Here is a 63,398-nt window from a genome sequence, read left to right as displayed (position 1 = left end):
TACACCTATGTGGATGGTATAGTGCAACAGATTATGTACACCTATGTGGATGGTATAGTGCAACAGATTATGTACACCTATGTGGATGGTATAGTGCAACAGATTATGTACACCTATGTGGATGGTATAGTGCAACAGATTATGTACACCTATGTGGATGGTATAGTGCAACAGATTATGTACACCTATGTGGATGGTATAGTGCAACAGATTATGTACACCTATGTGGATGGTATAGTGCAACAGATTATGTACACCTATGTGGATGGTATAGTGCAACAGATTATGTACACCTATGTGGATGGTATAGTGCAACAGATTATGTACACCTATGTGGATGGTATAGTGCAACAGATTATGTACACCTATGTGGATGGTATAGTGCAACAGATTATGTACACCTATGTGGATGGTATAGTGCAACAGATTATGTACACCTATGTGGATGGTATAGTGCAACAGATTATGTACACCTATGTGGATGGTATAGTGCAACAGATTATGTACACCTATGTGGATGGTATAGTGCAACAGATTATGTACACCTATGTGGATGGTATAGTGCAACAGATTATGTACACCTATGTGGATGGTATAGTGCAACAGATTATGTACACCTATGTGGATGGTATAGTGCAACAGATTATGTACACCTATGTGGATGGTATAGTGCAACAGATTATGTACACCTATGTGGATGGTATAGTGCAACAGATTATGTACACCTATGTGGATGGTATAGTGCAACAGATTATGTACACCTATGTGGATGGTATAGTGCAACAGATTATGTACACCTATGTGGATGGTATAGTGCAACAGATTATGTACACCTATGTGGATGGTATAGTGCAACAGATTATGTACACCTATGTGGATGGTATAGTGCAACAGATTATGTACACCTATGTGGATGGTATAGTGCAACAGATTATGTACACCTATGTGGATGGTATAGTGCAACAGATTATGTACACCTATGTGGATGGTATAGTGCAACAGATTATGTACACCTATGTGGATGGTATAGTGCAACAGATTATGTACACCTATGTGGATGGTATAGTGCAACAGATTATGTACACCTATGTGGATGGTATAGTGCAACAGATTATGTACACCTATGTGGATGGTATAGTGCAACAGATTATGTACACCTATGTGGATGGTATAGTGCAACAGATTATGTACACCTATGTGGATGGTATAGTGCAACAGATTATGTACACCTATGTGGATGGTATAGTGCAACAGATTATGTACACCTATGTGGATGGTTATAGTGCAACAGATTATGTACACCTATGTGGATGGTATAGTGCAACAGATTATGTACACCTATGTGGATGGTATAGTGCAACAGATTATGTACACCTATGTGGACGGTATAGTGCAACAGATTATGTACACCTATGTGGACGGTATAGTGCAACAGATTATGTACACCTATGTGGACGGTATAGTGCAACAGATTATGTACACCTATGTGGATGGTATAGTGCAACAGATTATGTACACCTATGTGGATGGTATAGTGCAACAGATTATGTACACCTATGTGGATGGTATAGTGCAACAGATTATGTACACCTATGTGGATGGTATAGTGCAACAGATTATGTACACCTATGTGGATGGTATAGTGCAACAGATTATGTACACCTATGTGGATGGTATAGTGCAACAGATTATGTACACCTATGTGGATGGTATAGTGCAACAGATTATGTACACCTATGTGGATGGTATAGTGCAACAGATTATGTACACCTATGTGGATGGTATAGTGCAACAGATTATGTACACCTATGTGGATGGTATAGTGCAACAGATTATGTACACCTATGTGGATGGTATAGTGCAACAGATTATGTACACCTATGTGGATGGTATAGTGCACATTTAGTCTAAAGCTCTAGAATGTTTTGGTTACATCCTTAAGAAAATGGTAAAATAATGCTACAAATTTGTGTTCTATGAATAATGCTTATTTATACATTCCATAAATCATAAAATACTAATTTGTTAATTGTACGTAGCCTACTCTGCAGGAGCAATGGGGGTTCCCGAGTGGCGCAGCAGTCTAAGGCACTGCATCTCAGTGCAAGAGGCATCACTACAGACACCCTGGTTCAAATCCAGGCTGTATCACAACTGGCCGTGATTGTGAGTACCATAGGGAGGCGTCATCGGCCTCATCCGGGTTTGGCCGGTGTTGGCCATCATTGTAAATAAGATTTTTTTCTTAACTGGCTTGCCTAGTTAAATAAAGGTTAAATATTTTAAAAAAGACCACTATTTATTAATAATTTACTCATGCGTATTCTTGAAAGTCTTCATAAAGGGTTACCAAATGTTCTAGAAGCACACTTTCCCTGTCAACGGATGGCAAATCGGCCAGGAATTAAGGTTCTGGATGGGTCGTCTCTCCTAGCCAGAGGTGATGTTTTTTTCCTGGAATAAAACCATTACGAGCCATCATTTCATTAATTTCGGAAAACCTGATTTACTCACAGCAGGATAGTCATTGCTTGTGTCTTAAAGTAAGTGCACTGCAAGCACATACACACATGCACATATGTACACACACATGCACATACGTACACACATGCACATATGTACACACACATGCACATACGTACACACATACACACACACAAACATACACACATGCACACACAAACTAGCTGCCTCGCTAACACAATCTGGGCACGCTCAGTTGTGCCCCTCTTGATGTAAACACTGCAGGGTTTTAATTCACAATGCTTTTGTTTTAGATTAATTATTTCATTTAGCAGTGTTGTGGTTGTGTTTTTTATTATTATTTGTACTCCATTGTGATGTGTGAGAATGCCAGAAGAACAAATGGATCTTCTGGTTTCATGTGATAAATATTTGTTATCAGGGATTGTGATGTCATGTTCTTGTTGAAATGTGGTTTTCTGGTTGAAGGGACTTTAGATACCTTTAATACAACCAACTAAATATACCATAAAACTTAAATTAATAGCCCAGGCATTTACGTGCTTAAATCACTGAACACAACAGGCGCTTATTAGAGACAGGCTTCTATTTGAGCCAGGTGTCTGTTTCCTTAATGCACACAGCTTTTGCTCATTTGCATGGGTTAATTGTTTAATTCCAGGATTCACTTCCAGCATTTTAATACATTTCGTCATTTCCTGCAATAATGTGTTATCGTTTGCACACTGTGTCACGTTTCTCTTGTCTTAGTATGCCTCTATGGCTAGGTTTCCATCCGATTGGAGACAGATTTTCATGTAAATATTGAAAAACCCGCTTAAAGAAAATATGCACATTTTCCCACCAGTGGTGTTTCCACCAAACGAAAATCAGTGCGGATAAAAATCAATGCCGATGACATAGTACACAAATGTACTTTTCGCTTAAGGTTTCATGTGCCGAATACAAATCAAAAGTTCAATGTGTTTCCATCGCATTTTCAACTCTACTGATCATTTTGTCACAAAACTGTTGTGTTAAATAGCAAATGTGCCTACTCTGGTCCTGGTACGTGCGCTCTAGCCAACAGCTGGCAGATACAGTATGGGTTGTGCCGATAGGAAAGTCTACATGATGACATTATTATGGATAAGAGCGAGATTATTTTGGGGGATCAAATGGCAGGTAAACATTGATCATCATGTCACCGCAATCAGACCCTCGATATTCATTGAAAAGGAGAATCAAGGTGACTGTGCACTTTCATCAACCTATGAAATTCATCAGAATTGATTTAGTCTGTAGCCCATAAATGGCATAGTTTCTCGAGGCTTAGTGGAAGGACCACACACCATATCATCGCATGACTCTGAAGTTTTACATCAATGTGATGGTTATTGTAAAAATATTTGTCTTAGTGGAAGGACCACACACCATATCATCGCATGACTCTGAAGTTTTACATCAATGTGATGGTTATTGTAAAAATATTTGTCTTAGTGGAAGGACCACACACCATATCATCGCATGACTCTGAAGTTTTACATCAATGTGATGGTTATTGTAAAAATATTTGTCTTAGTGGAAGGACCACACACCATATCATCGCATGACTCTGAAGTTTTACATCAATGTGATGGTTATTGTAAAAATATTTGTCTTAGTGGAAGGACCACACACCATATCATCGCATGACTCTGAAGTTTTACATCAATGTGATGGTTATTGTAAAAATATTTGTCTTAGTGGAAGGACCACACACCATATCATCGCATGACTCTGAAGTTTTACATCAATGTGATGGTTATTGTAAAAATATTTGTCTTAGTGGAAGGACCACACACCATATCATCGCATGACTCTGAAGTTTTACATCAATGTGATGGTTATTGTAAAAATATTTGTCTTAGTGGAAGGACCACACACCATATCATCGCATGACTCTGAAGTTTTACATCAATGTGATGGTTATTGTAAAAATATTTGTCTTAGTGGAAGGACCACACACCATATCATCGCATGACTCTGAAGTTTTACATCAATGTGATGGTTATTGTAAAAATATTTGTCTTAGTGGAAGGACCACACACCATATCATCGCATGACTCTGAAGTTTTACATCAATGTGATGGTTATTGTAAAAATATTTGTCTTAGTGGAAGGACCACACACCATATCATCGCATGACTCTGAAGTTTTACATCAATGTGATGGTTATTGTAAAAATATTTGTCTTAGTGGAAGGACCACACACCATATCATCGCATGACTCTGAAGTTTTACATCAATGTGATGGTTATTGTAAAAATATTTGCGCATCAAGGCGTTTCCACTGCCGTTTCTCGCATAATTAATTTTAACAAATGATTTGTCGACATATATACAATTTGACAGAAACTTTGTTTCCATCACAGCTGTCTTGTTTTTTTTTAATACAGAATGACTTTACTAGCATAAAAACTGTGAATGGAAAAAACTATTTCTAAAAAAAAAAGACTTTTCCTTGACAGAATATTTTTTCTGCGCTTTTGGCTCTGCATTTTCAGCAGTTCTTACTTTTGCCACTAGAGGGCCTATATTTCTGAAGTTGTTGACTGTTTATGTGCTTGTCAGTTAGTTAGCAGTTCTCAGCTGTTAGCAGCCAATGGCTGACAGTTTCTTACTGGTGATAAAATCTAATGATTAACATACTTTTTTTTGAGTCAATACTGAATTATTTAATGTAACAAATCAAACATTAAACCTCAAACCATTCATGTTAACCTTGTAAACAATTAATTTTGACCCAGCGTTTATTTGAAACAGATGTTTATTTGAAATGTGTGCCATTCCCTGGCTATTAAAAGGTACAGGCAGCTATTTGAGACTGTGTTAATTGAAGTTCTACAGTATATATATATTTTTATAATATCGAGATGCCTGGCAATGTCATATTTTGGTTGTTATTTAGTCGCTAAAATGACATCTAAAAAAACGTCCATTTACAATCAGTCCTTGGCTCCGATGGATTTGATATGCTGTTGAATATGTCAAAGAAGTGTGGAGGATAGAGGCGGCTGTTCGGGTTGTAGCTGGGTTATTATTGGAGCAGTGTTGGCTCTGGGCGATGGCCCCAGTATTTGGCTGGAGTTGGGGGGCCTGCTCTGCATGTGAATGCCTCAAATGCACTTCAGGCAAGGGGCCAGTGGACTGCAGCCCTAATCCCCCTTTAGATACATTAGAAAACACACATGAACTCTCACACACACACTCTCTTTCTTATGCCTTCATCTGGAGATGACAACAAAGAGCGGTGTAACGGCTCTACATCCTGGAACATCAGTGCTGACTGGCGGGGGACACATGCAGTCCCTGGCAGCCCATCACATGCAAACGTCAAGAGTGCGTGATGGGAACTCCACTCTCAGGGGCCAGGCAGAGTCAGGAGGCCTTTAAATCAGGCAGGCCAGTGGACGACTACATCTGAATAATTTAACGACATTAGAAAAACAGAGGACCATTGCAGCTGAAGTGAGGTCAAAGTGTTTAAATGTGCAAGTCAGAATGAACCCTATTCCCTTTTATACTCCTGGCACTGTCTTATTGTAAGTGAGAGGAAAAGGCAAGAACATTTTAACCTCGAGTGTAGGGGGCAGTATTTTGATGTTTGGAAGAAAAATGTACCCAAATTAAACTGCCTATTACTCCAGCCCAGAATCTAGAAGATGCATGTAATTGTCAGATTAGGATAGAAAACACTCTAAAGTTTCCAAAACTGTCAAAATATTGTCTATGAGTATAACAGAACTGATATTGCAGGCGAAAACCTGAGGAAAATAACTGGAAGTGTTGTTTTTCCTGAAAGCTCTCTTTTCCATAGCATGCCTTTGCTCCATTTAAAGGGATATCAACCAGATTCCTTTTCCTATGGCTTCCCCATGGTGTGAACAGTCTTTCGACATAGTTTCAGGCTTTTTATTTTGAAAAATGAACGAGAAAGATCACATCGCTTCATTGGATGGCTGGGTGCCAGCAGCGTTTTGCATGCGCCAACAGAGTGGAGCAGACATTTCTCTCTCTCTCCTATTGAAGAAGCTACAGTCCCGGTTGAAATATTATCGATTATACAGTGCCTTGCGAAAGTATTCGGCCCCCTTGAACTTTGCGACCTTTTGCCACATTTCAGGCTTCAAACATAAAGATATAAAACTGTATTTTTTTGTGAAGAATCAACAACAAGTGGGACACAATCATGAAGTGGAACGACATTTATTGGATATTTCAAACTTTTTTAACAAATCAAAAACTGAAAAATTGGGCGTGCAAAATTATTCAGCCCCCTTAAGTTAATACTTTGTAGCGCCACCTTTTGCTGCGATTACAGCTGTAAGTCACTTGGGGTATGTCTCTATCAGTTTTGCACATCGAGAGACTGACATTTTTCCCATTCCTCCTTGCAAAACAGCTCGAGCTCAGTGAGGTTGGATGGAGAGCATTTGTGAACAGCAGTTTTCAGTTCTTTCCACAGATTCTCGATTGGATTCAGGTCTGGACTTTGACTTGGCCATTCTAACACCTGGATATGTTTATTTTTGAACCATTCCATTGTAGATTTTGCTTTATGTTTTGGATCATTGTCTTGTTGGAAGACAAATCTCCGTCCCAGTCTCAGGTCTTTTGCAGACTCCATCAGGTTTTCTTTCAGAATGGTCCTGTAATTGGCTCCATCCATCTTCCCATCAATTTTAACCATCTTCCCTGTCCCTGCTGAAGAAAAGCAGGCCCAAACCATGATGCTGCCACCACCATGTTTGACAGTGGGGATGTTGTGTTCAGGGTGATGAGCTGTGTTGCTTTTACGCCAAACATAACGTTTTGCATTGTTGCCAAAAAGTTCAATTTTGGTTTCATCTGACCAGAGCACCTTCTTCCACATGTTTGGTGTGTCTCCCAGGTGGCTTGTGGCAAACTTTAAACAACACTTTTTATGGATATCTTTAAGAAATGGCTTTCTTCTTGCCACTCTTCCATAAAGGCCAGATTTGTGCAATATACGACTGATTGTTGTCCTATGGACAGAGTCTCCCACCTCAGCTGTAGATCTCTGCAGTTCATCCAGAGTGATCATGGGCCTCTTGGCTGCATTTCTGATCAGTCTTCTCCTTGTATGAGCTGAAAGTTTAGAGGGACGGCCAGGTCTTGGTAGATTTACAGTGGTGTGATACTCCTTCCATTTCAATATTATCGCTTGCACAGTGCTCCTTGGGATGTTTAAAGCTTGGGAAATCTTTTTGTATCCAAATCCGGCTTTAAACTTCTTCACAACAGTATCTTGGACCTGCCTGGTGTGTTCCTTGTTCTTCATGATGCTCTCTGCGCTTTTAACGGACCTCTGAGACTATCACAGTGCAGGTGCATTTATACGGAGACTTGATTACACACAGGTGGAATGTATTTATCGTCATTTAGGTCAACATTGGATCATTCAGAGATCCTCACTGAACTTCTGGAGAGAGTTTGCTGCACTGAAAGTAAAGGGGCTGAATAATTTTGCACGCCCAATTTTTCAGTTTTTGATTTGTTAAAAACGTTTGAAATATCCAATAAATGTCGTTCCACTTCATGATTGTGTCCCACTTGTTGTTGATTCTTCACAAAAAAATACAGTTTTATATCTTTATGTTTGAAGCCTGAAATGTGGCAAAAGGTTGCAAAGTTCAAGGGGGCCGAATACTTTCGCAAGGCACTGTATATTGTAAAAACAACCTGAGAATTGATTATAAAAAACATTTGACATGTCCCTACAAACATTACGGATACTATTTGGAATTTTCGTCTGCGATGTCGTGACCGCTCGAGCCTGTGGATTTCTGAACATAACGCGCCAACCAAATGGAGGTATTGTGGATATAAAAATAATCTTTATGGAACAAAAGGAACATTTATTGTGTAACTGGGAGTCTCGTGAGTGCAAACATCTGAAGATCATCAAAGGTAAGCGATTCATTTTATTACTTTTCTGACCAATCTACTTGGCTGCTAGCTGTTTGTAATGTTTTGTCTACTGAGATAGATGTCCTTACATAAACGCTTGGTATGCTTTCGCCGAAAAGCTTTAATGAAATCTGACACGCCAGGTGGGTTAACAAGAAGCTAAGCTGTGTTTTGCTATATTGCACTTGTGATTTCATGAAATATTTTTAGTAATTTAATTTGAATTTGGCGCTCTGCAATTCAGCGGATGTTGACGAAAATGATCCCGCTAACGGGATGGGTACATCAAGAGGTTTTAAAGCGGAAGTGAGTAACACAGGCTGTGTGCTGTGATGGAGTGATATGAGGCCAACTGTCAACTGGAACAAATTACAACCAAAATAACTGTAGCTTCAAATGTTACTTTTAGAGCAGCACAACGCAGCTCAAAGTGTTATTTAACAAATTGTATCCACTCGTTTGATCAAACCGAGTCCTCCCACACATTAAAGGCTAAATTAAAACCACAACATCAAAGAGGGTTTGATTGCACCTGTATTTAGAATCAAAATATGTTTTATCCCCAGTTAATAAATACTCTTATGACCTGTTGTCCAAAAAAAAGAAAGCAATTTCTGAACATATTTACTTCATAAATAAAATTAGACGAGATACTTTACATATTTTCGGGATACGAAAAGTGAAACAGAACAATATTATTTTCTCAATTGAAACACATGAAGAAGCACCAGAAGTTTAAAGTGATACACATTGATGTCATGCCTTAAAGGAATACTGCGAGATTCTGTCTATGAATTCTTTGACTTACCCAGAGTCAGATGAACTTGTGTATACAATTTTTATGCCTCTGCGTGCAGTAAGAAGGAAGTTAGAGGTAGTTTCTCGAGCCAATGCTAACTAGCGTAATGACTGGAAGTCTACAGGTACAGTAGCATACACTAGCATACACCTAGGGGTAAGCAGAAAACTGCTTCATTGCCAGAATCTCACAGTATCCTTTTAGAACTTCTACTAACAGGGGAAATTGGGCAAATAATATATAATCCTTCAAAGGGGTACACAGATAATGCAAACTTTGAAACTAAAGCAACCCTGCCACCAAACGTTGTACTTTGAAAAATTGAGATTAAATAAATAATTTTATTCGACACAATTAATAAATATGGAAAAACATTGGCATTTAATTAAAAAAAATACAATTTTGAAGTATTTCTGAGAAAGTTAAGCAATACTAAATCAGTTGAGGTCAAGGGGGTAAATGCAATTGAATTGCATATTGTCTACTACCATGAGAAAATGTGAGAGTTCACTCCGATAGACCTACTTACTGGTGCATGACTATGTTGGGCCTAAAACATTGGGTTTATCTTTAACCAAGCTGAAAACTTGAATAGTCATTCTGCAGCGTCTCAGTTCAATGCAGGGGGGGGGGATTCAATTGTCCAGAGGGCAATATTTGGAATGAAACGTCATAATTACGTCAGTTTCTGGTTGTAAACTGGTTTGTAGACGTCAGATAACAAGATGACAAGTTACGATGTCTTTTTAATGATGTCATATTTTGGTTACAATTTCAGTAGGTAACCAAATTACAACCAGGTCAAGACATATTTTTCTGGTCGGTAAAAAGGCATTGAAAGAATGACCTTTTATTATCAGTATACAACTTGACTAAGGCATAACAAAAGCTGCCAGCCTGACATCATTGCAACCAGCTTTGCTTGCTGGGTCTGGGCTCTCAAGGGCACAGTGAAGTGTAACAGAGCAGACCAGTGTTATGGGGAATATCCTAAGTCCTATGTCAGGCGCAAAAAATAAACAAAAAGAAAAGACCGAACTGTATGAGGAGGATTCAGTTCATAAGACCCACATACACACTCCATCATTGAGACACTAGGATGGATCTGTCCGTTATGTATGGTCAGCTCCCATTGGTGATGATCACTGATGTGCCCTTGTGTCCTTGCATCTGGTCGGCCTGCATCCTCATGTGGGGCACCATGTCGTACTGAGCCCCTCCGCAGCCCAGCCCCGAGTAATTCCTCAGGCTCTCTGCATCATACAGGTGCACCTGGGAGTAGCCGGTCAGGGCGTAGGCAGCATGCCTGTCCAGGGGCTGCATCTCCTGGGCCTGGTAAGGCAGTGGGCTCCCCTGCTGCCCTAGAGGGTGGTGGTGGGGTGAGACGTCTGTCTGACCCTGCAGGTAGTCTTTTGAGACAGACAGGCCTGACCTGGGGATCCCATCGGTGCTGAGGCGCGACAGAGACGCCGGACTGGCTGTGTTGTTGTCGATGTTGCCGTGGGAATCCAAAACCTTGCCGCCATCATCGCGGGGATAGAGGCGCTCGGAGGTGAGGGTGAGGTTGATGCCGTTGGCGACCCCCGGCCCGCGGCACACCACGCCAGGCATGGCGGCCTGAGGGAGGGGCAGGGTAGAGGGGGTGAAGGAGCAGGGGCTGTTGTTGGAGGGGCCCCCCACTGTGCCCAGGGCATCCAGTGGCCCCTTGCGCAGCTGCAAACGACTCTCCTCCTCCTTAATCATGTGCTGCGTGGCATGGATCAGAGTCTCCATCTTGCTGGGCTCCTGAGGACTCGCTCGGAAATGGTCGCTGCCAGTGCCATCGCGGCAACGCTCGCCCGAGTCACTGGTGGAGCCTCCTCCCCCTTCTGGTGAGCTGACCACGCTCTCTTCGTCCCAGTGACCCCTTCCTGTTAGACAAAGTGGCAACATTTAGAAATCCAAGGTTCTCAAAATGTATGTAATAATAATAATAATACCACCATTTAATCAACAAAACTCTTAGAGCCATCCCAAACTCAAATGTACATATCGTTATGATTTTCACAGTACAGTGGATTTATTGCATATTTATGTAATACTCATGTGAGTTAGTGCCTATGACTGCAATTAACCCATAACAGTCTAATCCCTGCCTAAGCTATATGGAATTGTTTTAAGACGGAGGATCATTTAGCTATTTGATTTAGAATGTTAAGACCCCTTGATGTATCCCAAAAAACTTACTGCTATTAGCCAATAAAAACGCATTGAATAACAGATTCACTACATGAAACAACAGATAGTCCCACCAAAAAATCTAAAGGAAGGTTGTTCTGAGAGATTTAAGAAAGATCAGGAATGTACATGTATTTAACCCCTTATTTTTGGCACTCCACTGGTAACGGGGGACCTTCAGATGAGTCTCATGACGAGTCGTCCTAGAGCAAAACAACCCACATGTACATGTTCGTGAGAGTCTCACCTTTCCAAAATGTGTCATATTAGTGTGTAGCCCAAACTGCTCGGACGCTACAGAAAGAAGTTGGCAGATCGGCTGTACCGACTTCAGACGAGTCCCAAGATGCATGTGGGGGTCGTAGTTCAAAATGGAGAACACCCTTGTGTTTGTGAGGGTTTGTAAGGCCAAACCGTTCGGATGCTGCAGACGATTTTGTGAGCAGACCGATTTTCAGGATGTCTCAGGGTCTAACTCTGGCTCTGTCACCTTTCACCGCAGATGCGGAAGTGCGACATCGGGCAGATGCGGTGGATTGAGACACATCCAATGCAGATATCTCCATCTTAAACTGATAGATTTTATTATGCTAATTCGTTTTCCACTGGGAGCGCAGACATCGACTCTAGGGGTTTTTAATACAAACTTAAAATAGGACTGGAATGTAGGACTACATTTTGTCATATATTCATTCATCCACATGACCTAGCTGGCAACTGTTTCAACTATTGTTTGCACAGTAAGCGTGAAATGATATTTGATAATGTGCATACAACTGAACATGTCATGTAAAACCCTAATAGACAGTACATTCCTGGCAGCAGCATCTTTGGGAGTTGTCTCTCAGTTTGAGGACATGAAAGATGAAATAAGTTTTCTTGAACAGTGGGAAATTATTGCAAAAAGACGGTAACAATTGGCATACTGGCGAGTGTAAACAACTTCCCATGGCCCATAATGCCCTTGGCCTATTCAATAAAGGAGCTACCAGGGAAAAGTGACGTTTGATGATTTTCTAACCAGATGGCTGTGACCCTAACGCCTCACCATGGACCACGCTGTGGTAGGAAGTGAGGTCGTAGCCCTCGCCATTCTCCAAAGACGACTTGGGCAGGGAGAGGACGGAGCGTGTTGCGTCCCACCAGGCCTCCCGTCCAGATTGGGGAGCAGCGCCCAGGAAGTAACGGCCAGCCTGGCAGTGGGAACCGCTGTCGCAGGCAGTGGCAGGATGGTGGGAGTGGGTGTGGCTGTGCGTGAGGTCCTCCTCGGAGAGAGCAAGGCCATAGCAGAGGGAGCCGGAGTCCGGGTAGAGTCTGTAGGCACAGGCCCCGCCCTCCGCTCCCTCACCTTGGTCCAGCAGCTGAGGGGAGGCAGATTCTGTCAGAGGGCTGCCTCCCCATTGGCTGTCCTGGTCGGACTCGGAACGCTCGGGGTGAAAGGCTGAAAACTGGAGAAAAGTTGAACATGTTTGGAAACTAGAACTTGGAATGTACAAGGTTTAAACTACATTTTAAAGTAGTAGATGGTGGTGTTACACCCTCTCCATCTTCTGTGATGTTTACCTTAAAGACACATTATACTGATTATTGATGAAGAATGTTGCACACTAGTCATGTATTCTGGTCTGTCAAGTCACAAAGTCTGCCTTGTTTCTGGTGCATATATTTCAGGATACTAGTTCGTTACAACACCTTGCCTAGAACAAGAGAGTTAAGAGATTTTGTAAGAGAGTTTGTGGCTAAGGGCGAAATAATCAGACCTGTTCTAATCGTATCACTGTGTACACCACACCGGTACCAAGTGTCTTACCTGCTGTGGGTAGGGAGACACTCTGATTTTGGCCTTGGTGTGTGTCATACGGGACTTGGTCCCCTTCCTCTCCTCTGTACGACTCGGAGGGCTGCTGTAGTGGAACGCTGGCTTGCTAGGGGTCATCTGGTCCAAGGACAGCTGCATTCCCTTATACTCAGTATCTCTACACACACAGACACAGATGAGAGCGAGCACAGTAGCAAAAAAAGATGGAACTCTGGCGCAATAGTAATCCAGAATACTCCATGAACAATTCAATGGATCCCTCAACCAACATTTTGCTCAATAGACCTTCATCAGGGTTTCACAGAGGTGTGACTTGCACACGTAGTGAGCACATTTAAAACATGTTATTTCACAGAATTGTGGCAATACAGTATATAAAATGTACAATAAGTAATTTCTCCAATATATATATATATATATATATATATACACACCATTGTCTCTGCCAATATTTGCTATTGATAGTGAGAGAGACATAATTCACTAACACCTTCTTTGGAGTTTTGATTCATTTATTAATGGGATGACAGTTAGAAATGAGTAGGTTATATAAGATAAACTAGGTTGAGAGATTAACCCTCCTTTTTTGAGAAACACAACCAACACCCGAAGCAAAGTTAATAATTAATTGCTACTGCACAAACATTGTCAGAACTCACGCACTTCCACTCACACACAAATTACAACCATTCCCATAATGTCAACACCATGCCTGTTGTGAATCTACTCCCTCAGTCTCATCTTACATTCTCTTGAGGTGAAAATGTATCCCGACACACACACACACACAACCCCTTCCCAGATTGAATAACACAACATTGACTATTCATTTGTCACCTGTATGTACATATCATATAACGCATCTACCACCTTAGCATTCTAACCCACTGTCCTGGGAATGAACTCTATCAGACTTCAACGTCATGAAGCGGTTCCTGTGTCAAACGCTCTGCAAACATGGCCCTATTCTTAACTTATCACATCAGCAGTATGTAATACCAGCACGTGGCATTTAAACCCCTGTTCCCTGTCTCTGACCCCACTCAACCAGTTGCTGTAGTATGTTTCTTAATATGACCCGCTCTTTATGTGTGTGGCACCTTGCAATGGGAAAGGCAATATTTGGATAGTCAGTGTTTTGTGAGACATAGGGGGCATCCCAAATTGCACACTATTCCCTACATAGTACACTGCGTTTGACCAGAGCCCTATGGGCCATGGTCAAAAGTAGTGCACTATAGAGAATAGGGTGTTAATTGAAACACAAACATGGTTATTGCTCTTGCAGGTACAGTAGCAGTGACTGGTTCTCCATCCTATGTGTCCTCTCGGTGACCTATGCTAGAGCCAATAGTGCTGATATAGGCTTTTGTGCAAACTCAGCTGTGTTAGCTGAATTCCACATGAGGGTCAAAGTCAGACCACCTCCCATCTGAAATAAGCCACTGGCTCTCCATCCCAGAATCATGATTTATTAATGGAATGATGTGAACTGATGGAATAAAATGCTGTAGGTTAAGGTGATGAAATGGCTTTGCTGGTCTAGTATGCATTGTAAAATTCAGCAGTATTTGAAAGGTATTTGATGTTTATTTACTGTATGTTGGTGTATCTCACAGGGTGGAATTCAATCAAACCAGTGCTGAGGGGGAAAAAGTGTTCCATCTGCCGCAAAAACACATAAATCTGTATTACCTTTAGACCCTTTTTAGAGGGAGAACCCAAGTGTAACTCAGTGTTTCATCCCGAATACACGCTAAACGCGTTTCATCCCGAATACACGCTAAACGCGTTTCATCCCGAATACACGCTAAACGCGTTTCATCCCGAATACACGCTAAACGCGTTTCATCCCGAATACACGCTAAACGCGTTTCATCCCGAATACAAGCTAAACGCGTTTCATCCCGAATACAAGCTAAACGCGTTTCATCCCGAATACAAGCTAAACGCGTTTCATCCCGAATACAAGCTAAACGCGTTTCATCCCGAATACAAGCTAAACGCGTTTCATCCCGAATACAAGCTAAACGCGTTTCATCCCGAATACAAGCTAAACGCGTTTCATCCCGAATACAAGCTAAACGCGTTTCATCCCGCAAGCTAAACGCGTTTCATCCCGAATACAAGCTAAACGCGTTTCATCCCGAATACACGCTAAACGCGTTTCATCCCGAATACACGCTAAACGCTAATCCCGAATACACGCTAAACGCGTTTCATCCCGAATACGCTAAACGCTATCCCGAATACGCTAGTTTCATCCCGAATACAAGCTAAACGCGTTTCATCCCGAATACAAGCTAAACGCGTTTCATCCCGAATACAAGCTAGACGCGTTTCATCCCGAATACAAGCTAAACGCGTTTCATCCCGAATACAAGCTAAACGCGTTTCATCCCGAATACAAGCTAAACGCGTTTCATCCCGAATACAAGCTAAACGCGTTTCATCCCGAATACAAGCTAAACGCGTTTCATCCCGTATACACGCTAAACGCGTTTCATCCCGTATACACGCTAGACGCGTTTCATCCCGTATACAAGCTAAACGCGTTTCATCCTGTATACAAGCTAAACGCGTTTCATCCCGTATACAAGCTAAACGCGTTTCATCCCGAATACAAGCTAAACGCGTTTCATCCCGAATACAAGCTAAACGCGTTTCATCCTGTATACAAGCTAAACGCGTTTCATCCTGTATACAAGCTAAACGCGTTTCATCCTGTATACAAGCTTTCAAACGCTAGACGCGTTTCATCCCGAATACACGCTAAACGCGTTTCATCCCGAATACACGCTAGACGCGTTTCATCCCGAATACACGCTAGACGCGTTTCATCCCGAATACAAGCTAAACGCGTTTCATCCCGAATACAAGCTAAACGCGTTTCATCCCGAATACAAGCTAAACGCGTTTCATCCTGTATATAAGCAAGCTATCCCGAATACAAGCGCGTTTCATCCTGAATATAAGCTAAACGCGTTTCATCCCGAATACAAGCTAAACGCGTTTCATCCTGTATACAAGCTAAACGCGTTTCATCCTGTATACAAGCTAAACGCGTTTCATCCCGTATACAAGCTAAACGCGTTTCATCCTGTATACACGCTAAACGCGTTTCATCCTGAATACAAGCTAAACGCGTTTCATCCCGTATACAAGCTAAACGCGTTTCATCATCCATCCCGAATACACGCTAGACGCGTTTCATCCCGAATACAAGCTAAACGCGTTTCATCCTGTATACAAGCTAAACGCTTTCATCCTGAATACAAGCTAAACGCGTTTCATCCCGAATACAAGCTAAACGCGTTTCATCCCGAATACAAGCTAAACGCGTTTCATCCTGTATACAAGCTAAACGCGTTTCATCCTGTATACACGCTAAACGCTTTCATCCCGAATACACGCTAAGCGCGTTTCATCCTGTATACAAGCTAAACGCGTTTCATCCTGTATACACGCTAAACGCGTTTCATCCCGAATATAAGCTAAACATGCAGTATGAATACACTAGAGAGGCCTCACTCCTTATTGAGTTGTATTTCTGAGTGTGTTGGGGTTTGCGGTAAATACATAACAATAGTAAATACACAAGAGCTGAAATGCAGACGGCTTAAATGAATACACACACACACACACACACACACACGCACACACACGCACAGAGATTAAAGAGCTAGGTCTGGATCATCCAAACATAACAATGAAAACCCAACACAGGCAGCATGAGATGGCTATCGATTTCCGGTTTACTGTCATATAGATTTTCTTTCCTTAGACACCAGGTCAATAATGAAAGTAGGTATTTTCCCCCAATGTTTATCTTACTGGTCTCAAAGGTCTTATCGCACCCGAAAAAACATGTTCTGTGTAAAGTAGGGTGTAGCAATAGAGGTGGCCATAAAGGGAACAAACTGAGAATGTGAGAGGTACACACAGCCCTACCCACTATCAGTCTAGCTGGGGTCATGAACTAAGTTTGTTGGTATTTCACTGATCTCGTTCCCAGACACTTGTCTGGTGGACCAATGTGTCAAACTTGGCCTTCATTAGCCAATACAAAAAGGTCGGGAGAACCTCCCCTCGCATAGGCATTGGCTAATTTGGCTTAATCTACCAAACAATCATCTCCTACAACACCTTCCCCCTACCCCTCCCTGTACGCTAGCACACCACAAGCACAGAGCCACGCCTCGGTGTAAATCGCAAAAAAGGAATGATGACAAATCACAGAAGGCTGCTAAGGGGAAGACGGCTCATAATAATGGCCGGAATGGAGTCAATGTAAAGGCATCAACCACATGGAAACCACGTGTTTGATGAGTTCGATACCATTCCAGATTTTCCGTTCCAGACATTATTATGCCTGTGTGACAAATACTTTATTTTGTAATACAATTCTATGGTGACTCCCACTAAGGCCAGCTTTGAATAGTTATATGCACTGTGCGCAATAGCCTGGGAACGAGGTCAGTATTTCACTAATATCACAGGCCACGAGAAGGTCATGTTTTGTATGTGAAGATAGTTATGTTTATTCATTCAATTATTTGTTGCTTCTGCTCTGACAATGCCATTCTAATTGCCCCGAGGGGTTTCATAAACTCAAATCAAATTCAATTGAATTAATAATAATAATGATGATGATGATGATGATAGATTTATATATTTAGTCCTCCACAACTTCAGATGTTGATGAAGTAGAGAAAGGGAGTAGCTTGAATCGATTTGAATGGAACTGAATTGAATTGAACAGAATGAGACTCACGTAAGAACGTAGTTGACGCTGACGATGCAGTGGGGTCTGGAGGAGCGGCTGTTGTGGACAATGGTGGCGTAGCTTTGCACCCACACCCAGCCTCCCTGTTTGGCTAGGAAACGGTAGTACTTAGTGGTCACCTGGCCCTTCACCAGCACTGTGAGGATCAAAGGAGAGGAGATGGAAGGGGTGGGAGTTGGGGAGAAGGGAGAAGATAGGAAAAGAGGAGACATATTTTAGTTTGGGTTGTTTTGACCTATAATGGGTCATTCTAAATGAATGATTGACAACTGAGCGCGGCAGGGGGCCGTTCCATCGCTTGCTGTCCCCATGGTGTGTTATAGTGACCACCTGCTGTGTGCCAACGAGCGGTGGCTGTTGTCCTCGATTCCACATGTCTAACCGTTGGAAAATGTATTGATAATGATGGCCGATATTCTGGTCTGAGGCACTCAGTTGCACTCTGCTGACCATCATTCTGATGTGTGTTCTAAAGGTGCTGAATCCTAACTTTGAATCAATACCCTTTAAGTCAGAGTACCACATGTGGTGTGGATCTCAAGTTATGATTTCCTCTGGAGTGTTGAAAGGCACAGCTAGATAATACTGTATGTGTGTTAGAGGTCAAGGTCTGGTGTATTTTATAGTTTGTCCTTCAGAAATGTATTTCAATGTGTGGGATAAAGTTAAGGAAAAGAGCCAAAAGTCCAGTAAAAGGTAGTCTGACGAGGCAGGGCCCAACCGACTGTAACTAACTCACACAGGTGGTGGGCACAACGCAGGTGGAAGGTGTCACAGCTGTGGACGTGGTGGTACAGGGTCTTCTCAATGAGGTCCTGGGGCTCGTAACCAGTCAGCTCTGCCACCCTAGGGAGAGGAGGAAGGGGTGAGAAGGCAAATGTTTTTGTCCTCTCTTTCAGCCATGGACTTTCATATATTGAAGTTCACACTGTTCTCCCTCCATGTATCATTATATGCTCAGAGTTCTATTGGATCCAAACTTGTTTTCATGCTGAGAAGGAACAGAACGTTCTGTAAAGTGGACCCCAGTGGCTTGAGGTCCAGGATTCCACTTTAAAACAATAAGACATTACACTTTTTAGATGCAGTAAGCCATTATAACTCCATAAATAATGGAATATATTGTAGCATTTCATGTTTGTGAATTCAATACGGTTTTGTTCCATTAAGTTGGGGACTTAATAGTCATTTAACAACTGTCACAGAGCACTAGTGGAAAAAACATCAAAAAACGATTTTAGCTGGTTTATGTCATGGCTGGCTCATCAAAACACCTGCTGTAGGCCTATGTAATTCAGTTATTCTCCTCCATATCCTATCCTTCAACCCATGCTTTATTTGTATGTTTTCCTGTAGACCTACCTCGAGTCGAGGAAGATTAGCTTCATGTCGAGGCTGGCTCTGAACATGAACATATTGCTGTGCAGCTTGATCTCTGTCACGGCGCTGGGAGGCAAAGAGTGTCCCACTGCCACCAGGCCCACGTTCTGATAGCAGCCGTCGAAAGACAACATGTCCAGGCTGTACTGACGGATCTTTAGGTAACCGCTGCAGTGGATCACCTGGGGGGTTTGTTGCTATTTTGTCCAGTCTTTTTATGTCATTTTTTTACGCTCACTGTAAATGTTTAAACATTTCCATAAATTATACTTACACCTATCTTTACACTTATTTAAGTTATAATTAATTTGGCATTTATTAAATCAATAGAATGTGTATACAACATAGATCGTACTTTCAAGCAGCATTAGGCTATATACTTCCATTGCAAATCGTCTACCTTATATCCACCACTGGTGAGGCCGGCGTTTCTCTTTGCCAGCACACATTTCATCCTCAAGAAGAAAGAGCGCTCCATCTCATATTCTGGAAGAGGAGACTGAAAATATCAGTCTATTATCCAATGTACAAAAATGTATTCTATATGGGGTTTTATTCTCTCCAAGTTGGGTCTATATTTATATAGCCTACCTTGGGCGAAATGTGAGTGGTACGGCTGATGTGGGGTGAGAACGGCAGTCATTTCGTCGTGGTCGGCGGGGTGGACATATTCGTAAATACTGTTCCCGGTCAGCTCTACCTGTTAAGAATTACCTCGGTAATTAAACAGTATTAATCACTCAACCATTCAAACATAATTCCATAATATCGAACATGAAAAACATTTGTAATATGGATATCACAAGCTCTTAATCCTTATGCATAGCAAATAAAAAAGACTCCACTCACTCGACCAAATAAAACTTGAAAACCAAAAACACTAAATGGGCTAAGATTAATAGGCTATGACCAGGTGCTGACCTGAGAGAGTCCCAAATGGACTGATGCTGTCTCAGATATGTACATGATCTTTCCGTCTGGCGCCACTACAAAGATGAAGCCGTCCAATGTCTGGAGAAAAAAATGCATAAATTAATGTGTAGATCAGAGAAATATGAGGCCTATTCAAGAGCACTCAATGCATTACAGTCAGATTCGTGAGATCAAATGTCAAACTAAATGTAACAGAACATGACTAGGTAGACATATAGGCTACATTTTGAGAATCATTATTTTTTGTAATATAATATTTGACAGTAATTTAGAAAATATAAATTAGTAAGCTTTCTAAATTACCTGGAGGATGTGGGATCCAACCTATCAAATCAAATGCAACATGTCTACATACATCTTAAGAATGATTATTTTCATTACTAGTAGGCTATTTAAACCATCATATTTTGCAGTGAATGTTCTATTCAATTGGTAGACTAAGCTTCCTAAATTACCTGGAGAAGATGGGATCCCATCTCACGTCCGACATTGTCCAAAGTTCTCGTTCGACTCGTGTGACCCCAAGCTTCACCCAAACCTGAAACAAAGCGCCAGTATGTATATCAGCTCCTTTTCGCAAACCATAAAGTCGTGCAATAATACACGTAACGCATGTGACAATGTTTCTTTATGCTGGTTTTTATTACGCCAGTTCTCTCTGTCGGCCTACGTCTATATATTTTAATAATAATAATAATACACACAGCTATGTGTGTCAACATTTTTTTTTAAGTACGATGAACAAAATGCGGCAGAAAGTTGATACAAATTAAGTGAACATCAAAACTTTAAATGCATGAAACATATGACATCCTCAACGGAACCAACAAAACACGATAATGCAAATAAATACAAGCGGCTCTTCTCGCAACGCCATGCCAGATAGAAAATGCTAATCGTACAAAAACAATCAGTGTCTGAGTAAAGACTCGAATAACCCACCACCATTTCACATTTCAATATTGTCCAAACGATCCCTTCGCGTTTACACAGCTCAACAACAATACACAAATTATTTGGTCAACATTTGAAATAGCTTTTGCACAGCTCATCTCCTTATTTGTTTAGAAGTCAAATTAACCCAGGTGCCGTGGAAAACATATTTTACATTCTGCACGCATGCAAAGTAGCCTCCCTCTGAAAACAACATGCAGCGTTGGTTTGCAATGAGCTTGACGCAGTGATTTAGGCCTATAATAAATGGACAAGGAGAGTATTGCCTATTTTATATATTTGTTTCTCCCGCAAGGCCTACAGGATATTTCATATTTTCGCAATTAGGCCATACTATTCTTTTAGCAAAAACGTATATTTTTAGTTTGGCAATTTAGTGTTAATTTTAGCTCCACAACATGACCAGTCGAAAGTAGGCCTGCTTTATAGACACATTATTTAAAAAATGTTGACATGAATGTAAGGATTATATAAAATATTGATATGTGATATGTTGTTGTGCATGCATGTCTGTCCCTTCGTTGCATGCGTCATATTCAAATTGCTATCCGCTGCAATCATGGGTGAGAGGCTGTTTTTCTCGCAATTCAACTCAGCTACTATATCACACAGGGGGTCACAATATGTACAGGTTACTAATTTGTCTGATGTATTCGAGAAGCGAAACCGCGGACTCAACGAGCATTAAGGCTAGCCTACATGTCTTACAAATAGGCCTAATAGGCAAAGAATAGATGCACCTGGCGTTTGAAGTGCTACTTAACCGACGTCAAGTGCCCTGAACCATAGAATAGTCGATGTGAGCAGAGAAACTTCCCACTGGGCACAGACGTGAATTCATTGAAATGACTTGGAAACAACCGGTGTGTGCCCAGTGGGTCAACATCTCACATCTCTGCTCTAGGGATATGTTTCAGATGATTACGAGGTTTCAGACAGGCTGAGCTGTTCCCCAGTTTCAATAACCCATTACAGGTAGGCCTACACAAATAGTATTCTGTTGACTATTAGGCCTAACATTAGTTTGGGCGGACAACGGTTTAGGGCTTTCTCTGTTTTTAGACACATTTTTGACTATTTTAATTGGGCACATTTTCTTTTTTCATAAAGAACGTCTAGTGTTTAGGCCCCTGAACACGGCAGTTAACCCACTGTTCCTAGGCCATCATTGTAAATAGGAATTTGTTCTTAACTGACTTTTTAAATAAAGGTTAAATAAAAAATAAATACAAAATATACCAAAACATTCATCAAATTCAATACAAGCCAAATCAAAATGTTTATTTAGCCAATTAATGTCAATAATAGTCCAAAATAATTCATCCTGTGCCTATATTGGCTACTTTTCAGCTATGTGTTCTACAAGCAATTGATAATTTATGTCAACTGCTGAAGAAATAGTTAGGCATATTTCCGTAATAATGATTTTCTAAAGGATAGGTACACTGTAAAAAAAATGTAATTGCCCTAGTAAATTAATATATAGTGAATAGAAACATACTGTATAAATTGAATACAGTAGAATACCGTAAACAACATTGTATTTTGGGAAAAATTCATACTACATAAAACACTGTAGCAGGTCACTTACTGTACTTATAATATTCAAAATAGAATTCCACACTAAAAGCACAGGGCAACAAAATCAAAAGCAAGTGAGAAAATGTTTGAGCAAATAATTATTACAAATATATACCAATATTCTTAGATAATTGGTACCTGTTTGTGGCCATGCTGTTTTATATTATAGAATAAAATATACAATCAGGCACATCATACAAATAAATCATTTTCCATCATAAAAGGTAAAACAAGCACCCAAAAAATAGGAGCTACTTGTAAAACGCAGGCCCCTTGTGGAAATTAGGCGAATTGCAACATAATTTTGTCTGAGTTCGAACAACTTTCTCCCTCCCCTCCCACACCCCTGTCAATATATTAAATACCAGTAATGGTACTGTCAATTAAATACTATAACTTTTGGTACCATAAAATTGTAAGCTACTGTAAAACAACAGTTTAAAAAAAATTACAGTAAGATAATTTGGTACCATAAAAAGACTACAGTATTATTATTGGTACCATACAGTCTTAGAAATAATTTGTATCATATTTCCCAGCATGCTCTACTGCAGGTAGATTTGTTTAAATAGTTTATTTTTTATCTGTGTTTTTGCATATACATTGATTCATTGATTAAATGCATTCTACACAAAGTTAAATTAAATAAAAATCTAAACTAATCCAATTAGTTAGTTTGATTTTCTTTTGCATCCGTTATTGAAATGGTTGTTCCAGTTTAAATGGTTAAGATAGTCTACTCCAAATGTCCCGAACCGTGACAGTCAATCTCAATGCAAATTGCGGGTGAATGAAAATTCCAGTGGTTGGATATCCTAACTCTGGCTGGATTCCAACAGGAATTACACATTACTTTGCAACCCAGCATAATGTGACTTGCAGGTAGGGTTGCAAAATTCTTGTAACCTTCCCAAAATTCCCATATTTTCCAGAAACCCCAGTTGGAAGTGTCTTGGAAACAGGAAGGAATAAGCAGGAAATCCAGAATCGTTCGACCAGGATTTTTAGACAATCTGGGAATTTTGGGAAAGAGTGGAATTTTGCAACACTACTTGCAGGCCTAATATGGCCTGTAAACCATGAGTTTCAGGCAGCTGTATTAGGATAAAACTAGACATCAAAATAAGTTATTATGAGATAGATAAATGATAGAACCATGTCTCTGTCACTAACAGCCATGGATGGTAGGTGACTGTACAATTCTCCCAAAAGGCAAGGCACACTGGGAAATATGCAAAGAAGGCTTCACGGTAAGAGTATTTGTTACCATAAAACAACTTGATAAGCGTTATTGACACTGCAAGTCAATTAATGCAACAGTAAACCTTAAAAAAACAATATACTGTTGCTTTTTACAGTAACTTACATGTAATTGGTCACCAGTAAGTTACTGTAAAATCAACGGGAAATGTTTTACAATGTAGGCTCATTTATAATCACAAATGGTAATCAAATATAATGTTTGCTATTTCAAATATAGGTACAGTAGGTAGAGTCCGATATGATGTAGAATAATTTGATTGATTATAATGTGCACAATTACTTGGTCACAATAAAAATGTATTGTAGATGATTCTGATTAGCAATAATCAGAGATTTCTAATACATAATGGCTGATAGCTAGCTCAAATGCTTACACACCCAGACACAAGGCTTATGAAAAACACACTAGTGCAAAGTTACAAATAGCCCAGAGAAAGCATTCCAAATAATGGTGTTGGTTTTTGTATCAGTAGGCCTTTGTCATACAATTAATTAGCATAGGCCTATTATAATTTTGTAATCATCAGTCCTCATTAGTCACTGTGTATCATCACATCTAAGTAGCCTACCTCGTGATTTCTTGCAACTTGCACCGGCAATTGTGTACGTAAAGTGAAAACAATTCAATCAGTAGCCTACATTTAATAATTGCTTATTTTCTAAAGTCTACCAACCTTGCCAGCAGGCATGCCAGTTAAGATAGTTAGACAAGCTAGTTACTATAACTTGATTGATAGTAGGGGTATGCCCAGTACTTGAACAAAACTAGTATGTAACTATATGGAGAATTTTCCAAATAGGATTATGACATGACACAATCATTTTTTGTAATTATTTGTGATCTGAAATACTCATCTCTCTTTCACTCAAACAAAGTGAAGAGCTTGTTCTCTAAACAACTTTTGGCTAGTTCTTCTGTCTGTTTATACAATGGGTGTGTCTAATCCTGAATGCTGATTGATTAAAACCACATTCCTGCCAGTGTCTATGCCACAAGTTACCACTGGCTAAATATATGACATTAAAAAGCCTACTCTGTTCTATCTTACTGTGCAATCCACTGTTTAATCAGCCCAGCCAGGCAATTAATAGACTTGATCTCCACTATAAAAAGCATCTAGACATTATCTCACATTTCTTTTAGACTAACATTTTGTTTTCAACAGCAGAGATTTGTATAAACCTTGCTGTCTGTCTCTCCAGCATTTGCAACATTGTTTCAATATTCAAATTTGATCTCCAGCTGTTGCAGAGTAGGCTATGAGACAGACAGGCAGGCAGATTTTCTCAGCCAGTCAAAATCACGAATCAGCATATCTTGTACGACACAAACAAAGAAATATCAATAGAAAACAGGTACAACTAAATGAAGTGCAGCTAGTTATTTCCTGCTTCAGTTTGAAGTGATTGTGTTAGCTGTGTTATTGGCTAGCTCCTCTGAACAACAGTGTCCTGACGAGAGAGCACATTTTCTATGTCAGGTGAAATCGAGCATCATTAGCTCATTGTTTTTGCATGAATCAAAATAAATGTCACTAGAAAACAGCTTAAACAAATGCAAATACAGCTACTTTGTAGTTATTATGGCTGCACTGTTTGACCCGACTATATGTTAGCCGTAGTTGGCTAGCTAGCAAGTAAGGGGTTGCCAGCCAGTAAGTCAGTAGACATTTAAAACCAACTACTGGGTGGTGTCTAAAGACACAGAACTAATGTCTCTGCCAACAGAACTGATAGAACGAACAACCAGCCTGCTTGGGTAACAACCCTAGATTCGTGTCAGGACGACATCCTTGTGGAAGGATGAAATAGTGTCAAGAAATTCCTGAAAATAACATTCTTAACCCCTGTGTGGTGTTCAGGTCTGTGGGACACATTTTCAAAGGTTACTAGAAGAAAAATGATACAATGAAACAAAAAATTCAACCTGAGACTCATTGGCCTTGGCTCATTTTCTGTGAAGAACTTGTAAAAGAACGCATTTTCATTGAGTGCACCATGTGCTCTCTCCTACACATTTATATTACATATGTGGTGTTTGGGTCCACTGTACCCGAGGGTAATAAAAGTGAGGGAAAGTGTGTGTTTTTCTCTGAAAACAAGTAGAAATGAAATAAAAAGGGGTTTCCTGTGTGCCTTCACTCTGTCTTCCTCCTCCCTGGGCCTGCTGTTTGAACATAGCACATAGTCTGCCTCCCTCTTTTCATGCACTCTTTACCTTTTGCAGTGTGTGAAACTACACAATGTCTTGCGGGAACCTGCACAATGTTATGTTACATTATTTCGGTATATTGTAAAAAAAAAAGTGCTGTATTTTCCCACACTCTACCCCAGCCAGGTGCAAATTTGTTGAGGGACACAACAAATACATATCTTTGCATGTGTGGTTCCTTACCACAATCAATCAGTATGGCAAAAATAATCTCTGGTCAGAAGGCCTTAGAAAAAAAAATTTGCAGAGAAAAAATCTAGTGTGGAAGGAGCGTCTTCCACTTTGGAAGATGAAGAATTTTCAGAATAGGAGGGTCCTGTGTCTGTCAATTCATAGTCTGACAGTGTGATGGAAGAATATGATGAGATTGACACTCAGCCAGCCCCAGGACCAGCCAGTCAACAACCAGCTCATCAGCAGCCTGCAGGAGGAGACATATGGATGTAAAAAAAAAATAAGACATTTAATGGTCTTCTTGCCCAAGGAATGAGCCACCCCGCATGAATGCCAACGTGATAAGGATGCAACCAAGGCCGACGCAGATGGCTGTCACTCATATGGAGGACATAAAGTCTTCTTTTGAACTGTTCATCCCAGACACCATACAGAAAATCATTCTGGACTGCACTAATTTGGAGGGAAGGTGTGTTTTTGCAGAGAGATGGACCAAACTCATTTACTTGGATACTTCAGGGTTCTTATCCTTGCTGGTGTTCTCGGATCCAATGGGGAATCCACAGAATCCCTGTGGGATGCAGAAACTGGCAGGGAACTTTTCCGTGCAACAAGTTCTCTGGAAAACTTCCACATTATTTCCAGGATTATCCGCTTCAATAACCGAGACACCAGACCATCTCCGCGGCAGAGAGACAAGCTAACTGCAATCAGGTCAGTGCAGAGAGACAAGCTAACTGCAATCAGGTCAGTGCAGAGAGACAAGCTAACTGCAATCAGGTCAGTGCAGAGAGACAAGCTAACTGCAATCAGGTCAGTGCAGAGAGACAAGCTAACTGCAATCAGGTCAGTGCAGAGAGACAAGCTAACTGCAATCAGGTCAGTGCAGAGAGACAAGCTAACTGCAATCAGGTCAGTGCAGAGAGACAAGCTAACTGCAATCAGGTCAGTATGGGACAAGAGGGTGGACTGCCTTTCCTTGTTTTACAACCCTGGACCCAACACTACTGTTGATGAGCAGCTTATGCCATTTAGGGGCAGCTGCCCCTTCAGGCAGTACATGCCGTATAAACCTGCAAAATATGGAATCAAGATCTGGGCTGCCTGTGATGCTGCTTCATCATATGCGTGGAACTTGCAAGTGTAGATGGAGGAGCCCCTGAGAAGAACCAAGGGATGCGGGTTTTCCTGGAAGTGACACAGGGACTCCGTGGCCACAACATCACATGCAATAACTGTTTTACTTCGCACAAGCTGGAACAGGAGCTCATCAAGAGGAAGCTGACGATGGTATGAACAGTATGAAAAAACAAGCCAGAGCTCCAAACTCCGCTGTTGAACAGGCCTTTCAATTCCTCTAAGTTTGTGTTCACAGCCGACACGTCACTAGTGTCCTACGTGCCAAGAAAGGCAAAAATATGGTACTCTTGAGTACGCTGCATAGGGATGGGAGAATTTGTGGCCAGGAACATGAAAAAAACAGAAATCATAATGGATTACAATGCCACAAAAGGAGGGGTGGACAATTTAGATAAGCTGGTGACTGGCTACAGCTGCAAAAGAAGAACCCTACGCTGGCCACTTGTGATATACTTCAACATCTTGGACATCTCAGTGTAAAATGCGTTTGCCATCTGGATGACGTTAAACCCAGATTGGAACAGAGGGAAGTTCCAGAAGAGACGGCTCTTTCTCGTGGAGCTGGGCAAGGCTTTGTTAAGACCTCATCCAGAGGAGGCAACATATCCTAAGTACTCCAGCTTCTGCAGCCTTCGTGAGGATGATTCAGGAGGATTCTGTGGGTCGGCCGCATCCGCCCGACCCACAGAACCAACAACTCCAATACCGGAAGTAAGTGTGAATGATATTGTTGCATGTGTGTGTGTGTCTGACTCTCCTACCTTGGCGTGCTGTAATTGTATATATGAGTGAGATATTAGTAAAATTCCTGAACTAAGTGTTTTCATCACTATATAATTGCAGCCGGTAGCAACAAGAAGAAGCACTGTGATGTGTGTGAACACAGGAAGGACAGGAAGACACAGTACACATGCATCAAGTGGAAGAAATACATTTGCAACACACACACAGTAAAACTTTGTCCCTCATGTGGTGTATAGACCGGCCTTATTTTGTGTTCAACGGGGTTCATTTCTCATTTCCATAAAATACTGTATGTACACTTTTTTCAGTTCAAAGCAATAAACATCAATATTGATGAAAACCTTGTCATTTATATTTCTTCAAGATAAGCATGATTTATTTTACCCATGTCTTGATTATAATTGATTTTTGTTGTTTTTATCGAAAAAAAACAAATAGCGCTTTTATTGATAAATGTGATCTAGCAGAGGTAAATGGCAAATATGAACCATGTATGCTGTCTATATTGCTTCTAACTGATGTAAGTCAACATTTAAGTATGAAGTATTTTTACGTTAATCGTTATGGCTGTATTGTTTAAAAAACCCAATAATGTTGTGGGTCCATCAGACCTGCGAACATTGAGAGAATAACAAAAACATGAACACCACACAAGGGTTCATGAAAATATGTAAATGATTATTTGAATATGTTGGCTCCTCTCGACTTCTTCTCCGGCCAAACAACAGCAATGCCAACAAATCCTCCAAACACCGGACGAGCGGGGTATAGGTTGAGCCTGCTGCAATGATTGGATTACAACAAGCCGCTCTCTCTCAGCCCTCATTTCCCCAGACAGACATACGCCGCTCTGTTGTACTCACTCACAGTCAGTCACTCCTCTCAGGACACAAGTCTCCCCTTCTCCAAACATTGTGTATGAATCAGAATCCATTGCTAGTCATTGTTGTTCAATCTAGTTATTTTCTGTCGATTTTGCTGAGGCCATAGGGTTTATTATGACTTTCTACTTGCCGTTGTTTAGTAGTCCTACTTTTTCTGTCTGTATAATTATTCCATTGCTGACTTCATGTCTGTCGTTATGTCGTTCTTGCTATTATTATTTATTTTTCGCCCAGGCATGTTTACCAAGCAACAGACCATTAAAAAATAAAATGACTAATGTAGATCATATATTTTGATTGTGGAAATGTTGTAGCATAAGTAGGTTTATCAGGAGATAAAATAAATGCTGGCAGTAGTAGCCAGCCATGCATTAGGCTTTTAATTGGCCCCTGTCGTTGACAATTGACTAGGATGCAGTAAGTCAAAACGTGCATTTTCATATGTTGGGGTGGTAGACCAACCTTTGAACAATCTTTGTGAATGAGTGAAGGAACATAATGCCCTCCAAGATGGATCTCTGAGTGCTTGCAGGAGTAATGTGCACTTTAGGCTTTACCAGCATTTAAAGTGCACTTCCGGGTTTTGATCATGGAGTAAATCTGACTATGAGTAGGCTATCATGTGTGATTAAAAACAGATATGAGTATGACTGAATAGTAGTATGAAGAGATCACACCCCAGAGGCCTAGACATTTTTTATCTGGAAAAATCGAAAGCGACCTGAGTGGATCAATTAGGTCTTCTCCCGCTGTTTCGCGCCTCAGGTGATCAGATGCCAGTGGCACGCAGGGCGTTTTATAATTGATGCGGCCGTCATTGTCAGTCACACAGCATAGCAGCCTGTTGAGATCGAGGGAAGATGGTGGCTAATCGCCTTCGACGCATTTCGATCCCCTGACCCCGAAAATGGCCTAAATGTAGGCTCGCCCAGGCGTGGATCTGCGACGACCATCCGCATGCACGCACACGCACGCATGAAATTACACTAGCCTACTGTAGCAATATGGTAGCCTATTGTAGCAATAACTGGTAGATGAAAAAAACATATCAAATGGCTAATAAGATAAAACAACATCAAAACAACAACATCAGCAATGACTGCAACAGAAAGACAGCAGCTGCTAGGTGTCATCGCAATATACATATAATAATATAAAAATAGAATAAATATAATTACACAATATAGCGTATTAACAGCTGTTATAGGCTATAACGTAGCATAATAAACCTATGCACAATAACCATAATATACAATTACAATAGACTACCTAATCAGTAGGAAAATGCAGGTGAATAAATAAAAAACAGATAAGAGATGGGCCCACATAAAAATACAAATAAGTATAGTCTACAGACAAATGGCATAGCCTATATAAGAGAAGACTGTATTGTTAAAGCTTAAAATATACTTACCCTGAGGGAAGACAATTCTCATCTTCAGATAACTTGTTGTCAGTCTTATTATAGACGCTTTGTCCAGCTGAGACGTGATAGCCGAGGGTAAAGGCAACATTTTGGCCAGTTCATAGAATTCGCTGTTCTCCTTTTCCCGTCTAGTCCTTGCGGCAGTTTTGGATTTCTCCTTCATTGTGTGTTCTCTCTCTCTCTGCCCCTCCTTTTGTTAAATGTTAGGCTATCATTCCTTTACTGTCATGTCGGTCCATCAAACCCAGAATATAGAACGATTTCCGTTTCGTCTATTTGTCATGATTTTGGCTTTTCAACTAACACCCTTAAAACGCGCGCAGTGGCCACGGTCAAGTGAAATGAGAGCAGCACTTCCAATGCACTTCATACGGTTCCCGAATTCCTACACCGAAACATGCGCCGAATGGATAAGTTGATATCCCGTGTTCTTCTCGTGTAAATTAAGAATTTCTTGAAAGCACACGACATAAATTCTCCCTCAGAATGGCAAGGGGCCTGTCCACGGTGTAAACTGATACTGGCATTTCTCCATGCACTGAAAAACACAGGGCATAGCACAAGCCATAATATCATTAAAGGCTTACCAATATATTTTGGATCAACAAAATGCATTGTCATCCCAAAACGCCTACTTTCAAACTATGGAAACATGTAGGCTATTTTCTAAAATAAATAAAATGGATTATCCATGTGACAATATGGCTTTATTATTGCTTTATTACAATGTGGCTGTTTGAGCATATAGTTTAATAATAATAACAATTAATAATAATACTAATAGCCTAATAATAACAATAAGAGATAACAAATTATACATTATATATTGCAACAAATTATATGTAATAATACATCATAAACAAACGAATGATAATTCTACTACAATGACCAGGCCTATATGGAATATGGAAATATTTTACCCTATTTTGTCGATGTTTTTTTCTACCTACCTCATCGAATAAAAAGATCCTCTAACTTTCACTACTCTCGCGCTGCCCGCAGGGGATTTCACCTGTCCTGAAGCGAGTTCACCTGTCCTGAAGCGAGTTCACCACTCGAGACAGTTAGTTTAGTCTCAGTTCCTCGCGGAATTCCACGCATACACTTCTCTAAATTAGGGACGCAAGACGAGTGGAATTCGTGTCCAGACTTCGTCTCCAAACTATCTCAATCTCGCTCTCGAGCTGCTCAGGACCAGCCCACTGCCACTCGCGCTCTTATTGGCCAGCAAGTATCGAGACCGACTTTCTCATTGGACAGGCTTGATAGAAATACACAGGAACCCTTAGTGAAAGTGGGTTTTTGGGTGAAAATTTCACGTCTGACACAGATTTAGCCGAACCTGGAGGAAACCGTGTCCGGACCTGACTGTTTTGTCTGGCGAGCTGTATTCACTCATCATACATCTAAACACAATTGGCTATCCATGGGAGAATGAGTCTACGCTAACTGTGGTGTCTTTTACATAGTTAAACCAAACAGAATCATTCTGAACTTCACCAATGCACATATGCATGGTAGACTTTTAAAAAAGCATATATTTTATTTCTATGTTGTTGAGTGGACTGCTTAGTTCGAAATCTGGTTGTATTTACTCCAATATAACAGTTACTCTCCCTCCTTTTGTCACATATTGAGTGTCCTTTTTATAGGCAGCTGTGCCATACCAAATTACTTTAATACAATTGATCAATAATAAGCCCATAGCCAAGACATTACAGAATATATATTTTCTGAATTGATTTGTCTCTGAATTGATTTGTCTGCCCCTCACATTTTTGGTTGTACCTTTTATTAGGCGTAGTAGCCTGGGCATGGAGTGATGTAGCGCCAATCGTTCTTGGCTGTTTTACCTTAAGTAATAACCTATCTTTTTACACAAATCCAAGAGTATTCATTTACCGGAATTGAATCATATGGCCATGAATTAATGTTTTTTATTAGACAAATGTTTATTTCAAAATCTGTTTGTTTTATGCTACTGGCATTTTAAACGTGTAGGACTACATGTTATAGGAAAAAGTACGAACATGTACGCACTCATACTGTACGACGCTCTAGGTAAGAGCGCTGCTAAATGACTAAAATGTCCATGTAAATGTTATAGGCTAAATTGTTATAGTGTTGTAGTTGTACTAGGCCTGTAGTCTACAGTATGTCTATTATTGATTTCTACATTCCTTTAAAGAACATATTCATTCGTTAATCCACGACTGGATATCAGCGATATGTAGTCTTAATCTAATAACAGAAAATATTGATTTGTCAACGCATAGATTATTTTACTCCGGATCTCAAAGCTTGAATGTGTTTATTTATTGCAAAGTGAGCTGTATAATTATATTATGCAATCGGTGTCTCCGTCATGAAATACAGCCCCCGGGTTGCTGCTACAACACTGTCAGTATACGTCCACATATGCAGTATTACAAGCAATTATATGACTGTGATACGTGGTTGTCGCTACTTTAAGAGGAACGCACTAACTGGGCGGCAGGTAGCCTTGAGGTTGAGAGCGTTGGGCCAGAAGCCCCATGCCGACTAGGTGTGCCATTGCGCAGTGGATTTAACCCTGGTAGCTCTGGCTAACAGCATCTGCTAAATGACTAGTATGTAACTGTAAAAGTCGCTCTGCTAAATTACTAACATGTAAAGTCGAATTAGTATTTTTTTTTAGTAGCATCATTGAAACAACAAATCTCACAAACATTAGAAGCTAAATTACTTGAAGAAATTGAAACAAACAAGTTGCTCAAAACGTCCTATAATCATGCTCTCTGTTTCTCTCTCACCCTCTCGCTCTCTCTCTCTCTCTCTCTCTCTCTCTCTCACACACACACACACACACACACACACACACACACACACTTGAGGCCCAAATTAAATTAATTCTGACCGCCTATTTCTCACTATTTTATTATCCTCATCCCGGATAGACATCGCGCTTGGCTTTGGTTATGGGGTGTCCAGTTTTAAATGCGAAATCCACCTGCGTCGCGCGAGAGGGAGAGAAAATAATCCCAGTTGCACGTTGCGCACGAAATAGCTAAATTACTCAGTTAACCTCCGATAAATGAGGAAATGTGCTGCCGATTAAACGGTTTCAGACAATAAAACAATTTAACATAGGTCTCCTCCACGTCTTCAAGTCCATTTGAAAGAATGGATATATTGATAAAGTAAACACTATATATGTTATGGAGCAAGTCTTGGCCTATTGTTTTGCCAATTATTAATTAATTTCACCAAATTAAATATGTATTTCCACATTAAATGCTCTTACGCGACCACGGATCGGATGCTGATTAATTCAACTTTCAGGTTGCATTGCTCTCTAAAAGGCAATCTAATTATTGTTGTTTAACGCTGCAGAATTACATCAGCCGTGAACTGTAGACACTGCACTGACAAGCTCTCACAGTCTCGCTGCAGAATTACATCAGCCGTGAACTGTAGACACTGCACTGACAAGCTCTCACAGTCTCGCTGCAGAATTACATCAGCCGTGAACTGTAGACACTGCACTGACAAGCTCTCACAGTCTCGCTGCAGAATTACATCAGCCGTGAACTGTAGACACTGCACTGACAAACTCCTACAGTCTCGCTGCAGAATTAGTCGTTCATCCACGTTCTGACTGACATGTTGTGCTGTTCAAAACAAATTGAAAAATCAGCTATGTTTTGAATTATAAAAATACTTTTGTAACACTTTATTTTAGGCCTACGTGGTATGATGTAGTATATGCCACAACCCATATATGATACATCTACGCATTTTGAGACTAGATTTTAGTCAAATGTGTTGACACGTTGAAATCGTCAAAGATAATTGTAGGCTGCCTATAACCCAAATTCTCTGGCCACATGTGACAAGATCTTTTTTTTAAGGAATAGGTTGCAAGTACCCTAAAATAAGTATTTTTATGCATAAGAGGAATTGAAAACATATTCTCATTGGCACTCAACTACAGCAAGTAGATTTGTATCATTTATTCCTATTCCTATAGGCCTACATCACAAAATCAACTATAGCCTAGATCAGAAGCCATTGCGCACAACAGGCCAACATTGAACATATATAAATATGTAGGGTTAGGGCTATCCTGTAGACGTCTGCGTTATTTGACCAACAGTGAATTTGGAATAACCGTTTCACAATAAATATGGAATATCATTAAACACAAATTAGTGAATTTTGTTTGGAGAAATGCCTGGCTCAAGTAAGAGCTATTTTCCTATCGAAGCTTCTTCAGTGTTCTACAATTGTGCTCATAGCCTCTCGCGATGCACATTTCTTGCCGCTTTCTTTTGTGATCATGTGTATTCATGTAATAAGGACATCGACTCCCTATCACTCCCTCTTTCAATAGTAGGCCTAAAGTGTTTCAAAGAACACCATGTTTCAACAAGACAGACGGTGAACAACACAAGAAAGGGCAACTGACAGAGACATAGCAGGAAACAGAGAATATCTGCCTAGCTGCGGGTCAGCCATTGAAATTACAAAATAGTGGTATCAGTCAAACATATTCATCAGACGATTAATCTCCATCGTGTGAATCAGATGAGAATGCCGCGGCGCATGCACTTATTTAATTAGCGGACCGGCGCTCCGTTGGGCAGGATGGAACATCCGGCGCTGTGAGGGGGGCATGGACGCACCGCCAGGGTGCGAGCCAGCCGCTCTCATTACGCAGACAATTAGCACTTAAATTGATGCTGCATCCTGCGATAATTGGGGATTCTGGAGATGCCCGAGAGCAGCTCGCCAACCCGCTGTAGCAATCAGAGTGTGTGCATGTGTGTTTCTGTCTGTCTGTATGTGTGTGTGTGGGTGAGACAGAGACAGAGAGAGAGACCTTGCATAGGGATTTAGCACCACACATAAAAATAGATGAGATTATTTGAATGGCAGGAGAGATCATTAGGCAAATAGAAAGCGTTCCTTACTTCCTAAATTACAACTTAATGATCTACTTACAAGGACTATACAAACAAACAAACAAACAAACCCCACAAAACATCAGACAGCCTGTGGGTGCTGATCCAGTCACCTCCATTAATGTGATCTCTCTGAGTCTGTAATATGTAACAGAACATATATCAACTAGTGACGTGGTTGACCACACCATCTATATGATGCCTTTTGAAGCCTGACTGCAGCCTTGTTCAAAGCGGTATAACTATTCCAGAGGAGCCCATCCCTCTCTGTGACCAATCCACTCATTTCCTGTGACAATTTTTCACCTGTCGACAGAGTTGACGGAGACACCCGCAGAGTCAGAGTTCGTCTTAGTGGGTTGGTTTGCTTGTTATAGACATCTCCACTGAGTAAGAACACACAACACGACTGTAGACAGTTTTTTGCTCTTCGGTTTCTTTTGAGATTTAAATGTATAGGCCTATGCACAAAGTCAGGATATTACAATCACCAAACAAATGGGAGTTTTGGTCATCGGTTTGCAGCACTTGAAAAGATAGTAGCAAAATGCTTCTTCATGAAAAAAAATCTGAATCACATATATCAAAGTCTGGATTCATATCCCCAAGACACAAAGTCAAATTTAAATGTACTGTACAGTAGAAAACTCAAATACCGTTAAGCAGAGTTGATTGACTGATAGCTACTGTAAAGACACTATACAGTATCTTAAGACAACTTCCCTTTGAAAGGTCATCTTCCTCTTGTACAGTGATTGATTGACAGCCTGTCAGGCCAATAGAAACAGGAAGTTTCTATTGAGCTATTAGCCCATGAGCTCAGCCAATGCGTGGTCGATGGGTTTTGTCCTGCCTGAACATCCTGCTCTGCCGCAGGCTATCACAGCAGGGAATCCATGTCTCCCGGTCCAGGCCCATTGGCACTGCCCGACCGTCATTCCGTTTGAATATATATATATATATATTTTTACAAATCAGGCTTTGCGGTGGGACACCTGAAATTCTCCCCAGTACGAAAAGAAAAAAGCAAGCAAATGGAACCGGTAAAGGTTATTTAAAGAATGAATGTTAATAGTGTTTGCTTACAGGAGTTTTCACTAAAGCCCATAAAATCTCTCCTCTTGGGTGCTAAAATAACACAACAGTTTTCACGCAGCAGGAGTGGCTGGTCCAACCACTGTTGGCTAGAAATGTAAACACTGAGCATGATCATCCAATGAACATTTAATGTTAATAATAACAATTACATTATCATAATGGAATATCACCAGGATATGTGTTTGTAAACATTATGTGCCCTGAGCCAATGTGACTTCCAGGGATTCAAACCTCTCATGCATGTCATAGGTCTGTGTTAGCCATGTGAGCTAAAGTCTAGGCATTAGTTTGGGGAACTAGGACAAATCTTCAGATCCCAGGCAAAGGGTATTCCACCCCCAAACCATCTTCCTCCATTCTCTGAAATGTAGGGTTTAGCAGCACAATTAAATTTGAGTTAAGTCGAAATGTGACTGCCAAGGTTCATTGAGGGAAATTCACCTCTGTCATTTATTTTTTCTCCTTAATTTCCTCATTCTGTTCAATCCTCTCGGCTTTCCCTTCCCTTTACACTTCACCCCATCTCATCAATAACACTTTGAGTGCAATGGAATATCAGGCAGGATCCTGATAACTTGATTGGCTGCACCTCATCTGAGATGGAGAAAGAAGAAGAGGGAAGTAGACAAGGGCTGGAGAAGGGAATGTGTGTGTGTTCCTTTACTCATAATAAAAGGAAATAAGAACAGATGGATAGAAAACAGAGAGAGGGAAAAGAGGTTGTAAAGGTGGGAGAGTGTATGATTTCAGAGACATTCTGTCCTATATAATTCAAACGGTGTGTAAACATGGCGTATGTTTGATCAGGATTTGCCTGTTGTGTTTTCAGTAAGCCAACGCTGACACATGATTGGATTGGCTGTTTGTTTCTGGGATAAAGACTGTATTAGCTCTCCTGCGTTCTCATTAAGTTCAATCTGTGTGTAGGTATCACTATAGACCCTTACGGTGACCACGCACGTGCGTATGTGTGTGTGTTTCTAGACCAACCGTCTGACGTAGAGAGTGACAGGTGGAGATCACACACAATTATTGTGTGCAACAATCTTCTCTCCCTCTTTCTCTTTCTTTACCACATATCAACCCCCCTCTCTCTCTTTTCTCTATTGGCTCTCTCTCTTTCTCTCATTCTCACACACACACACACACACACACACACACACACACACACACACACACACACACACACACACACACACACACACACACACACACACACACACACACTCTCTCAGGCCCTTCACGGTGCCCATCTGGTGTGTGTGCGTCCTAATTAATCATAGTAATTTCCTCTGCGCTCGTCGCGTTTGAAGGTGCTTCGAGTGCGCCAGCCAACCACTGCAAGTTCATCAAAATGCTAATACAGTCCAAATTAAAGTTGTGATTAACATTTAGCAGTTTCTGCGCACGGTGGGCAAATTGATCCCTCTGCCAGGCTCGAAGGGACTTCTCTTTCTCTCTCTCACACACACACACACACACACACACACACACACACACACACACACACACACACACACACACACACACACACACACACACACACACACACACACACACACACACACACACACACACACACAAAGAGAGAAGACAGACCAGAGGACCAAACTCTTGGCTCTTTCTATCACCTCCACAAACTTGCATCCTGTGTTTCTGTGTGTGTGTTTCTGTGTGTGTGTTTCTGTGTGTGTGTTTCTGTGTGTGTGTGTGTGTATATGTTTCTATGGTTTTTTGTTTAGTGTCCACGTGTGTATTAATCCCTGATACTGATGCCATTGCACAGTTATCCTGCTGTTATTATGGTCTCAGCTGCTTCTCTGCCTTTTTCTTCCAGCTGCTGAGTGGAAAGCAGTGAATCTTAGGTAACAGGGGGAAGTGTCTGGAGGACATCTGTAATCCTAGGAGAAATGGTATCCCCTTAATGTTGTGCTCTCTTTAGTTGGAATCTTTTTCTTTCACCCCCAAAAATGCTCCCTATCAGAACAGGTAATTAAACAAAGACATAGTATATGTGGGACCACTGACTCTAACACACATGGACACGCACAAACACTACTGATACACACACATTCTAAAATAACAAAAGTTCCTGGCAGGGCTTCGTTCATCACTCAGTGGTTATTGAGGCATTATTGAGGCATTAAATACGTCTACACAGGGATCAGTAAAAGGGCTGTCAGATCAGTGGCTGAGGTGGGGGTCTCTGTTTGCATACAGACAGGTTGGGAGATTGAGAACGCCGGCTGATCCGAGGATGTGAAGAAGTAACTGGGGGGCCCCAGACACTTGGGCGTTAGGGCCATTATGGGATGTCACTGTGGGAGGGAGGCAGCCCTTCAGTGGGATTACCAAGATTCCTGGAGAAATTGAGCGGAATTGGGGTCTGCGATTCGGATTCTCTCCTGTGTGTCAGATGGAGTGTGTGTGTGTGTGAGGCACGTGTTCATAAGAATGGTGACAAACACACACGACCGGCAGGCATGCAAGCACACACCACGCACGCATGCACACACCACGCACGCATGCACACACCACGCACGCATGCACACACCATGCACGCATGCACACACAAACATATAAATGTGAGTGTTGAAATGTTTTGCTGCAAGTTTGCTTAATCTTGTCAACCCTGTTTGAGCATTTATTGTTTAATCTGATTAAATGTTTTAGTTTATTTAGCCACCTACATATTAGCCCATCATGTTCAGACAATGTTCGATACTCGTGCATTTTTTCATACTAACTAGGAGAACAGTACAGCAGCAGGGGTATCCATGCCATTTGCCCATGCCACCTCGATACCACTGCTTAATTTGAGCAGAATTCTTCCGCACAAAGGATCCGGCACCTCTTCGCTTTGGACTGTTTCGTTCCAGAACCTATTTGGCCGGATCCGGTACCTCTTCGCTTTGGACTGTTTCGTTCCAGAACCTATTTGGCCGGATCCGGTACCTCTTCGCTTTGGACTGTTTCGTTCCAGAACCTATTTGGCCGGATCCGGTACCTCTTCGCTTTGGACTGTTTCGTTCCAGAACCTATTTGGCCGGATCCGGGACCTCTTCGCTTTGGACTGTTTCGTTCCAGAACCTATTTGGCCGGATCCGGGACCTCTTCGCTTTGGACTGTTTCGTTACAGAACCTATCAGAACCGGGACCTCTTCGCTTTGGACTGTTTCAGCAGAACCTATTTGGCCGGATCCGGTACCTCTTCGCTTTGGACTGTTTCGTTCCAGAACCTATTTGGCCGGATCTGGTACCTCTTCGCTTTGGACTGTTTCGTTCCAGAACCTATTTGGTCGGATCCGGTACCTCTTCGCTTTGGACTGTTTCGTTCCAGAACCTATTTGGCCGGATCCGGTACCTCTTCGCTTTGGACTGTTTCGTTCCAGAACCTATTTGGCCGGATCCGGTACCTCTTCGCTTTGGACTGTTTCGTTCCAGAACCTATTTGGCCGGATCTGGTACCTCTTCGCTTTGGACTGTTTTGTTCCAGAACCTATTTGGCCGGATCCGGGACCTCTTCGCTTTGGACTGTTTCGTTCCAGAACCTATTTGGCCGGATCCGGTACCTCTTCGCTTTGGACTGTTTCGTTCCAGAACCTATTTGGCCGGATCCGGTACCTCTTCGCTTTGGACTGTTTCGTTCCAGAACCTATTTGGCCGGATCTGGTACCTCTTCGCTTTGGACTGTTTCGTTCCAGAACCTATTTGGCCGGATCCGGTACCTCTTCGCTTTGGACTGTTTCGTTCCAGAACCTATTTGGCCGGATCCGGTACCTCTTCGCTTTGGACTGTTTCGTTCCAGAACCTATTTGGCCGGATCCGGGACCTCTTCGCTTTGGACTGTTTCTTCCAGAACCTATTTGGCCGGATCTGGTACCTCTTCGCTTTGGACTGTTTCGTTTCAGAACCTATTTGGTCGGATCCGGTACCTCTTCGCTTTGGACTGTTTCGTTCCAGAACCTATTTGGCCGGATCCGGTACCTCTTCGCTTTGGACTGTTTCGTTCCAGAACCTATTTGGCCGGATCCGGTACCTCTTCGCTTTGGACTGTTTCGTTTCAGAACCTATTTGGCCGGATCTGGTACCTCTTCGCTTTGGACTGTTTCGTTTCAGAACCTATTTGGCCGGATCCGGTACCTCTTCGCTTTGGACTGTTTCGTTCCAGAACCTATTTGGCCGGATCTGGTACCTCTTCGCTTTGGACTGTTTCGTTCCAGAACCTATTTGGCCGGATCCGGTACCTCTTCGCTTTGGACTGTTTTGTTCCAGAACCTATTTGGCCGGATCTGGTACCTCTTCGCTTTGGACTGTTTCGTTTCCAGAAACTATTTGGCCGGATCTGGTACCTCTTCGCTTTGGACTGTTTCGTTCCAGAACCTATTTGGCGGATCCGGTACCTCTTCGCTTTGGACTGTTTCGTTCCAGAACCTATTTGGCCGGATCCGGTACCTCTTCGCTTTGGACTGTTTTGTTCCAGAACCTATTTGGCCGGATCCGGTACCTCTTCGCTTTGGACTGTTTTGTTCCAGAACCTATTTGGCCGGATCTGGTACCTCTTCGCTTTGGACTGTTTCGTTTCAGAACCTATTTGGCCGGATCCGGTACCTCTTCGCTTTGGACTGTTTCGTTTCAGAACCTATTTGCCCGGATCCGGTACCTCTTCGCTTTGGACTGTTTCGTTCCAGAACCTATTTGGCCGGATCCGGGACCTCTTCGCTTTGGACTGTTTCGTTCCAGAACCTATTTGGCCGGATCCGGTACCTCTTCGCTTTGGACTGTTTCGTTTCAGAACCTATTTGGCCGGATCCGGTACCTCTTCGCTTTGGACTGTTTCGTTCCAGAACCTATTTGGCCGGATCCGGTACCTCTTCGCTTTGGACTGTTTCGTTCCAGAACCTATTTGGCCGGATCCGTACCTCTTCGCTTTGGACTGTTTCGTTCCAGAACCTATTTGGCCGGATCCGGTACCTCTTCGCTTTGGACTGTTTCGTTCCAGAACCTATTTGGCCGGATCCGGTACCTCTTCGCTTTGGACTGTTTTGTTCCAGAACCTATTTGGCCGGATCCGGTACCTCTTCGCTTTGGACTGTTTTGTTCCAGAACCTATTTGGCCGGATCCGGTACCTCTTCGCTTTGGACTGTTTTGTTCCAGAACCTATTTGGCCGGATCCGGGACCTCTTCGCTTTGGACTGTTTCGTTCCAGAACCTATTTGGCCGGATCCGGGACCTCTTCGCTTTGGACTGTTTCGTTCCAGAACCTATTTGGCCGGATCCGGGACCTCTTCGCTTTGGACTGTTTCGTTCCAGAACCTATTTGGCCGGATCCGGGACCTCTTCGCTTTGGACTGTTTCGTTCCAGAACCTATTTGGCCGGATCCGGTACCTCTTCGCTTTGGACTGTTTCGTTCCAGAACCTATTTGGCCGGATCCGGGACCTCTTCGCTTTGGACTGTTTCGTTCCAGAACCTATTTGGCCGGATCTGGTACCTCTTCGCTTTGGACTGTTTCGTTTCAGAACCTATTTGGTCGGATCCGGTACCTCTTCGCTTTGGACTGTTTCGTTCCAGAACCTATTTGGCCGGATCCGGTACCTCTTCGCTTTGGACTGTTTCGTTTCAGAACCTATTTGGCCGGATCCGGTACCTCTTCGCTTTGGACTGTTTCGTTTCAGAACCTATTTGGCCGGATCTGGTACCTCTTCGCTTTGGACTGTTTCGTTTCAGAACCTATTTGGCCGGATCCGGGACCTCTTCGCTTTGGACTGTTTCGTTTCAGAACCTATTTGGCCGGATCTGGTACCTCTTCGCTTTGGACTGTTTCGTTTCAGAACCTATTTGGCCGGATCCGGGACCTCTTCGCTTTGGACTGTTTCGTTCCAGAACCTATTTGGCCGGATCCGGGACCTCTTCGCTTTGGACTGTTTCGTTCCAGAACCTATTTGGCCGGATCCGGTACCTCTTCGCTTTGGACTGTTTCGTTTCAGAACCTATTTGGCCGGATCCGGGACCTCTTCGCTTTGGACTGTTTCGTTTCAGAACCTATTTGGCCGGATCCGGGACCTCTTCGCTTTGGACTGTTTTGTTCCAGAACCTATTTGGTCGGATCTGGTACCTCTTCGCTTTGGACTGTTTCGTTTCAGAACCTATTTGGCCGGATCCGGGACCTCTTCGCTTTGGACTGTTTCGTTCCAGAACCTATTTGGCCGGATCCGGTACCTCTTCGCTTTGGACTGTTTCGTTCCAGAACCTATTTGGTCGGATCCGGGACCTCTCGTGGCATGAAAAATTATTGTTACATTTTGCTATGTAAAAATTTGAATAAACGCACTCAAAGTTCATTCTAGTTGCATCTTCATTAATTCTCCTTGACCTATTTTTTCCCCCATGTGTACAACTTCTGTATATGCCTCTACTCTACTGCTCTATGCCACTATGGAAATGTGATGATTTGCATGCAATGCTTTATTATAAAGGTGATTTTTTTCTCATGCGTTCCGGTACCCTCTCGCTTTACAAATGAAGCACTGTCGATACCCCCCGCCTCCTCCTCCTTATGAGTGATGGGTGGGGTCATGTTCCCCTCTGGGATCCCCTCTCCCATGTCGTTAAAGTAAACTCTTTCTGACCCTGCCAGGGGGCCGATCATTAACACCCAGCCTTCAGCCCAGAGGTCACCCACAGGGCAGCCTGCAGTAGAAGAAGGATGGCAGAGAGGAAACAGTGTGTGTGTGTCTGTGTGAGAGAGAAAGAGAGAGACAGAGAGAGAGAGAGAGAGAGAGAGAGAGAGAGTGGGTGTGAATGTATGTGCAAGTGCTTGTGTGCGTACGTGTGTGTGTGTGTGTCCAATTCTACTATACCGGGCTAAATGCAGACGACTCCGCTCACAAAGACAAAGACACAGACCGATGCACGGCTAACTCTCCATAGACCAATACATATGAACGGTTTTCTAATGGGTCTTCTGAGTCTTCTGCTCCTGTACATATTGAACCATTGCCCCAGTGCCGTGACTGTCATATACAGTAAATCATGGCAGCAAAATATTGTGCTCATCTGTCTACACTCAATGGATAATTAGGATTGGGGGATGGGAACCTGATCCTAGATCTGTACCTAGAGACATATACTGTTCCTGCGCTTTAGTCCTGCACCCACATACTATACACTTCCATAAAGAGCAGTGTTGGGGAAGCTACTCTGAAAATATAGTTTGCCTTCCCCCCCAACTTATAAAAATGTTGGTGAACGTAACTCAGAGAAAATACTTATCCCATGCGGCCTTCCGCAAGGTTAGATTTTGGGTCCCGGTACTGTTCAGTTTCTATATGTTACCCCTTGGCAGCATTATCAGAAAGAACAGCGTTGATTTTCACTGCTACTCAGACCATACACAATCTTACATTTCTGTGTCCCCAGAGGATTTTAGCTCCATGGATTAATTATTAGACTGTATTAGTGATTTAAATACTTGAATGTCTCACAACTTCCTCCAGCTAAATCAAGACCAGACGAGGTACTTATTGTTGGAGAGAGAATCAAGCCTCACATTTTAATTCATGGGCAATAAAGATAGAACACCAGGCAAAAACCTAGGTGTAAATTTAGATTCTGAACTAAATGTAGGATCACACATTTGTAATGTGACCAAAATAGCTTTTTACCACCTGAGGAACATTGCCACGGTTCGGCCGTTTCTCTCTCAGGCTGATACAGAGACACTCATCCATGCTTTTATTACAAACTGTCTTGACTACTGTAATGCTCTCCTGTCTTGTCCACCCAAGGAAGCCATTTGTCAACTGAAAAACATACAGAATGCTGCAGCGTGGGTACTGACCAAGACCAGACAGAGAGCACACATTACACCGGTTTTAAGGTCTCTCCACTGGCTGTTTGCGAGTTTTATAATACATTTTAAGATTCTTCTATTGGTTTTTTAATCAATCCACGATTGTCAGACATGCTTTTAAGTTATGTACTCAGTTGGTCCGTCAGGTCCTGAACTTTTAACTATCCCAAAGCCTAGGATCAAGAGGCATGGAGAGGCAGCCTCTAGTTATTATGCTCCCAGCCTCTGGAATAGCCTGCCAGAGAACCTGAGGGGGGCCAAAACTGTGGGCATATATAAAAGAGATCTTAAAACGCATCTTTTTTTCTTTGCTTTTCCTCAGGGTGCCTTTTAGTTGTTCAGGTTGTGTCATTCTTTTGCTTTTACTTAATTTCTCCAGTGTAATACATATTTCTGTTTTTATTTTCATGGTTTTTCATTCGATTTGTCTTGTAAATGACGTTGCTTTGCATTCCATGTGTGTACAAATGAATGTATAAATAAAGCTTGGTTTGATTCGATTAGTGTGTAGTTCCAATCGTTCGATACACTGCTACATGGCAAAACAGTTATTATCTGCTGAAAACACTGCCTAGATTTGAATTTAGTTCAGCTACCAGCAAGCTACTTCAAAATGTGGTTAAATTACTAGTTGAACTACATGTAGTTCGCTATTCCCAATACTGATAAAGAGGCAAAGCAGAGAGGCCCGTCGCCACCCTACATTGATGCCCAAGCGGGGTAGACACGGCCCCTTGGTCACATGGGCTTGTGGATTGGCAGCTGTGAGTGTCTGGGCACGAGCTAACCAGCCATTCTGGAGAACAGGCACGAAGACCAGAAAGGGCGAAGACAAGACAGCGCTATTCTCCACATTCAGGCTGAGGAGGGAAAAAAAGCAACTACGGTTCAGAATTCACAGGCAAGAGAAAACATTTAATAACAGCAAAGACCGATCCACAGAATGGAACAAAATACATTTACACGTCAGGATTTACAGCAAATTACAAGCCGGATTTACACTACATTTTAGCCTGTCTCCGTTTTAATGACATCACAAGCCTCAAACTGTTCTCCTAACAATTACAGGGGCATAGATCACAGACGTTGTTCTCCAGACACTCCTTAGCCGGAACCAGGGGCTGCATCTGAAATGGCACCCTACTCCCTATATAGTGCGCTACTTTTTTTTTACAGGAGCCTTATGTGCCCTGGTTAAAACAAGTGCATTATGAAGGGAATTGGGTGCTATTTGGAATGCATGCCAGGCTTCACATTGGAAACAGTCTGGGAGATACCTTACTGGATGGATTTATATCAGGGTCCAGAGTCCTCTAACCGCTGATTGAATGTCTGTGTGTATGTGTTGAGCCAACTCGGCAGGGATCTGTCAGGGGACTCATAAGGAGGCAGGTCTGAATGAAGCATGAGATAGGCGAGTGTGTGTGTGTGTGTGTGTGTGTGTGTGTGTGTGTGTGTGTGTGTGTGTGTGTGTGTGTGTGTGTGTGTGTGTGTGTGTGTGTGTGTGTGTGTGTGTGTGTGTGTGTGTGTGTGTGTGTGTGTGTGTGTGTGTGTGTGTGTGTGTGTGTGTGTGTGTGTGTGTGTGTGTGTTGAGCCGACTCGGCAGGGATCTGTCAGGGGACTCATAAGGAGGCATGTCTGAATGAAGCGTGAGATAGGAGAGTGTGTGTGTGTGTGTGTGTGTTGAGCCGACTCGGCAGGGATCTGTCAGGGGACTCATAAGGAGGCATGTCTGAATGAAGCGTGAGATAGGAGAGTGTGTGTGTGTGTGTTGAGCCGACTCGGCAGGGATCTGTCAGGGGACTCATAAGGAGCCAGGTCTGAATGAAGCGTGAGATAGGAGAGTGTGTGTGTGTGTGTTGAGCCGACTCTGCAGGGATCTGTCAGGGGACTCATAAGGAGGCAGGTCTGAATGAAGCGTGAGATAGGAGAGTGTGTGTGTATGTGTGTGTAGGGGGAGGGGAAGATGAATGTGCCATATCCATGTGAGTTTGTATGTGTACACAGTCACACATAGGTTTGCGTGTGTGTGTCTAACAGGCACATACAGGTTTGCTTGTGTGTCTTTCTGTTTGTCCACGCACATCGTACATGAGTGTCCATTTGTAAGGACAACATGTGTGTGTGTACGTGTGTCCATGCATGTTTGTGTATCGTTATAGTCATATAGTTTATGGGGCATGAGCATGTGTAAATAATGACCTGAGGTCCCTCGTCTTGCCATTGATCCGCCGCCATCACCTCATGTTCCAGCATAATAAGGCACGGCCCCATGTCGCACCAATCTCTACACAATTCCTGGAAGCTGAACATGTCAAAATTCCCCACCTGTTTTGAGCCCCACATTCCTAGCATTCTTTGCATTTAAAAAATATATATTTATATATATTTTTTGCAGGGGTTGCCTCTTTTGCATGTTATTTTGGCATCAATACGAATCACATATCAGTCTGCAAACAATGTAAACAAATATATAATTGAGCTTATGAAGCCGAATACAAACATGGTCTCTGTTTTGTTTTCTTGACTAAGGCAGCTCCAAAATGCAGGTGTTTCAGCTTAGCTCAGTGCTTTCTGTGGTGGGACAAGCCAGCAGAAAATTGGAGCATTGCCCCATGATTGGCTCAGTGTTCTGTCACTCCAACTACGTCACGGCCAATTCTAAGTCTTAAGTAAGGGCAGACATAAAAAATTCAAGCCTTTTGGGTCCTGCCATAGAGTTACATTAGTAGTGCCCATCCAAGAAGGCTCAAGGTTATTGGCCACAAATAAAATTACGTCATATCACGTTATATGTACAGTAGCTTTGATTGGACTGATCATGTCAACATCTTACTTTCAAAATCTTAGCTAGCAGTCATCATCATTAATCAAGTCGACAATTTACTGGCAAATCCTTTTTGATCCTTGTTCATTGAAGAGAAAGAATGAAGAGAAATTATAGATAAAATGTATCGGTGCTCATCGGTCATTGGAAATAAACATTATACAACAAGTTGGAAATTGCAAATTCAACAATGAGTGGTTTGGAAGGAATCAGTGACAGTGGCTAACTGCAAGCGTTGCAACTGGGAAGTTTGGAATAAACGAGCTCAGACTGGGAAAATAAGTTTTGAACGCTCATCCAACTCGGAATTGTAAATCCGAGTTCTCTTCCTCTTTCTCTGATGACAAAATTTGCCCACGAAGGACCACCGCGCCACCTTCCTGTTCAAGTGAGCACAACAAGGTGAGTCCAAAAAATGCCTTATATGCTGCTGGATAAATTATGTAATATTCCAGATATGTATACTGTAGCTAAGAAAGTAATACTAAGTGTATGTTGTGTCGTAAGCTGTTAGTAGCCCATGTGCCTCACCCTAATAATTTGGTCTATCTTCACCTCTTAATTTCACCTAACGTTACTGTTTTGACTCAGTGGTGCACATGTAGCCTATAACCTGTTTTTGAGAAATGCAATCATCAAATATTTTAAGAGTTTTCATTGTCTGCTTATATGCCCCCTTTATTTATCCTACAATTCTGACTTGGTGTACAGAGAAAACACTGAAACTAGGGCCCATGTTCTGAATTCTATCGATGTACATTTCAAAAGTGCTGAACAAATAGTTATATTAACTACGTCCATCCTTGTTCGCTCATTAATGTCTTAATTGAAATTATGGATTGCCTTTCATCCGCTTGTTGTCCCCTTATGTCATAGTTTGTAGATCTCTATTGTCCGTAGAAACCACATTTGTTTAAGCAAGTCAGCCATATCAGCTATGTTTTTAAAAGGCAGTAAATGAGGCTGAATTAACTGTTTCTCTGCCAGACAAGGCTCTGTTGATAGCCAGGTGTAGCAGTGGTAAGGTGTTGGGGCTGCTGTTGGGACTCTGCTGTTGCGGCAGTTTGTGGGCACCGTTTGTCACCGTTATAGTGCAATTCATGTATTGTTTAGTGTTGTGTTGTGTGGTGGCTTTGCTGGCATGATTCCAACTTTATTTTTTTTTGCTCACCAAGATTTACATGCAAAAATCTCCACTGCTCACCAGACATGTCACCCACCCATTGAGCATGTTTGGTATGCTCTGGATTGACGTGTTCCAGTTCCCGCCAATATTCAGCAACTTCACACAGCCATTGAAGAGGAGTGAGACAACATTCCACACAGGCCACAAATCAACAGCCTGATCAACTCTATGCAAAGGAGATGTGTCGTGCTGAATGAGACAACTGGTGGAAACACCAGATACTGACTGGTTTTCTGATCCACGCCACTACTCTTTTTTTTAAGGTGTCTGTGACCAAAAGACGTATATCTATATTCCCAGTCATGTAAAATCCATAGATTAATTGCCTAATCAATTTATTGCAATTGACTGATTTGCATATATGAACTGTAATTCAGTAACATTTTTGAAATTGTTGCATATCAGGGTACTGTACAATAATACTATTTTGTCATAGCCTACAAATAGGACCCAGAGTTTTACTTGGCCAGGTCATTTGATCAGGAAAAACTCCAGGCCCCAGAAAAGACACATTACACATTTTGCCACACCACTTTCGTACCCGTGGTGCCACCGCTGCATTGATCAATGGTGAAACGGAGCATTTTGGATTCCAGTCTAGTACAAACCCCACATTGGTCGTAAAACACAAGCCAGGAAGTGGTGGGACATAAAACCGGCAGCTTTTAATGTAATATTGGTTTACAAAACACTGTTTGGTTGCAGATCGTTAATTCCGTCCCTTAACAAACTGCATCTCAGCTGAACTGGGAGTGCATCCCAAATGGCACCCTATTCCCATTATTGTGCACTACTTTAGACCACGACCCATCCTATTTCCTTCATAGTGCCCTGGTCAAACATAGTGCAAAGTAAAGGGAATATAGGGTGCAATTTGAACTGGGATCAATGAACTGGGGTTGGCGGTAGGGGTAGACAGAGACACATGCAACAAGTGTACGGTGTCATGATGTCTAGACAGCCAGCTACATGGTAGCACCGAGAGTGTAGAGGACCGGTTTTATAACAAAGGGATAGATTACCGCGACACATTACAGTATCAATGTCTTGATAAGAGGTGATGAAAATATATTTTTTCATTTTGCTATAATGCAGAGTGGAGGGAATGATTGTGAGAGAACAATTTTATGCGTGGAACACATTTAGAAAAGCAGAAAACATGTTTATAATGGTGGTTCCTGGGTTGTCCAAAAAGCCTAAATACAAATCACTCATTACAAATGATCAATCACACTTTGAACAAAACATAACTGTTAAGGCTAACTGAAGCCTTCATAATCCCTTAGCACTTGGACGGTTAAAAAATCATTCGTAATGAAAATGCTATGAAGTACTGTACCTGTACAGACTTTATCAATGAAGACTCCAAATTTCAACAAATGAAATTACTCTATACCAAAAAGTACAATATTGAATTGAAAGTAGCTTCTTCATGCTATGGTTCCAAACTGTTGGCAAACTGCTAAGTTACAGGGGGTCCTTCATTATGATAATACTTTTAAAACCTCTTATTGCCAGGCTAAATGTTATCACAAAATGTCTCCCAGACCACAGCCAGAGGGGTATCATATGAAGCAAGCTAGATCTACTCAGGGTTTTCTAAAGCTAACCAGCTTCAGTTATCTTCACTTTCCAGCTCAGGCTTCATCCGTACTACGATGGTGGATATTGCTCATGCGCTTGCCGCTAACTCCAGCAGACTTGTAACTGCATGTGCATAACGCCAAACTCTTCAAAGCTGAAACATTAATCCATGGGCAAGTCAGTGCCACATTTTTATTTGTACCAATATCAAAATGAAAGAAACGTTATCTTGCAATTTCAGTAGGCTATGGTGTAATATAGGCTTTTAGAAGTGCTATATTTATTTTATTACTTATCGTTAATGCCTTCTTTGGTGTGCTCCCTCTCCTATAGCTCCTTCTTCTATCTGTGGAACAGCTTGTTGCATTGTGGCCATAGAAGTATAATTCATAGAAGAGTTTTGGAACCCCTAAACCTGTCAATTTGACTCATGGGTACACTAGCAATGGCTACCAGTCTTGACTTGAATGGGAATGGCAATCTATGGATTATATATCTATTGTTGGTTGCGGCTATCATTTTCCTTTTGCAAAAGTCAAAATACTGCTATCATTACTAAATGTCTTACGTGATAGTTATTTAACGTGACATTTTTTTCACATGCAAAAAAACACATTTTATTAATAAAATATTGAATCAGTTGTCTACCTCAGATGAAGGTGGGTATCTGATTTCATTGGTCCTCAACTCGTGGCTCAGACACTGTCTTTCAGGAGTTAGGTCTGAGTTAGCCCGGAGATAGCCTGAGTTAGCCTGCCCCTGAGCAGGTTAGGTCTGAAGGATTCATTGCCATAGAAATGTACCATTGATAAAAGTTGAGCCACTTCGTGTGACCGGTTATGCCAAATTGAACTCAGAGTTGACTAAAGTCTCCTCGCTAACTCCTCAAACCCAGTACGTAGTATACCCCTCTGATGTACTTACAGAGGCAGGACACTGCTGCAGCAAATACGGCTTCCATACTCACTTTCTAACCACTTCCACATGAAAAACACTCAACCGCAGAACAGCTGTGCTCCCTGCCAGTCATAAACCCGGTTGTTTTTCAGTTGTTGGTTGGCACCAAGGTTATTACTGTTTTTCTTTCTATTAGTTGTACATTTTTGATGTGTAATTCAGTTTAGTGTCAAACCTGTTTTGTTTAGTTTAATAGTTTATATTTATATTATGTAGTTTTAGTGTTAGGGACAAAAAGTAGCCTATATTTAGGAACACTTACAGATTGTAGCTTTAGAGCTAGCCTACAATCTAGTACAATTTTTATCAGGATACCCGTTGATTCTTGAAGAATAGCCTGACTTAGAAATGCCTCATAAGCTTTTGCATATATGTCTTTCTCTATCATAACCCAAAAAACGGAAACTATACCATTTACTTTGGTTTTGATTTGATTTTAGTATATATATTTTTTGCCAAAGATAATAGTTTCAGTATAGTTTTATTTTCTCAAACGGATCCGTTAATTTTATTTAAGTTTATTAAATCGTTTTTCATGGCTTGGTTTAGTCTTACATTTAGTTTTTGTTTACGATTATAACCTTGGTTGGTACAGAGGCAAAAACAAACAACAAAGCTGTTTCTAATCCTTTATCCTTACTGAACTGCTATCCAAAGTGAGATCAACTCCAAACAATATGCAATAGATTTATCCATGAAGAGTAAGTACAGTTTATGCATATGTCTCTGCTGGAATAGTCCCACTTGCCAAACAATATCCGCCTACCCTCAACCTTTGTATGTTTTCCTGCTGTGTCATAGACATTTACATTTCATGAGCTCACTAACATTTTGTGTCGCTCACCATTGACTTGTCACAGCTTGATTTACTGGGCCAGTGCTTTCCATGCAGGGTGGTTAAAGTTAAAAACCCTGAGCCTGCTTGGAATTAATATTTACATGGCAGTTAATAGTTGGTGAGTAGATTGATGGTGCTTCGTGGCACATGAGGAGAGGTGTTTGACTGCTGTTGCTTGGAGCTTTGAGAGTCCCACGAAGCATCCTAGGAGGCTGGTGTGTAACGGTTGTCTTCGTCGTCTGACGACGAGTATGAAATATCGGGACCAATGCGCAGCATGGTAAGTGTCCATGTTCATATTTATTTAAACTCAGAACACTAAACAAAATAACAAAGAGAATGTAACAAAACAGTTATGTAAGGTGACATACACTAAACAGAAAATAAACACCCACAAACAAAAGTGGGAAAACAGGCTACCTAAGTACGATTCTCAATCAGAGACAACGAACGACACCTGCCTCTGATTGAGAACCATACTAGGCCAAACACAGAAATATGAACACAAGAACAAAACATAGAATGCCCACCCCAACTCACGCCCTGACCAACCTAAAATAGAAACATACAAAAGGGACTAAGGTCAGTACGTGACATGGTGTGTGTGTGTGTGTGTTACAGGAGTTAGGGTAAAAGGTCAGTTTGTGCCGAGTTAAGGGTCATCAACACTCCTTTAAAGTCTTCACACAGAGTCTGCGAGAGAGAGTAAATCACTAGTCAGGACTGGCACCATGAATAAATAACCATTCATCAAATTAATGGGTTGTTGTAAGTGTATTAAAACATAACATTTTTCATTTTAATTCTCTAACTTTATATGCATAGCATTTAGGTTTCACGTGTCATGTATTTTTGTGTTCGTACACATTCTTTATTTCAGTAGAAGTCCAATTGAAAGTGTTATCCAATCTCAGGCCATCTGCAACCTATGAGTCATCGGAGATCAGGTAGTGGGCCTGTAAAATATGCTCTCTGTCTTCTAATTTAACTGATAGAGCAGAGCCATGTATTTCCAAATATATTGCTCTGGAATAATGGTGTTGTTTGTGTTCTCTTCTCCAGGACAGACAGAAACTAACTCTTAAATGTCTGCCTGACAGCCATGCAAATGGAAGAGTTTAGGAATGTTCCAAGAGCCAAAGCAGATGGGCCTATCAGGCCCCTCCCTTTCTCCATGAGGGTTTACCATCAACACATATGGCCACTTGTGATTGATATATCTTTTAAGAGTGATGTTTGGTTGGGAGGGAAGAAAGAAAGAGGAGGGGCACGGTGCTGTCAGTCAAAGGAGAATAGAATGTTCAAGCTAAAGAAATGGACATGCAAGCACTAGTGTGAACCTTTTCATGGTTAAAACAAGTGGGTTGGATTTATACATGGAAAAATGTAAATGTTTGATAGCCAATTTGACACTCATCTTGAAAGTTTTATCAGGCCAACGTGTGTGTGTGTGTGGGATTGTGTGTTAGTGCGTGTGTGTGTACGTGTGTGTGTGTACGTACATATGTTTGCATGTATGTGAATCCAAGACAGACAGAGGAAGCTAACAAGAAGCTAAGGGTGAATAAGACTGTTCGAGAAAAAGAGAGAGATAGAGAGATACAAATATAGACAGACAGAACGAGAGAGGGATCCAGCAGGGAGGTGGTGCTCTCCCGCTGAGGTTTCTGGCAGCTCAAACTGGAGACCTGTCATTCCAGCAGCAGGGACTCTAGCCACTACATTGCATTCAGCAGAAACATGGCAGAAGAGCTGCATAAATCACTGGCACACACACTGCCCAGCTTAGCACGACTGCTATGCTACGGCTAACACAGACGGTCTAGCATAGCACATCCGCTACAGCGAACATGTACAACATAGCTCAGCTTAGCATACCTGCTACGGCTAACACAGCTCACCTTCTCACGCCTGCTACGGCTAACACATACAGCCCACCTTGGCATGAGCATGTCTGCTAGGCTAACACACACAGGCCAGCTTAGCACACCCGCTATAGCTAACACATACAGGCTATGGCTAACACATGTAGGCCAGCTTTGCACTCTCTTCAACGCTAAGGATGTCAGTCAAGGCTAAGGTTTGTGTAACGGGGGTCAGTGTACTGCTTAGCTTCCTCCACTGACCGACTGTCCCATACTGGGCTCAAACCAGTGATCCTCTGCTTCGCAACACACATGACCGCCCTCCTTGACAACGTCCAAATGGGTTGAGCCACCCAAAAGGTACCAATTGGATGGCTCCATCGATAACAATTCAAGCTAGTAGTGGAGTGAGCTTACGGTATGTTCTTAGCTCCATTACATTTGCCTTCCTGTTGTGCTCTCTATCTTTCTCAGCATATTATCTGCTGTCTTGTCTTGTCTTGTCTTGTCTTGTCTTGTCTTGTCTTGTCTTGTCTTGTCTTGTCTTGTCTTGTCTTGTCTTGTCTTGTCTTGTCTTGTCTTGTCTTGTCTTGTCTTGTCTTGTCTTGTCTTCTCTTGTCTTGTCTTGTCTTGTCTTGTCTGTCTGCTTAAGCCTTATACGTTATAAAAGCCAAGCTAACAAGACTATATTGCAAATGAGTGCCTGTCATGTGTTCTCCTGAATCAACACCTACCGTAAGTGTAAATTACTATTACAGGGCTCAAGACAACAACAACAAAAACGTAACAGCTAAATGAGCCGCCGGCCATGTCACCTTTTTCATTGTTTTATTTGTATATTGTGTGTCAATTTCGAGCAGCAAAAAAATGGTTGATGCTAGATTTTAGTTGCCAAGCCAAGCGTAGCTTGAAAGACCCTATAAGCCTATATCTTTCCTGTTACAGGGAACACAGACATCCAAGCCTGTGTGCCAACATTACAGCTAACACACAAAGTGTAGCTTGCTCACTGCAGCTAATACACATAACCAAGCCTTTCTTACCTAGCTAGCTTACTTAGAAGGCTACTACACCCATCCAACCATGTCTCCACTTTGTAGCCTACACTGTGACAAAAATCTAAGCCAGCTTCCTACAGCTGTTAACTCACTTATACAGTCTGACATACTGAACATATGATCCTTTACTAGTAATGTAGTAGGCTATTCCTGCATATTAGCATTTCGTAGATTCATAGTACGTGTGAGTGTTTTTGACCCTAACCCTAACAAAGACAGAGCATCAATCTGCCAGGATGTTGTCCGTCTCATCTTCAAATTCATCTTCGACATGCAGTCAGGGATTCTGTCTAGTGAACTATATAACTGGGTTGTGTTAATGGACTTCTGTGGACTTCTACAATAAGAAACACAACTTTTCTGTTGCAAAACGTATTAAAACATTTACGTTGCATGCCCTAATGAACACAACACAAATGTGCAGATTGTAAGCTGATTCTATAAGACAAAGCTCTAATACCATCTCCATTGCACTGAAAAGGGCGATTGAACAACAAGGATGTAGAACCCTTGATAATTGTGTCTGCCTTGTGTGTAGATGAAGCTGTATGTCCCAGGCTTGTAAAAAATGACCCATCCCATATACATCTCACCTCCTCCAAGGCGCTTTCACTCACTCTGTGGCGTAAGGGATACAGTGGGGCAAAAAAGTATTTAGTCAGCCACCAATTGTGCAAGTTCTCCCACTTAAAAAGATGAGAGAGGCCTGTAATTTTCATCACAGGTACACTTCAACTATGACAGACTAAATGAGAAAATAAATCCAGAAAATCACATTGTAGGATTTTTTATGAATTTATTTGCAAATTATGGTGGAAAATAAGTATTTGGTCAGTACATGTAGATAGAGATAAAGGGACTATGCATGGATAATAAAAAGAGAGTAGCAGCAGCATAAAAACTGGGGGTGGGGGGGGCAATGCAAATAGTCTGGGTAGCCATTTGATTAGCTGTTCAGGAGTCTTATGGCTTGGGGGTAGAAGCTGTTAAGAAGCCTTTTCGACCTAGCCTTGGCGCTCTGGTACCGCTTGCCGTGCGGTAACAGAGAGAACAGTCTATGACTAGGGTGGATGTAGTCTTTGCCAAATTTTTGGGCCTTCCTCTGACACCGCCTGGAATAGAGGTCCTGGATGGCAGGAAGCTTGGCCCCCTCTGTAGTGAGATGCGGTCGGAGGCCCGAGCCGTTGCCATACCATACGAGTCAGGATGCTCTCGATGGTGCAGCTGTAGAACTTTTTGAGGATCTGAGGACCCATGCCAAATCTTTTCCTGAGGGGGAATAGGCGTTGTCATGCTTTCTTCACAACTGTCTTGGTGTGTTTGGAACATGAGAGTTTGTTGGTGATGTGGACACCAAGGAACTTGAAGCTCTCAACCTACTCCACTACAGCCCCGTCGATGAGAATGGGGGCATAATGATGGTGTTGGAATCGTGCTTGGTCATGCTGTCATGGGTGAACAGGGAGTACAGGAGGGGATCAAGTACGCACCGCTGAGGGGCCCCCGTGTTGAGGATCAGCGTGGCAGATGTGTTGTACCTACCCTTACCACCTGGGCGCGGTCCATCAGGAAGTCCAGGATCCAGATACAGAGGGAGATGTTTAGTCCCAGGGTCCTTAGCTTAGTGATGAGCTTTGAGGACACTATGGTGTTGAACGCTGAGCTGAAGTCAATGAACAGCATTCTCCCGTAGGTGTTCCTTTTGTCCAGGTGAGAAACGGCAGTGTGGAGTGCAATAGAGATTTCATTATCTGTGGATCTGTTGGGGCGGTATGCAAATTGCGTCTAGGGTTTCTGGGATATTCTGGGATGTTGCCTGTAATCCATGGCTTCTGGATGGGGTACGTATGTACTGTCACTGTGGGGACAACGTCATCGATGCACTTATTAATGAAGCCAGTGACTGATGTGGTGTGCTTCTCAATGCCCTCTGAAGAATCCCAGAACATATTCCAGTCTGTGCTAGCAAAACATTCCTGTAACTCACTGGTAATTCCTGCTTTAGTTTTTGCTTGTAAGTTATGGTCAGATTTGCCAAATGGAGGGCGAGGGAGAGTGTTGTATGCGTCTCTGTGTGTGGAGTAAAGGTGTTCTAGAGTTTTTTTTCCCCCTCTGGTTCAGATTTTACGTGCTGGTAGAAATTAGGTAAACAGATTTAAGTTTCCCTGCATTAAACTCCCCGGCCACTAGGAGCACCGACTCGATGAGCATTTTCTTGTTTGATTATGGCCTTATGCAGCTCGTTGGGTGACGTCTTAGTGCCAGCATTGGTTTGTGGTGGTAAATAGAGAACTATGAAAAATATAGATACAAATTCTCTTGATCAATAGTGTGGTCTACAGCTTATCATGAGATACTCTTCCTCAGGCGAGCAAAACCTTGAGACTTACTTAATATTAGATTTTGTGCACCAACTGTTATTTACAAATAGACACAGACTGCCATCCCTTTTCTTTCCGGAGACAGTTGTTCTGACTTTCTGATGGACCAAAAACCTAGCCAGCTCTATGTTATCCATGTTGTCGTTCAGCCACGACTCGGTGAAACATAAGATATTACAGTTGTTAATGTCCCGTTGGTAGAATAGTCTTGATTGGAGCTCATCCATTTTCTTATCCAATGATTGAGCATTGGCTAATAGGACTGATGGTAGAGGGGGATTACTCACTCACAGCCGGATCCTTACAAGGCCCCCCGACCTACTTCCCCGACATCTCTATCTCTTCTTCATTCGAATGATGGGGATTTGGGCCTTGACGGGTGTCTGAAGTAAATCCTTCACGTCCGACTCGTTAAAGAAAAATCTTCGTCCAGTACAGGGTGAGTAATCACTGTTCTGATATCCAGAAGCTCTTTTCGGTCATAAGAGACGGTGGCAGGATATTATGTACAAAATAAGTTACAAATAACGCAAAAAAACACACACAGTAGCACAATTGGTAGGAGCCTGTAAAATGGCTGTCATCTCCTCCGGCACCATCGATGTAAGGAACATGTAAGCACCTGGCCCCTCCCAGGACCATACAGTTAACTAATTGGCAATTGCAACCAGTAAACTGGTCCTACAATGTAAAGGAGCATTTCCAAATTCATTTTTACTTTTGTCTTTTCAGACTTAATGATTATTAATGATATTTCATCACCATTCATGAAACATACAAAAATAATTTTCTCTTATTCAAGGTACTGACTCCAAAGCATGGTGCACAGGCCACATAGCCTATTTTTATGGGCACTTGCTCCTTTCACGCACAACCAGAATGAAAGAGACAGGACACCGTTTAAGATTAGGGAGGACGATTCTTTCAAGATGAGGGATGACTGTCATTCATATTCCATTCGCTCTGTTCAATGTAACATCTACAAGTTTAGGCTACTACATGATACTCACATTTTCTCTATACCTATAATGAGGTTGCTACAAGCTAGCCCATGAATGAGAGTTTACAATTGAGGTTCACACAGGTGGAGAGAAATTTGAGGCGACAGATAGTGACACATGGACAGAAAGTGACACATTCAGTGTTTATCCCCGTTTCGTTAGCATGCTTCCTTTTAAGAAACATTTTTCATTATAATCGGCGGAATGAATACACCCCTGATCACGCATAAACACAGTTCAGTTTCATAGCAGCCACGTTGTATTCCTACTCGCATCCTACTCACATTCCTACTCACATCTATTCTCTCCTCCTCACCTTTTCCCTTCACTTGTGGACTTCAATGAACAACACATAAGCTGTATGTGACCAGGCGAAAAACCTTTCCAAGCCAAACCATTTTGTAACTGCTACACACAGCCTACATTGTTGTCACCATATTAGCTAAAGCAACGTCATAGTCAGCATAGATAATCTAACTAACTTATTAGTAAACCTGCTACGATCATGCAGTAACGTTACAGTGTACAGTCATTAAGCAGTTTAGCACTTGCCTCATGGTAATAAATGAGTGAAACCAAAAGCTTACCTTGACTTGGAAGAGTTCCAGTGTTGTGTTGGATAGTCATAGCCAGCTAGCAACATAGCATCCATCTGTTTGAGCAGACTAGGCTAAACTAGCTAGCTGCATTTGCTAAGTAAGTGAAACTGAAAGTGGAAAAAAATGACACTGTATCTCTCTCTGGCCTTTCCTTCATTTTGGAAGAAATGTATTTGTTCAAAACTGTTCAACTATTGTCTTTCTCTCTATGAGTCAACTACTCACCAGTACTAGTGAAGGATGTAATTGTAAATAAGAATTTGTTCATAACTGACTTGCCTAGTTAAATAAAGGTTAAATAAATACTTATTTTTTAAAAACATTTACTAGATTCATTCTCTGATCCTTTGATTGGGTGGAAACCATGTCAGTTCATGCTGCAGAGCTCTGGAAATTGTCATAATGAAGAACCATGAGCTTCCTAGGCTTTGTATTGAAGTCAATGTACCCAGAGGAGGACGGAAGCTAGCTGTCCTCCAGCTACACCATGATGCTAGCCTACAGGCTGCTGCTGAGGCTACAGTGTACAATTATTTGGTGATGTGAATATATTTAGTAATCTAAGCAGGATGTTTTACGATAACTCTATGTGAAGGAGATCGCGCTGCATGAGGCAAATGGTGGTCACGCCAGATACTGACTGGTTTTCTGATCCACGCCCCCTTTTTTAAAGGTATATGTGACCAACAGATGCATATCTGTATTCCCAGTCATGAAATCCATAAATTCAGGCCTAATGAATTGATTTCAATTGACAGATTACCTTATATGAACTGTTACCCAGTCATTTTTTGAAATGGTTGCTTGTTGCGTTTATATTTTTGTTCAGTGTATATATGGACTGTTTTTTTTATTCATACAGTATATTACTGACTATTCTAACAATGACCTATTTTCTCTTGTTCTGTCTCTGTCTTTCTGTTCGTGCTCCACATCCCTGGAAGCTTTCTTTCTCGATAGCATGTTTATGTCCTATGATGATGTTGAAAAACAGGCACCTGAATCCATCCCTTTCAGGCCTGAACGCCCAGTTGAGTTAGGTTTTGGCGGTGTACGTCAGGCAGTTCGGTCGACCGCTCAGGAAAGACTAGGGGAGACAGACTTATTGTTTTTTTTTTACGCAGGCATTGTTGGCAGAGGTGTGTGGGTTCACTAATAGTCAGGGTTGTGGTCTTGTTTTGGAGTGTCAGTCGTATGGTGATTCTCTTGGAGAGTGGCCTGAGGTTACACTTACACAATTCTGCTGGTTTCTTGGACTGTTCATTTACATGTGATTTACCGAACTGCCTGACCTTCATCAATACTGGGGTACAAAGTCTCTTCAGGGTTCTTGGGCTGGAGCTTTCATGTTGCGTGATCACTTAGCACTTTATTTTACAGTACCGTTTCCATTGGTATTAACCTGGTAAAGGAATTTGTTTGGTGGAAACTGGTATTTTCAGCTTTTTTTTCTTCCAAAGAAGTGAACACGATGCATAACTAACTACCTGGTACCAAATTGTACCTAGTGGTGTTTGTTTGAATGAATCAAAAAGAACCAAGCAAGTAATTCAATAGGCATTTGCTGTGTTACTACCATTTTGCCATGTAATGTTTAAAGAAAGAACTGGTCATTTATGTAGCATAAAATAAAAAGAGCTACCACTCATTAAATGTTATTTTGTCAATATGTTATCTCAAAATACACCAATTGAGGAAAGCAATTTCACCACACCCAACATAACCTTTAACTTGACAAATGATGGCAAAAAAGTGGTCATACATTAAAACCCTTTTATGTGATAAAAAAAAATCTAGACATTAGCTCTACCCAAGGCAAGCTTGCTGAGAGAAAATGGGTGCTAGAATTGATAGTGGGGGGAGGTGGGGAAGAGTAGGGCAGTAGATTAGAAGGCTGTCTTTGTAGACGCACTGATTGGCCTAGCTCATAAATCCAGAGTAGAGCTGTTTGGCCTGGGCCACAGTGCTAACCAGCCAATCCATTACCCTTCCTTTTAGATATGTACAAACACGCACAGCCCCTGCCTGTGCCCAGCCAGAGAGAGGGGGAGAGAGGGATGAGGGGGTAGAAAGAGAAGGGGACATAGCAACAGGGAGTAATAATTAGCCCCAGATGAGCCTCCTCATCCTTCTTCCCTCTCATCCCTCCATCCATTCTTAAAGTGATGACCATCCCCAACAAACACATGCTCCCACCCATGACAATTCATGGGTTCCTACTTCACAGCCATTTTTACATTTGTCTACAGACCTGCTGGCTTAAGTGAGTTATGATGGCTTTTAGCCACTTCTGTTTAGTAATCTGCTCCAAAGCTCCACTGTTCTCTTCACGTTGTTCTTAACGATCATGCTCTCCTCCTCTCCTCCACACCTTCCTTCATTCTTCAATTCCTCCTCTTCACTGATCACCCCTTCCTGATTAGTTGGCTGTTTTATGTATGGACAGAGCTCTGTGTCCTCTCTACATCCACTCTAGCCATATACAGTCAAGCCCAAAATTATTGTCACCCTTGATGACGCCAAACCCACCACTGGTGTGCGTTGCCAAAAAATCTCATGTCATCCAAAAAAGGTAAATGGCATTGGCACTTGCATTGGAACCAGTGCTATGGTCAGGTGATATGAAAATAAAGCTCTTTGGCCACACACCAGTGGTGGGTTTGGTGTCAAAAGAAAGATGCATATGCAAAAAATGAACCCCAGACCTACTGCAAAATATGGTAGTGGATGTTAACAGGCTATTTTGCTTCCACTGGTCTTGGGGCCCTTGTTAACCTATTTAAACCCACATTTTTCCCAGACATGAACATATACAAATCATGTGTCATTAGTAACCCTTTGTAATAATCAATCATTCATTTTTTAAACGTTTTGAAATTGTGACAGGTGGGATAATGTGATGTATACTGAATTAACATATTTCTCCTATGCAGTCATCAAAATTCTTATATATCCAATCTCTGCCAGTGACAGAGTTGTACATGTCTTAATAAGACTGGCAGTTATCAGCACTGCCACTAGAATGCCCATCACATTCTAGTGTGACTATTTTACACATCAAAAACCCTTATACAACTCCAATCAGAATACTGTGAGCAAAGACAAAAAAATAACATCCATCAACGTCTGGAAAAATTCTAAATGGAGGAATGGTCTAAGATCCCTCACCATTTGTGTTCTCCAATCTCATTAAACATTTTAGAAAAAGGCTCAGTGTTGTTATTCTTGCAATGTGAGGTACTGAAAGGTATTTAAAAACAGGATTTGCAATCATTTTGACACCTATCTTTTTGAGAAAGAATTACATGTTCGCTTCACACTCGTCGCCAAACCCACTGGCTACAGGTCATCTACAAGTCTCTGCTAGGTAAAGCCCCGCTTTATCTCAGCTCACTGGTCACCATAGCAGCACCCATCCGTAGCACGCGCTCCAACAGGTATATCTCACTGGTCACCCCCAAAGCCAATTCCTCATTTGGTCGCCTTCCCTTCCAGTTCTCTGCTGCCAATGACTGGAACGAACTGCAAAAATCACTGAAGCTGGAGACTCATATCTCCCTCACTAGCTTTAAGCACCAGCTGTGAGAGCAGCTCACAGATCACTGGATCTGTACATAGCCCATATGTAAACAGCTCATCTATCTACCTACCTCATCCCCATACAGTATTTATTTCCTTATCTTGCTCCTTTGCACTCCAGTATCTCTACTTGCACATTCATCTTCTGCACATCTACCATTCCAGTGTTTAATTGCCATATTGTAATTACTTCGCCACCATGGCCTATTTATTGCCTTACCTCCCTTAACTTACCTCATTTGCACTCACTGTATATAGACTTTTTTTTTTACTGTATTATTGACTGTATGTTTGTTTATTCGATGAGTAACTCTGTGTTGTTGTATGTGTCAAATTGCTATGCTTTATCTTGGCCAGGTCGCAGTTGCAAATGAGAACTTGCTCTCAACTAGCTTACCTGGTTAAATAAAGGTTAAATAAATAAAACAACATTTTAAAGAAAATCTCTCTGAGCAACTGGATTAGTATACAATTATATAATTGTCCTTTCTTTTGCATATAATATAGAGCAGCATTTTTTTCTAATCTTTATCAAGGGTGGCAATAATTTGTACTGTACGTAAGCAACGTATCCGTTTCTATGTGACCCATACACTTTCACTAATGATAAGGATGGTCCATCTCTTAGAAGGCTACTGTTTTCTGTGAAATTACATTTGACAGTCAAACCAGAGTTCAAATGCTACTCAAAATCTGTCAAATACTTGGGCTCTATTTGAACAAACCTAATGCAATGATAAATCTTAGAGCTGGAGGTAGGGGTGTGTCAGAAATATTTTAGCTATTTTCACAACCAGAATTTTCGGTGCAGCAGCTGGCGGTGGCGTGAAAGAGATGGATTTTGGCAAACGTGTAACAAAATGTAGGTGGTTAGTGATC

The 63,398-nt window shown here is 41.8% G+C and overlaps 1 protein-coding gene across 5 annotated transcripts; it reads right to left on the bottom strand.

The window, feature by feature from the left end:
* Window positions 1-8,905: 8,905 nt before the first annotated feature.
* On the bottom strand, window positions 8,906-31,263 carry LOC112217392 (single-minded homolog 1-A-like). 5 transcript variants are annotated; one of them, XM_042300586.1, is made up of 12 exons: window positions 30,737-31,263; window positions 20,826-20,908; window positions 20,674-20,694; window positions 20,359-20,448; window positions 20,029-20,137; window positions 19,838-19,923; window positions 19,420-19,619; window positions 18,797-18,903; window positions 18,046-18,193; window positions 13,263-13,428; window positions 12,501-12,900; window positions 8,906-11,145 (listed from the first exon to the last, which is right to left on the bottom strand). In XM_042300586.1, exons 1-12 carry the CDS (start codon window positions 30,909-30,911, stop codon window positions 10,358-10,360), a joined length of 2,373 nt encoding a protein of 790 aa, XP_042156520.1. In that variant the 5' UTR covers window positions 30,912-31,263; the 3' UTR covers window positions 8,906-10,357. The 5 variants fall into 5 exon arrangements, with proteins under 5 accessions (XP_042156520.1, XP_024233393.1, XP_024233391.1 ...); XM_024377623.2 differs by lacking the exon at window positions 30,737-31,263 and adding an exon at window positions 21,479-21,547 and having other exon boundaries at window positions 8,907-11,145; XM_042300587.1 differs by lacking the exon at window positions 30,737-31,263 and adding an exon at window positions 21,313-21,470 and having other exon boundaries at window positions 8,907-11,145.
* Window positions 31,264-63,398: the final 32,135 nt, after the last annotated feature.

The sequence above is a fragment of the Oncorhynchus tshawytscha genome, linkage group LG18, assembly GCF_018296145.1.
Source record: "Oncorhynchus tshawytscha isolate Ot180627B linkage group LG18, Otsh_v2.0, whole genome shotgun sequence".
Classification (NCBI taxonomy): Eukaryota; Metazoa; Chordata; class Actinopteri; order Salmoniformes; family Salmonidae; genus Oncorhynchus; species Oncorhynchus tshawytscha.
The sequence above is the reverse complement of the archived record's forward strand: the minus strand, read 5'-3'. Positions and strand labels throughout refer to the sequence as shown.

What these genes read in the sequence shown, in the direction of transcription:
- LOC112217392 (XM_042300586.1), bottom strand. Translation starts at nt 30,911, where the DNA reads ATGAAGGAGAAATCCAAAACTGCCGCAAGGACTAGACGGGAAAAGGAG. An exon ending in GAGAATTGTCTTCCCTCAGG is followed by an intron (nt 20,909 to 30,736) that starts GTAAGTATATTT and finishes GCTTTGTTTCAG; the next exon opens with GTTTGGGTGAAGCTTGGGGT. An exon ending in GCGTTGTGCCCACCACCTGT is followed by an intron (nt 18,194 to 18,796) that starts GTGAGTTAGTTA and finishes TGATCCTCACAG; the next exon opens with TGCTGGTGAAGGGCCAGGTG.